Source organism: Pinus tabuliformis, chromosome 1_2 (assembly GCF_031772625.1).
Source record: "Pinus tabuliformis cultivar Carrire ecotype Pingquan chromosome 1_2, CPIR1, whole genome shotgun sequence".
Classification (NCBI taxonomy): Eukaryota; Viridiplantae; Streptophyta; class Pinopsida; order Pinales; family Pinaceae; genus Pinus; species Pinus tabuliformis.
This window is the reverse complement of record NC_142298.1, coordinates 903,886,832-903,958,920: the sequence shown is the minus strand read 5'-3', so window position 1 is coordinate 903,958,920 and position 72,089 is coordinate 903,886,832. Positions and strand designations below refer to the sequence as shown.

General features: G+C 39.1%; 1 pseudogene; it reads left to right on the top strand.

The window, feature by feature from the left end:
- The first annotated feature begins 24,325 nt into the window (after positions 1–24,325).
- Positions 24,326–64,664, top strand: LOC149208878 (sucrose synthase 1 pseudogene; annotated as a pseudogene).
- The last annotated feature ends 7,425 nt before the right edge of the window (positions 64,665–72,089 follow it).

Below are 72,089 nucleotides of genomic sequence, written 5' to 3'. Positions count from 1 at the left end.
AAAAGTTTAATAGCGACATACTTGTCTTTAGGCGAGAACGAGTTTCACTATCGCTAGGCTCGTTAAAACATAGCGATGGGTTTTCCCGAAGGGAAAATTATAGAAAAAGCATATGTTATCCTCCTCAAGCTTGACAAAAATAAAGAGGTACTGGTCAGCAATGACTGGGGAAAAATTGGGAAGAAAACTCAAAGAAACTTTATTGGTAGCAAGTCGCTCTTGAACATGACACTTCCACTCCGTGCCTGAGTCGGGTTGGGTTGTTTCATTCACTGGTCACATCACCATGGTCACGCCATGCCATCCACATTTGGGGTAAATGCTACCAATCCATCACATAAGTGTCACCGACATGTTCAAGAGAAGTCATCCAGAGAAGTCACCCGTGTCCCATCCACTACCATACATTATACTTCATTCTTTCATGACCGCCACCCTGAACCATATATCACCAGATCGTTTTCACCTCCATCAAAATCATTTGCTCCGTTCCGTGTCATTGATGTGGGATTCATTAAGGCCCTCCTTTGACGGATCGCTTCTTGTTGACATCAGCTCATTATCCGAGAAGTTGATCTAGGAACACCCCATTCAGTACTCTGAAGCTTGCATGCCTCAATGGCAAGTTTCTCACTTCCGGCGACAGGTATACATCAATGACCTTCGACCGAAAGATTTTGCATGGTGTTCGATGCCAAGTCCTTTATTCACACCACGTGAATTGTACTGCAGTACCTTGAGGGTCACTATCATTATCGGTGATTCCTCTCGCGCTTGTTAACAGTTTACATCATTGACTGGTAATCAAGCGATGTCTTTCCATGTTCGACTTCAAAACATTTCTCACATGGATCGACTTGTACTTCGAGTGAAGATCGGATGAGATTGAAGACCTCGGATCTAGTTTCATCCATCGGGGCTGCGATATATATTCAGGAAAAAGAAAGACATTGAAATGTACAGCATTGCATCACAGATAATCATCCTACCAAAAGGATGATGACTTCATCAGAATCATCAGTCTACCATCAGACGATTGTCTGTCCTATGTACATGAAAATGAATTTATAAAGCTGAGCATGGGAATGCCCGCCTCAGCTAGATCATGAAAACAGTATGAAGATAATGTATTGTATCTTATTATAGGTCTCCTCCCAGCATTGAAAGAACTTCGGATCCTCCTAATAAAGCATTTCACCCAATAAATGGCCACATACTTTAGGGGGCAACTGTTATAGACATTTTTTTGCCTTACAGATCTAAGCATGAAATGTCCATAAAACAAGGGATCCTAAGTCCCTAAAATTGTTGTTCCAGCTCTTAAAGAAACAAGGTCAACAAATTATAGCTTCTCCCAGAAGTTCTCCACCAGAAACTGCTCAGAACTAGTCAAATCAGGATCATTTCAGCTGCTCCCCTAGCTAGCTGCATTGCAAAGCACCAAAATACATTGGCTAGGTGTGTTGCAATGCACTTGAATGCACTACCAGGGTGCGTTGAGCGGGAAATGACAAGTGGCAGAGTCATTCCACGAGGTGGAGAGACAATGGAAGCTTCCAGAATCTTCTCCAATGACACTTGTCTCACTGAATTCAACCAGTGATGAGTAAGAGGCTCTCAGTCTCCAAGTGGAAGCAAGAACTCATAGAGAGAGGCCACTAATCAATTCATGAGCTGACTCATCCTCTTTGCATACATCTATATATGGATCCCTCACCAAGAGATCTGTGGGCTAGAATTTTGTACATTGCAGAGAATTGTTGTTGGTTTTGAGATAGATATCAGAGTATTGGGTGATTTATGCTTTGTTGGAGGTGAAGAGGGGATTCTATGCTGGGAGGTTGATGCTGGATCAGGAATCATTGGTTGTAACTCCTCCTGGATCTTCTTGTTTTATAAATAAAACTATTTGAGTTTCTCCTACATGCTTGTATATCATTGATGTTTGTTATATTTGTATGTTTAGCTTAAATCTGATCCTAAGCTATTTATGAACATAAATCCATGTCTTTCTGTAGTTTCTTTCTTCTGTGATCTTACAGGAACTTGGTGAAGCTGGGCAAGTAAGGGAGCAGGTAGCTGGAAGCTGTCAAAGAGGAGAGAGATTGGATCAAAGGACTAGCGCAAGACACACGTTGGTTCATCCTATTCCTCTTCGTTTATAGTTCATAAAGGAGAATATAAGAGTAGTTTTCCCTGTTTGTTTCTGAGGTCACTGTCACACCTCAGTGGGATAGGGTCGTTCTGAATAGACACTTTTCCCGTTAACACAACCTCTAAAAGAACAAGGTCAACTGATTACATCTTCTCCCAGAAGTTCTCCATGAGAAACTGCTTAGAACTGGTCAAAACTGGACCATCTCACCTGCTCCATGGTCAAAGTGCGTTGCATCCCACCTAAATACTCACAGGAGGTGCGATGCATCTTGGAAAGCCCTTCTATGGGGTGCGATGGGTGAGAGAGGACAAATGGCAGGGTCAATCTGCAAGGTGGAGGAGCATAGAAAGTTCTAGAAACTTCTCCTGTGACACTTGCCTCTCTGCATTCACCCAGGGATGAGTAAGAGATCATCAATCTCCAAGTGGAATCAAGAACTATCAGAGAGAGGACACTAATCAACTCTCAAAAGCTGACTCACCTCCCTTGCAAACATCTATATATGGATCTCTCATCCTAGAGATCCAGAGGCTGGAATTTTGTATCTTGTAAGGAAGCGCTGCTGGTTTCTTGGTGCAATATCATAGTGTTGGGTGATCTAAGCTTTTCATGAGGTGAAGAAGGGCTTTCTTGTTGAGAGGATGATGCTAGGTTAGAACAATTGGTTGTAATCCTCTTTGCACTTTCTTGATTATCAATAAAGCTATTCCAATTTTCCTCCACATTCTTGTATGATTGATGTTATGTGAATTTGTGTGGTCAATATATATCTGGTCCTATATTGTTTATGATAATAGATCTATGTTCTTGGATAGTGTTATGCTGCTTTGATTCTAAAGGTGCTCTATGAAGCTAGGTAAACAAGGAAGCAAGTAGCAAAGATCTATCAGAAGGGAGAGGAATCGAGCAAGGAAACAAGCGCAAGACAGAGGTTGGTCTCCTTATTCCCCTCTTATCTATTTCTCATAAAGGAAAACGAAAGTAGTTTTAGTTTGTTTGTTTCTAAGGTAGCTACCAGCCTTAGTGGGACTAGCAGCTCTGCATAGACACTAGTTTTCTCGATAATAGGAGTCCTAGGAGTTGCAACATCATTTCTGCAATATTGGAGCCCACCAAAAAGTATGCAATAAGTTGTGAGAATAGTTTGTTTGACTAAACTAGGAGGTGAATTAAGGCCACTTAAGGCCCATATAATTACCCAATGATGAGGCTCATCAGTTAGTCCTACGGCGGTTCAAGAGAAGAAGACAAAGGGAAAAATTAGGATCTATGTAGACCTAAGGAAGTTGAATGGTGCTTGTGTACATGATCCATTCCCTATGTCATTTATAAATGAAGTCTTCGAAAAGGTTGGTGGTCAAGAAGCATACTCATTTATAGATGGATTCTCAGGATATCACCAGATCAATATCAAGCCAGAAGATTGAAGTAAGACTACCTTCACCATAGAATGGGGCTCTTTTCAGTATACATTTATGCCCTTTGGACTTAAGAATTCCCCTGCAATCGTTTTTAGGTTGGTAATCGTAGCCTTTAAGGAATTTATTCAAAAGTGTTTGGAGGTCTACTTTGATTATTGGATGGTGTCCGGGTTAGTTAAAAGGCATGTTTCAAGTCTTCTCCTAATGTTGGATACTTGTAAGAAGTATCAGATCTCCTTAAATTTGAAGAAGTGTATATTTTGTGTACCATCTGGAATACTTTTGGGCCACATTGTTTTTAAGCAAGGGTTGATTGTGGACCCTACTAAAATTATGGTAATTATCAAATATTGATCCCCCAAGGAATCTAAAATAGTTGCATGCAACATTGGGCCATACAAGATACTATAGAAATTTCACTAAGGCATACACATAGATCCCTGCACCCATGGAGAGATTATTGAAGAAAGATGTGAAATTTTGCTGGGATAATGATTTCTAGAAAATATTAGATGTTTTGAAGGAAAATATAGTTACAACACCTATTCTAGTGTTCCCCGATTAGAAGAAATAATTTCATGTAATTGTCGATGTGTCCTACATGTCATTGGGAGTCCTTTTAACCCAACCCATCGCAAGAGATATCCACTATCTCATTGCATTTGCGAGAAGAAAATTGTCTAAGGCAGATAAGAGTTATTCAACTACGGAGCTTGAAGGGTTGTCGATGGTATATGTGCTCCAGAAGTTCACGCACTAACTATTGGGTGCGCGCTTCAAAATGTGTATAGAACATTCAACTTTGAACTACCTGGTTAACAAGCCTGTGTTGGGGGGGCAGAGTTTGTAGGTGGTTACTGCTATTTCAGGACTATGAATTCGAAGTAATTGTGAAGCTAGGAAGATTAAATGTTGGACCCAATCACCTTTCACTGATTGAGAATGGCGAAGAACCTAGAAGTCTTGATGAAGGATTACTTGATGTGCCACTCTTTGTTGTGCGCATTGCAGATGAACATTTTGTGGATATAATCCAATTCTTGTCTATGGGTGTAGATCTAAGGGATATATGATGTAGCAAAAGAAGTAATTGGTGGTCAGGGCTATGGATTTCTTCGTAATTGTAGGGAACTTGTATAAAATGGGGATGGATGAATTTTTTTGTAGGTATATACCATATTATGAATGAAAAAGTATCCTCAATGAAGCACATGGAGGATTTGATGGAGGACATTATGCTGGAAGAGTGACTGTGCAGAAGATCCTACGAGCAAGGTTGTGGTGGCCAACTATGCACAAAGATTCAAAGGGGTATTGTAGGGCATGTGATTTCTGTCAAAGAAACAAGAAGTTTTCACGAAGGGATGAATTTCCTCTGAACTCGCAAGTCTCATTATAGGCATTCGATAAATGGGAAATCAATTTTGTGGGACCTATTCAACCATCAAGACAAAAGACAAGAGCACGCTACATCATCATGGTGGCATAATCCTTGAATAGGTGGGCTGAGGTGTAGCCCATGAAGGATTGTAGCTTAGCTACGGCTACGAATTTTATATTTGAATACATTCTATAGGTTTGGTTGTCCTAATATTTTCATGAGTGATAGGTGTTCACATTTCCTAAATGAAATGATTACTGCTTTTCTCAAAGAATTCCAGAGGTATCATCAGAAAATCACCGCATGCCATCCTCAAGCAAATGGAATAGTTGGAGCTCTCAATAAGGTCCTCAAGAATTGTTTGCTGAAGATTTGTAATGAAAATAGGAACGATTGGGATGTGTGCATACCAGTTGTTCTTTGGGCTACATAACTACATGTAATAAGTTGAATGGATAGATACCATTTTGATTAGTTTATGGATAAGAAGCGATGATGGCAATGGACTACATAGTGGCCAGTTTGAGGATTTCTGCAGTCACAGATATGGTAGATTGGGATATAATGGAAGAAAGCCTCATGTGGATACTTAGGGTAGAAGAAGATTGATTCTTGGAAGGTTTCCATTATCAGGTACAGAAGGAAAGAGAAAAGGCATGGAATGATCTCCACATTAAGTAGCACACCTTTAAAAATGGAGATTTAGTGTTGATGTATGACAATAAATTTACTAAGTTCCCAGGAAAGTTTCAGATGCATTGGCATGGACAATATATTGTGAAGGGGATTATGGATGCGGGTATAGTTCAGATAGCAAAGTTGAATGGGTATTTATTTCCAAGAAGAATCAATGGAAGCTAGTTGAAGTTGTATAGGGGAAATCCCACCCTCGTGCAATGACTACATAAATGCATGACAGTCTTAGTACTTCAGGGAGTTGGAAGGAATTATGAGACTATAAACCACTCTATGAGGAGAATGGTTTGGCAAAGAGATTAGGTTTTGAGATGATTAGGAGAAAGGATTTGATGGGAGTTGCGATGAAGGAGCTATGCTAGCAAGGTGAGTCTTGTGCATCTTGGTCAGAAAGTGACTGTTGGAAGTTCTGTAGATCATTGGATGACTATTTTTCCATTAAATGGAGTAGGGGAAAAGAATTTAAAGATAATATCTTTGGAAATATGCCACCAAAAGAGCATTAATGAGGGTGATTTGGAGGGAATTGATGGATTTGGATTCAAAAAGGGCTATAAATATAGCATCCCACTCAACATTCATACACTTTTATTCGATAGAGATTGTCTTGAAATTTTGCACCTAAGTTTGAGCATAAAAGGTTGCTATATATCTGGACAAGATTAGCAAAAGGTAGAGTGGGAGATTTTACGGAAGTGGCTTGGGTTTGAGGGAGATATTTCTAAGTGGTAGAAGAAATGCTTCTAGGACAGCCTTGCAAAGATGATTGTAACACCACTAGTCCCTACCACAAAACCTAGGTCACCAAGTCCAAAACCTATTGCCTCTGCAGTAGGAGAGAAAAAGCAAAAAAAGCCACACCAAGCCTCGGTTTGGAAATTGTCGCACAAAATCCAAACTAAGATCAAACAGAAGGGTCATATCGACAAAAATAAGTAGCCTCGAGAACCCCAGGATCTGGATGAAAAGAATCTGACCATGAGGATTGAAAGTATTAGTGCAGAGGATGCAAAGCCAATTTCTCGGTTGCCACAATATACACCCCCTAGGAAATCAACTGCTAAAGTCACTAAGGACCCTGACTCATTGAAATTCAAGGTATTCATGCCATTCCTGCCGGAGGAAGTAGCTGTTGAGGGTGACTTATTGGCCCAGTTACAATATTTGAAGATGGAGGACTGGGATTTGGGTGATCATGTGATGTTTACACAATTAGAACCTAGTAAATGCTTGAAATCGGTCTACTACGAGCAAGCAGGCATCACAAGGATTGAACCAATGAAATGGGAAAATAGTATTGAGTGTGTAGGGTTGCTCAACATGTTTTATTTTCCACAGTTTAGATGCAACATCATTAATACCATCTGTGTGTGTCAATTATTGGTGCTGGTTCATGAATGGCGCCTCTCACTAGGAGGGCCCATCCCAATTGATGATATGTTAGTACACAAAACCACAGTGCTACCTTATCAAGGCATGAACCACGCATATGATTTTTTGGGGAAGTTGTAGGAGAAAACACTCATGGATCATATGAAGAGCTACTTTGGGTTGGTCAAGAAGTCACGATGTAATGCCATTAGCTCTATATCGAATGAAGTTGTTTGGTTTACTTCACATATTTTGGTAGGAAAAATAATGCAGAAGTGTTGTGTCGATAAAGTGCCTGCACTAGTGGTATCCTTAGCTACGCAGTGCACCCATGGGATTGAATTTAATTGGGAAAGTACGTTTGTCAAGAATTCTTGGATGATTTCCGTGAAGCCCGAGAGGACAAAAAAGAATTCCATTATGCATGGTTACTATTATTGATCGCATTGGTATCTTAAAGGATGCCCGAGGATTCCTAGTTCCCAACACCGGATCCAGGCTTGTACGATGCTGTGAAATTCACCTCGCTATGGGCAACAAAGGTCCCTAGCTGTATCATTGAAAACCATATGTTCTTGGTACTTTTTGAATCAGAGTTGCATAAGGTGATCAACCAACAACCACAGTTGTCACCTAGTCTACATGCACAGTATAAAGATGTAGCAGACTTCGAAGAAAATTTTCACAATCTGTCCATGTGCACAAACAACGATGTCGCAGGAACATGGCACAAGTTACATTATTTAGTCACGGAGGATGATGTTATGGGGGTCATCAGCCAATGATCGAATGATTGGCTCACCCCATCTGGAGAAGCTACGGGAACAAGTAAGGCCACAGGAGCAGGAATAGAGAAAGAAACAACTGCAACGGAGGCCAAGAAAGACAAAAAGAAAGAAGCACATAAGGCTTATAAGAAAGAGAAGGAAGTGCAAAAGGAAAAATATGTGTAGGAAGACACATCGTAGGTCACCATTTACCTCGAAGAGCCTGATACAGAACACACAGATGTTGAAGTAGAAACCACAGATGAAGAGGAAGGGGGCATAGACCTATATGTCATATTGGAGGACTTAGAGCCCCCCTTTAATATCAGGAAGAGACAGAAGCATAGTTCGTTGGGACCACATAAGAAGCAAAAGTCTGATAATTCCGCGAGTACTGCACCATTGTTCCTCACGGAGGGCCACCTTGATGAGATAGGAAACCTTGACCAAACATTGTAAATGTGGGCCTTGCTGCATGAGGATCCACACTTGTAGAAGATTGAAGCGAAATTCCACGTTAGATAGCTTCAATTCGATGAGATCTAAGTGACAACATGGACCCTTGCACCTGTGGAAAGGTTCACCAGACTTCAAGAAGGAAGGACTTTGTAGGCAAAGATTGATGAGTTACGTTGAAAAGCGTCCATAATTATAGCATGAACACAGCCGTGGGCTAATGAGGGAAGCCTTTTGTCTCAAAATATCGAGGGAAAGCTAAAGGCCCTTCAACAAACATAGAGGAACATGGACGTTGTAGTCGAAGGTCCAACGATGGAGAAGTTGGATCAAGACATTCCCCAAGTCATCACACAAGGAAAAATAGATATTCAGACATTGAAGATCAAATTTAGTGGCATGCAAGAAAAAGTTGAGCAAACACCAAAAGAGTGACTTGGGACGAGTCACGACTTTGTGTTTGTGGCTTGTTGGGATGGGGTCCTCTGGGTGAGATTTTGTTAAGTTTGTTAAATTTGTTGTAAAGTCTTCGCATTTTGAGGAGTAGAGCATGAGTAGCACAGGTTGTTTTGAGACCCACCCATTGTTTGTGGACCATTGTATTGTAATTAAGAAAGAGTATAAAAGGAAGTCATAGAAGAGTCATCGGTGAGAAGTAAAGAAGTACATGAGTTGAGCCTGAATTTTTCTATTTTGTACTTCAATGAAGGGGAATGATCATGTAGCTATGTGAGTGGAGACATTGGTAATTTCGGCGCTGAGTGCACGGGCCCCTGCAACTATGTGCACAGGGTTGGAAAACATTTTTAAATGGAAATATGAAGCATAATAAATACATATTTGAAGAAGTGTCTATGTATATGTGTATTACTACTTATTTCTAAAGTTTCTATATATATGAACTGTTGAATGCATTAGAAGTACTAAATAGATTCGCGAAGACGTAGATCCACTTATTTGATGATACGCATGGTTAGCGTAATCGACAAAGGACAAAAATATGTTAATTGTTATTTACTATAAATTTTGGGTCTCAAGGGTTAGGGTTCATGAAGGTCAAGATAAAGCCCTATATTTGCAAAAAACACATTACATAACCCTCTAGATGCAGAAACCTAGTTCTAGCATCCCCTAATATTGCCTTGGGTAAGACTGTGGCCTGCGCTACGCAGGTTGTTGCCAAAAGGGTCGGTAGTGTAGGGTTTTATTGGTTAGTGCAGCTAACTCCAAACCTTGATCCAAGGCCCATCAAGGCAACAATTCACTTTGTTAAGGAAAATAAAGGACACTACAGGCATCATCTTTACTGCAAGATAGACCTCCAAGGGATACTAAGCTTGGCTAAGGGGCTCCCACACCTTTCATTCATAACCTACTACCTTCATCCACCTATATCCACCTATAAGACACCACTTCCATCCTTAAAACTCTCTTGGACACCCTCCTATAGCAAAACATGGCCTCATTTAGCAATATAGGCCCTCCTATAACACCTCTTGTAGCAGCCTTGTTGCTTTGATTTCTTCAACTTGTTTTGCTCCAAACTTGGGATCTAGCTTAGCTAACTTGAATAATATCCCCCACACTGTGATTTTATGATTAGGGAAGACCTTAGGACCACCCCAACTTCATCATTCCATCATTACAACTATCAGATAACAAAATAAAGTTAGATTTAGCATTTTTTCTTCATAGGCATGTTAAAGATGTGATTCTGAATTTTAGAAAGTGTGAGTAGATTAGGTTATTGATTTGAATCAACTATGAAAATATAGTAGCATGCATAATTTATGAAAATAGATTAGTTCTTTTCCTTATGCAATTTAAATTAGCATTCCCATTTGATGAATGGTAAGAAGAGTAGTGTAATTTATTTCTACCACTAAACTAGCTTATTTTCCTTATTGAAATTTCAATTAGAATTTCCATTTGATGATTGAAAATTTCAACTTTGTATTATAATAATGTTCATTTATGCTTTCATAATATTTTTTCACTACAATTAGTTGGAGGAATGGTCTGTGAATACTCTGATATGATTTCATGAATAGGAGTGATATGAGACTAACCTAACCTACAATGAATATAACATTGTCACCTCTAAGTTTGTACAAGCCTCAGGTTGATAATTAAATTTGAGAATCCCTTGGAGTTGCAACATCCTTTGTTTAATACCGGTGCTCATCATGATGTCCACAATAGTAGATGATAATATAAGGAACTGATACAATTCCAACATGAAGACGCATCCAACAATTGAGACTAGCTCACCCCATGATCCACCAATGCAATACTTTCATGTGCGGGAGGAGGAGGAGATAACACCTCGAGCAAAGAATGTACCTCCCAATAAAAGGATTAGGTATTCATAGACATGTGAGCACAACAAGAAATGGAATGATGATCCTTTAAAATTAAGAGCTATTCAAGTAGAGCAGGAGAGGAGTGAAGCAAAAGAAGAAGAGGAAACATGACAAGTTACTTTGGAAGAAACAAGAAGAATAATAAGAGAGGAAAATTTTAGAGGAAGAGCAATAGGGGCAGTCCTAGGAGGATGAAGCAACAGAGAGGTTGGAAGAAGGGAAGTTGACTCAGGATATGGAATAATAAGTGTAGGGGAAGAATATATCATCTAGCCTAGGGATGATGAACTAGGCACCCCTGAGGAACCTCCACTTACAGGTGGTCATCTTCCATTCAAGGAAATGGGAATCACACTTCCACTGATTGACAAAGTCATGGATGTATGCAGTGTAACATTTGATCATCTTAAGAAGATGATCATGCAATAGAGGAAGAGATATGTATTGAATGATCCTCATAATCTAGTCTTGGTTAATACTGAGAAGGTGATAACCTCCAATACCAGATGGAATCCCAAAGACATTATGGAAAAAAATGTTTCATTCACTACAGATAGGGAAGATAATTCTAATTACTTATTAAATGAGAATGTCAAAATGAGAAGAGAATTTTTTGCGGTGGAACAATAGGAAGAACATACCACGACATAGAATCAATGGTATTCATCATGTTGGATTGATGCGGCTTGAGCCAACTGTTATCCTCAACAATATCCCAAGGATGAGAAGGGAGATCGAAGGAGGTAACCTAAAACCATATAGGGTTCAACAGCTAGCCCTAGTAAACTAGATAGGGACCTCTCTATGGTTGCACAACCACTGATGACTGGTGATGAGCCCCAAAAATGGATAATTATTTGGGCTCATTCAACCTCCTAATTCAACTTAATCCACCATTCTCATTAGTTTATTGCATGTTTTTTATTATATTTATGCTAATAGAGTGAATTGGTTTAGTCATTATGCCAACAAGTCTAATGGGTGCTTTGTGTAGCCTCTTTGGTCAACTTGGAGACAAAATTGAAGGTTTTAATGAGCACTTGGCAGCCAAATTCGTGGGAGAACAAGGGAGAGGATTTGTAGGAAGGTGTCCCCTTCATTTATGGGCCCTTACCTCGAATTCTCCACCATCATCTCAGAGTTCAAGGGCCACCAAATCAATTAGCACAAGGGCAACCAAGCAAGTCAAGTAGGACTGCTGTTAACTACAAGTTTTGGGCAGCCGAGTCCCTAAAGTTTAGGAGGACTGTTGGGTCCTCAATTTGTATAAATAAGAAGGCTTAGGACCTCATTTTGGTTAGCTGGTGGTTAGTCATTTTGTAGCCAATGGTTAGTCATTTTGTAGGTAGAAGTTAGCTAGTTTGTAGTTCGATTTTTATGCAGTAGATTAGCTTTGCTTTCAGCACATTTTCAAGTTTCCATTGTGGACAGTTTTGATGTAACTCTTCTTTTCTTGCTCAATAAAGATGAATCCAGCTTTGCACCAGCTCTAAATCTCTCTTAGGAGGCTGTAGCTCTTGGGGTTGGGCCCATCTCAAGCGCCCAGTACCTCCTTTGTTTACTTTCATGTGTCTTTGCTGCATTCTTAGAGTAAAATCTACTATTTAGATTTAAAACTTGTTGTGTTATTTAGGTTGCTTTTGATGATTAAAGTATATTTTCATGTTCAGATCGATTTGGATAGATTAATAACATAAAGGATCCTTGGAAAAAGGGGCTCAAGCACCTCTGATCTTACCTCTCCCTCAGTGGGATCGTGAGTTGGGACAAAGGTGACCTTGCTGCCCACAAAAATGTTGTTTTGCTTCACCATGCAAGTATTAGTGTTGGATTCTTAGTTGTCAAACTTGATATCAGTTTTGACTGCATGCTTAGGGTTATGATTTCTTAGTTGCATAGTTAGTTCATCTGATTTTGTGCAAATAAACTTTTGTTCCATTTCTTTTTCTATTATTGTTGGCATTATGAGATAAGTGTTGTCCTTGATGGCAAACCACACTGATGACAAATCATAGTGCAGAAGGTCAGCAGTAAGGAATTGATGATCAGACTATAAGAAGAAGAGAAAATTCATAGACACAGGTTCATTAAGCCCAAGTCGCGTATACACGTTGGTTCGCTATATACCAAGTCGCGTATATGCAGGTTCGCTATATACCAAGTAGGGTATACACGCAGTTTCATGCACGGAAAAGCGCGTACATGTCGGAAAGCTTACTTTTGGTCCGTGGTAGTTAGTCCTCGGTACTTGAGCCTATGTTTTTGGACCAAAGTATCTCGACAGACGTGTTGATCCCTAGTATTGAGTTGATGGTATTGTTTTACTATGGTTTTGGACCGTGGTATTATGAAAGGCCTAAACCTATATAAGGAGAAGATCATTAGGCCAAAGTGTGGGAGTGAGTAATGAATATCTGATGAAGTGTGAGATCCAAATGCTGGTTATGGGTTGGTGATCTGAACCATGGTTTCACTCATGTGGAGGATGATGAACTATGGAACGGGATCTCAAGGCTTGGAATGATTATCTTCATATGGTTTGACTGTGGATAGACTAGATCTATTGACGCATGTTTATTGTTATGATCTGGGTATGTTTTGATGTCTGATATAGCTGCGGAATTATAAGTTAGGATTTGCAGATCTGTACGCAGGTTGTCTTTGGAAAAAGAGCGTATACACGCAGGTTGGGTTTGTCCAAGTAGCGTATACAATGTGAAGTATGATATTTGAAGATGAAGTTGGATCTGGTTATTGTTATGTTGTCTATGTTGTTGACAGGGTTTCAGTGATTCAGTATTGGGTGATTCAGAGATTGATGATGCAGGTTGTTTTATGGATCCAGTATGAAAATGTATGAAACGTGGTCTCGGGAAGATCGTAGAGTTCAGTAGGCTGGCGCCTACGTACTGGTAAAAATATCAGCTAGTGCAAGATCCAGGGGGTTGTAGCTCCCTTCCAGGAGCAGCTGGAGAACGAGTAAAGGTTGGAGCATTCTGTAGGCAGGCACCTACGTACTAGTAAATGGATCGGCTAGTACAAGAGCTAAGAGGGTTGTAGCCCTCTGCAGGTTGTAGCCTGCGTACTGGTATAAGGCTGCACCAGTACAAAAGATTGTAAACTGAAGTTTCTGATTAAAGAAAGATAGAGACGACTTGCAGCAGGTGGTTTTCACCCACATTGGGTTTCCACCTTATATCTTGGTGTTCATGTGTGTGGCTTTTGTGTGATGATCTGTTATGTTATACTGCACCTGTTTACTGCTAATATGGTTAATAATGTTCTGATGCATTTACTGAAGATAAGCTAACTGAATCATAAGATTTCTGAATATACGCTAGTTGCGTTAGACACAGCAGCGTGTACACGCAGGTTCACTTAACTGAAGTAGCGTATATGTTTCTGAGCATGAAATTGAAAATGTTTTATTGATCTGATAATACTGATTCACCCCCCCCCTCTCAGTATTATTTCCAACAATTGGTATCAGAGCAGGTCCTTTGGTAGAAGCTTGATCGCTTGAAGGAGATCCGTGGAACTATGGGAAAGAAGCTTAAGAAGAAAGCACCTAAGAAGAAGAAGACATCTCAGAAGAACTATGACAGTGGGAGAATCGATTGGGGATTAGGTATAAGAAGCTCTTCAGATTCAGAATCAGATTCAGAATCATTATCAGGTATGAATGTGTTATCCTCTGATGTTCCAGCTATATTTCCGTGTGAAAGAGATGGAAGTGATAGTGAAACTACTGAACTTGCTCTTATGGGTGAACAAGAAAGATATCAAATAGAGGCAGTATTTAGAAGGCTTACAGACAAAATTAAAGATCAACAAGATCTATTGAACAAAAGGGAATGTGCTTTCAAAGAAGAAGTTACCAAACTAAAAGCTCAATCAGAGGAAGGAAACAAGGTAAGAAAGTTACTCAAGGACAAGGAAAATCAATGTCAAAAGTTGCAGGATGAAGTGACATCATTAAGAGATGAAGTCAATGAAAGAAGAACAACCATCAAGAAACTCAGAGATAGATCTAGTTACTATGAAAGTCTTGAAGCCACGATCTGCTCACTAAAGGAAGATCTTGAAGAATCAAAGAAGCAGAATAAAGATCTACTCCAAGCTATTGAAAAACAGGAATGTGCCTTCAGAATTCGTCAAATGCAGCAGGATCTGAATGAAGAGCAAGAAAAGGAGATTCTCAAACTAAGGCATCAGTTGGAAGAAGGAAGGAAAGATGAAGAAGACATGAAGAAGCAATGTCTAGAAAAGGAGGAACAACTTCAAGATGAGGTAAATATCTTGAAAGGTAAATTAGAAGAAAAGGATAAACTGTTGAGATTTCAAGATAGTACTAAAGCCTTGGATGATATTCTTAGTAGTCAAAGGTCTCCTATTATCAAGACTGGTCTTGGTTTTCATGAATCTGTTGAAGGCGAATCTAGTTCACAAGGTGAGGCAAGGAACTATAAAGAGAAATCTAAAATGATCAACAAGGAGATGAAAGGTCAATCTCATCTCAACCAAGGAAAGAAATTCTTCAAAGAAAATCTGTTACTCCTCCTATGAATAATGTTGAATGTTATTTATGTCATAATCTTGGACATGTTGCAGCCAGATGTGGAAGAAGAAGAGTTCAAGACCATCATGCAGAAAGATCATCACATTCAAGATACTTTAATGGATATTGCTTTGCTTGCAATATGTTTGGTCACAAAGCTGCTGATTGCTACAGGAGGAATATGAAACATGTAAGATGTTATGCATGTAACAAACTTGGACATATAGCAAAGGAATGCAAGAACAAAGGACGGACATCGCACCAAAAGGAGAAAACATCATCACACTTGAAGATATGGAAGAAGAAGGAAGTACAGTCAGAAAGATGTGGCACAACACAATGTACTCAGATACAGCACAACACAGACATAACAGACTCAGAGGGAGCTTAAGGTGTAAAACTTCAGTATCCTGAATCTCATACGCAAGTTCCATAAAGGGAAGTCGCGTATATACGCGAGTTAGACACTGCAAAGTCGCGTATATGTCAGTATGAGGAAAAGCAGTGGGCACAGGCTCAGAAAAAGGACCTGATATGATTCAGTCTATTATCTTCTCTATTGATTAATAGTTACAGTCTGCTGAGGATGTGTGGAAATGTTTTGATACTTGTAAGATGTCTAGAAGCGTTTTGACCCTGACTTGATGATGTCTTGATGCTTATTGTTGATATATGCATGATCAGATCTAACAGATGGCACAGGTTGAGGGGGAGCATATGCCTTTAATAAATCATTGTTGGCATTATGGTTAATAGTCCTTGGTGATGATGCTTATATGGCTAAATGATATATCTTGCTATGATTATGAGTTGTCCATGATAAAATCTCATATGATTCTTGGGGATACATAGTTGATGTTGAGATCAGATTTATGGTTGATTCTTTGATGATGCATATATGGTGCTTATGTGGCGATGTTCATAAAGATAAGGAGAAGTACAAAGCTTGAATACACATCTTCCTCACTTGATGTTGAGTCACTCATATACTGCTGTTGTCATAAAGATCATACAGTTATGATGCAGGCTCTCATGTGGATAAGGATTGTTGCTGTTGATGATATCAAGAAGTTCTGTCAAAAAGGGCTTGAGCTCAAGATACATAGTGCTGATACATGGATGACTACTCAAAGTTGCCTTGTTGGAGACATGATGATGAGTTCTTATCTATATGATGATAGGTTGATACTTACATATGTTGATTGATGCAGATGTTCCCAAGTAATGATACTTGGACCATGTAGATCTTGTGGCTATGGTGGTTTCACATATAATGTGAATGATTTCATGATGATGTTTAAAAGGAGGAGTTGACATCTATGTTCAGACATACCTTGTTACAGGACATTTACAGGTTGCTGATATGGAAATTTGTGTACGCGAGTTGGATAAGGACTATCCGCGTATATACGCTTGTTTATGTGGATACAGTCGCATATATGATAATTTGAAGGAAATCAGTGGGTCAAACTCAGAATGAGAAGATTCTGATATGGGTCTGACAGAGACCATCTGGCACAGGTTCAGGGGGAGCAGATAAAATTCCAATGATGCATTGTTGGCATTATCTTAGAAGCTTTTGGTTCTAGTTCACATTTGTTGTTGGTTTCAGGTGGAATAAAGGAGAAAGGAGAACAGAAGGATCTCTTGGTTGCTGATCTGAATGGTGATTGACAGATGCTACCAATATCAGTTATTGGTGACATTCATAAGTCTTGCTCTAGATATTTCGTCTCTATGTCATATATCTCTTTTGTGGTATCTCTTTCATGGTGTCAAGGTCATGTAATGGCCTATTTTGGTTTCCCCACTATGCCTGGGATGATTGATGCAATGTGATTGGTTGTCATATGTAAACTTTTGATGTATCCCCACTTGGTTGGGTGGATGAGTCAATTCTTGTATATCCTCACTTAGTTGAGAGATGGATGTATGTATGAGTCTTTGGTGATAGGAAGGTCTTTATGATGTATAGAGTCATGTTCTTCTTGAAGAACATCTTTTGCAGATCTTGCCTACAGTCAAGAAGAGCATGAACATCACACTTCAGCAGTACAGAGACTCGGCATGTACTCAGGGGGAGCATGGACAGATTGGTACACTTCGGCATATACAAAGGGGGAGATCATTCAGAGATTTTAACAGATACTCAGGGGGAGTATGGACAGCGAAATGTTCAGCAAAGGAAGAGAACATCTTGGTCCACCCTTTGCCCTTGATGTCAAAGGGGGAGAGTGATTTGGTGTTGTTGCCATCAAATCCAAAGGGGGAGATTGTTGGCATTATGATGCATGTGTTGTACTTGATGGCAACCCTCTCATAGAAGAACATCTCACTTATGTATAACTGGATGAATCTTCAGAAGAGATATCAGATGTGACTGATGGAGGACAGCTCAAAGGAATCAGATGATAGTTCTAAGTTTGACAAGTTAGCTTTGCCATCAAGTCCAAAGGGGGAGATTGTTGGCATTATGAGATAAGTGTTGTCCTTGATGGCAAACCACACTGATGACAAATCATAGTGCAGAAGGTCAGCAGCAAGGAATAGATGATCAGACTATAAGAAGAAGAGAAAATTCATATACGCAGGTTCATTAAGCCCAAGTCGCGTATACACGCTGGTTCGCTATATACCAAGTCGCATATACGCAGGTTCGCTATATACCAAGTAGGGTATACACGCAATTTCATGCACGGAAAAGCGCGTACATGTCGGAAAGCTTACTTTTGGTCCATGGTAGTTAGTCCTCGGTACTTGAGCCTATGTTTTTGGACCAAAGTATCTCGACAGATGTGTTGATCCCTAGTATTGAGTTGATGGTATTGTTTTACTATGGTTTTGGACATGGTATTATGAAAGGCCTAAACCTATATAAGGAGAAGATCATTAGGCCAAAGTGTGGGAATGAGTAATGAATATCTGATGAAGTGTGAGATCCAAATGCTGGTTATGGGTTGGTGATCTGAACCATGGTTTCACTCATGTGGAGGATGATGAACTATGGAACGGGATCTCAAGGCTTGGAATGATTATCTTCATATGGTTTGACTGTGGATAGACTAGATCTATTGACGCATGTTTATTGTTATGATTTGGGTATGTTTTGATGTCTGATATAGCTGCGGAATTATAAGTTAGGATTTGCAGATCTATACGCAGGTTGTCTTTGGAAAAAGAGCGTATACACGCAGGTTGGGTTTGTCCAAGTAGCGTATACAATGTGAAGTATGATATTTGAAGATGAAGTTGGATCTGGTTATTGTTATGTTGTCTATGTTGTTGACAGGGTTTCAGTGATTCAGTATTGGGTGATTCAGAGATTGATGATGAAGGTTGTTTTATGGATCCAGTATGAAAATGTATGAAACGTGGTCTCGGGAAGATCGTAGAGTTCAGTAGGCTGGCGCCTACGTACTGGTAAACATATCAGCCAGTACAAGAGCCAGGGGGTTGTAGCTCCCTTCCAGGAGCAACTGGAGAACGAGTAAAGGTTGGAGCATTCTGTAGGCAGGCACCTACGTACTAGTAAATGGATCGGCTAGTACAAGAGCTAAGTGGGTTGTAGCCCTCTGCAGGTTGTAGCTTGCGTACTGGTATAAGGCTGCACCAGTACAAAAGATTGTAAACTGAAGTTTCTGATTAAAGAAAGATAGAGACGACTTGCAGCAGGTGGTTTTCACCCACATTGGGTTTCCACCTTATATCTTGGTGTTCATGTGTGTGGCTTTTGTGTGATGATCTGTTTTGTTATACTGCACATGTTTACTGTTAATATGGTTAATAATGTTCTGATGCATTTACTGAAGATAAGCTAACTGAATCATAAGATTTCTGAATATACGCTAGTTGCTTTAGACACAACAGCGTGTACACGCGGGTTCACTTAACTGAAGTAGCGTATATGTTTCTGAGTATGAAATTGAAAAAGTTTTATTGATCTGATAATACTGATTCACCCCCCCCCTCTCAGTATTATTTCCAACAATTATCTAGGTCAGATTAGGTCAAGGTAATTAGGTTCTTGATTTTCCAAGTCTTCATTTGTTAAATTCGAAAAATAACTTGCAGAGCACCTGTTATCCTTCTCTATCTACCCATAATCCATCAGATAATCTGCTCCAACCCTTAGTCCATGATTCGTACCCTTCATTTGCCATACTTTCCCCACCTTGCCCTAATTCCTACATTCTTGTGCATCATCGCTTCCTCCATCCTTGAACAAATCCAATCGCTCCTTAGCCTCATCCACCAAGTCCTAGACCTCTTCACACCCCTATTTCACCTCCATACTCATTCCTCCATCTTTTTCCCTCCATCCATGCTCCAAAATCCCATTTCGAAACATCCTGTAGAAAAATTACAGAACATCCTGTAGAAATCCTAGAACATCCTGTAGAACCCCTGCAGACTTCCTGTAGAAGCTCATAAACACGGTTTCTTGGCAGCCAAACTTTGTGAGACTCTCTGGAAGGGTGTTAGGGACCCCTTAGACCCTCTCTGAACTTTCCCAACCTTTCCCAAGCATTTCTCCTCCTTGATCCACCTTTGCACAGTCAAAAATAGTTAAAAGCACATGCATGATAATTCCAACAACTTAATCAAAAATACAAAAAGACGCTTTCTTCAGATAGAGGTAGTCTAGACACATGTATTTTACCTTCATATAAGTAATGGCATCTCTTTCAGTAGTTTGCATGCTCTCCTTTGCGTCAGTAAGACTAGCTGGTAGAATTAGGGTTTGTTAGGGTTTGCGTTTCTTTTTGGCTTTCAGTTTCTTTTTGCGATTAGATTAGCTTTCTTCGAGTTAGCTTTCATCCATCAATTAAAAAGCTTCTTCTAAGAGCTCATAGAAGTTGGCTTAATCTCCTAGTGGACTTGTGCCAGCTGACCAAGTGACAGCTGCGGCAAGAGCTAGTACTTGTGCATACAGCACCGTCGCTTCCAAGTTTGTTACAAACTACCGGGTTGATAAAATTAAAGAAGGGAGTTCCAGGAGTTGTAGCATTATTGTTACAATACTGGAGCCCACCATCTTTTTGGCGCCGTTGCCGGGGAAGCGTCAGAGTATTAGTGATTGCTGCTTTTCTTCTATTTTCCACTACAATCTTCTGCTAAGTAGTTTATTTAATTTCCATTATGCAATTTCATTTATGCAAAAGTAGATTAGCATTTCCCACTTTCATAGATTAGCATTTCTATTCCACAATTTCAATTCTGCAAGCGTAGATTAGCATTTCAATTCTGCAAGCGTAGACTAGCATTTCATTCCTGCAATTTCATTTGAGCAAAATGGATTAGTCCTTTCTTGCTTTCATTTCAATTCCGCATTTTCATTTTAGCAAGATAGTTAGTTGTAGTTCAATCTATTTCAGTCTTGCAGGTAGAAGTAGAAAAAAGCAAAAATCAACCAAAAAGATTTCATTTCATGCCTTGTAGGAGTAGAGATAAGTTAGAAAAATGATTGCACAACGCCCCCACTGCTTCACACAGCCAACCTTCTCTCTTCTTCGCTGGCTGTGATTAAGAAGAAGCCCTAGGTGGACATCAAGGCATCTTTAAAGATCCTCTAGGGGAGAAGAAGAAGAAAACATTCCTCTAGAGCAAATGGCTGCAAGAAGAAATGTTGGGAGCAGTACCTTATCCAAAGATGAATTTGCAAATCAGATGGAAGATTTGAAGAGCGAGGTAAGGCAGTTTCTTGCCATGCAACTGGATACCTTGAAAATCCAAAAGAAGCAAGAAGAAGCCAAGAGGGCTTTGGCCATTTTTTGTCCTAGGTGCACTAGAAAGCATCCTAGGAACGAATGTCCATTGTACTCCATAGAAGTGTGTTTTGCCTGTGAAGAATACCATCCTATAGATTAGTGCCCTTCCTTACCCAGATTCAAAGCTGCATATCAGAGAGCCAAAGGAGCCACTGAATCACTCTATTATATGAACCAAAGTTGGCCGCATGGACCTAGATCTTACCAGCAGGAACTGCAAGGGACATCCGAGACCTATTATGACCCATAGCAAGCCACTTTCATGCCTTCTTGGGGTCCCCCTGCTCATCCTTCCTCGTCCACACCCCCTCCTTGGTCCGATCTATCTCCATATTATGCCCAACCAACTGCTCATTTGTTTCACTCTTATGCTCAGCCACAGCCTCAGTGGAATGCACATCATCAGGGGTGGAGGCCCCAATACAACACTCCTCCCGCTTATTTTCCTCCACCACCTGCTCATCCACAACCATCGCCTCCTCCTCCACCAAGGCAACCCCAAATGCCTACCCAACCACAATGCCATCCATCTCCATCTCAATTTCACACCTCCACTCAACTACCCATACCATTTCCAAAGCCATACAATGGAGTAGCTCAACCCAATTGCAAAGCTGAGGCACAACATGTGCAAATGACTCCTCTTGAGCTCAATGATGTTCACCAAAGCTCAGGAAGAGTGTTGCAAAACAGAGATTATATTGACAACATTGAAGGACCAAAGGAAAAAGAAGATTCCAAAGAGGAGATCAAAGAACCATGGGCTGCACTTGATGAAGAGAAGAGATCAGAATCAGAGATCGAGAGAGTTCCCTCATGGTTACCATCAAATCCTCCATGTACTCAAGAGAAAGATCAGCAAAAAGAGGAAGATGAGAAGGTCATGATAGAAGGTGACATGAAGAATGATCCAGATCAGCAAAAGGACCATGGATATCAAAGCTATATTGAGATATGGTTTCAGACGGTCACTAAGTTGCAGCGGTACTCTCTTCCTCAGCTATGTTTGATCCCTTCAAAGTCAGATCATTTGGTCTCTAAAGTCTAGATAGTTGTCCAAGCATGCATTTCGAGCCTTCACATCATTTTTTCTCTAATCTCGATGTGCACATGGCTCCATTGGAAGTATTCTTATACTTGAAAATGATTTTGTTTTTCAAGTAGGGTAGGGTAGAAAAAAAAAAGAAAAAAAGAGAAAAAAAGAAAAAGAAAAAAATGAAAAAAGAGGAAAATAGAAATCTAAGGTGAAAACCTCCTCGGAGGTGCCTTAGATTGGCTCATTGATTGAAAACCTCCATGAGGCGGTCAATGGGTTGGAAAAAAGAGAAAAGAGAATAAGATCTCTGGGTGAAAACCTCCCTTGGAGGTGCCCAGGGCAGGGAATTAGGGTGAAAACCTCCATGAGGCGCCCTAGTTGTTTTTCAAAAAAAAAAAAAGAGAAAAAGGAAAAGAAAAATAAATCTAATTTCCAGTGAATAATTTCAGGTTGCAGCAATGACATTGCAGGTCAGGAGGATCACTCAAAACAAAGACAAAGGAGTTTTTGTGCCTTCTAGAGGGAGTTCTATATTTCTACAGGAAACATCCTGTAGAACCTTCAAGCGAGCCAGATTCGATTTTGGAAGGGGATCTAAAGCTTGGAATCCATTGGTTATGCCTGCAAGCATCCATGTTCCCATTCCTCACCCTTTTCCATCATCTTCTCCACCTCATTGTGCTTCTTCATTGTGCTTCTACAGGAAGTTCCTGTAGAAATTGTAGGAAGCTAGAAATGGATTTCAAAAAGGTGGTTTGGTGAACATGGTAGCTTCCTCAAGGGTTCAGAAGTCCTCCTGCACTTTTCAAACTCCTCCTCCATCATCTCCATGCCTGCATCACAACCCAAGCTCAATTTTTCATACCATGCAACAAAACTGCAAAATGCCTTGAAGCAAAAATACCTAGAACAAAATTTGTTTCTTCCATAACTTGAAAACCATGCATCCATTTGAAAAACCGTTTTACAGAGAATCATACAGGGGTGATGGCAACATGCTTGAGCAGTTTCAGCCAATTCCGATGCACGGTTTTCGAGAAATCAGCCTCCATCTCCTTCAACCATTTTTGCATTTTCTCCATATCCGTGCATCCGTTTCAAAACCTGTTTCATGGGGAGATGCACATGGGTGATAGTAGCCTACCCAAGCAGTTTCAGCTGATTCTGATGCACGGTTTCCGAGAAATCGATCTCTGAAATCTTCAGCCATTTTCCATTTTTCTCGAAATTTGTGCATCCATTGATCGTAATTTTGCTATGGGAGATGCATAATGATGATAGGAACGTGCTCAGCAAGTTTCAGATTGATCCGGTTTACCGTTTGGGAGCAATGGCAAAAACAAGTTTCTATCCAGTGAAAATTCAGCAGCAGCAGCTTGAGGGTGCAGATCTGAACGTGGAAATGAACTCCTGTAGCATGCATCTGGCCAGAGGACACCTGCACAAGGAAACCAGACATGAATCAGCAACCAAGCCATAGTGCAACCATAGAATCAAATGCATGCAGCAATGACAGGCCACAGCAGCTCACGACAGCCATTTGACTTCAGGTACGTGACTGAAACTCGTTCTTCTATTACACAGATCTAATTTAAAAACTGCATGAACAAATGGAATGGTGGAATTAAGGCATGAATATAGCAAGATTAAGCCGATAGTTCCTTTTCCAATTCTCTAGCAATCAGCCAGGAATCATGCAGTGTACGTGTTAGACAACTCACGTGAAAAAAAAAAAAAAACAGACAGAGGTAGAGGCTTTAACTCCAGTGCAACTGATTAACAAGAAGAGGACATGCAGCTCATCATAGCACTACCGTCTGCATGTGGCCACGTACACCTGGCCACCTCACTCCTTCACCACAAATCACGCAACAATTAATGAACGCTCAGCTGAAACTCACAGATTGTTGTTAACTTGCACTTGCAACATTTTCAACTGAAGTATGCATCCTCTGCTTCCACAAAATGATTAACCTATCGTCCTCCGCTGAGTTTTTCTACCTGTCTTCGATATTCTGCTGTGTATCAAGCTCGCACAGAGGCGCAGGGGCACTGTACAGGCGTTTCTACAGGAAGACGTCCTACAGGAAAGTATAGCAAAGCCGTCCAGAGCAGAAAAGCCCGAGTTTTCTTCATTAAATTTGGAGCCTGAAGAGAGATATGTAGCACAAGGGAAGAAGATTTTGTGGCCTCATCATTTATTAGATGACTAACAGAGGTATTGGGAGAGAATGATGAACTTCAAACGCTCAAAGAAGGGCTATTTGGAGATGTGTTAAGACACAGGAGGACATCATTCTTCCACCATAGATTGTCCTTGCAGTACGGCCAAGGTCTGGTATATGGGATTATGTCCGTGTCAAATGTTGATGAACTTGCTGTTGAACAACTTTCTGTGGCTGAATATTTGGAATTCAAGGAGCACCTTGTGGATGAAAGTGTCAAGGATAAATATGCATTGAAGCTAGACCTTGAGCCCTTCAATGAATCTTTTCCTCGCCCAACACAGCCATCTTCCATTGGTAGTGGAATTCAATTTCTCAATCAGCATTTGTCCTCAAGATTATTCCATGATAGAGAAAGCATGCAACCCTTGCTGCATTTCCTTCGAGCACACAACTACAGAGGCCAGAAGATGATGCTGAATGAGAGAACACAAAGTTTGTCCAAGCTACGCTCAGTCTTGGTAATGGCAGTGGAATATCTTAAAAAGTTCCCCAAGAATACACCACATACAGAGTTTGAATACAAATTACAAGAAATGGGATTGGAAAAAGGATGGGGAGACAATGCAGAACATGTCTTGGATATGATTCATTTGCTCTTGGAGACTTTGCAGGCCCCTGATCCATCAACTTTAGAAACATTTCTAGGAAGGATTCCTATGGTCTTTAATGTTGTGATTATTTCACCTCAGGGTTATTTTGGCCAAGCAATTGTTTTAGGAATGCCAGATACTGGTGGACAGGTTGTGTATATACTTGATCAAGTTTGTGCATTGGAGAATGAAATGTTGCTGAGAACAACACATCAAGGATTGGACATCAAACCTGAAATTATTGTGGTGGCGCGGTTGATTCCTGAGGCCTATGGTACAACATGCAATCAACGAATTGAAAAAAGCCACAAGGAAAGCAAGAGGAAAAGCAAGAAAGAAAAAGAAGGAAGAAACAGAGAGGAAAAGGAGAAATGGGCCAAATTGCTAAGCCTAAAACTGTGGGAGGAACAATGGCACAAACACCTTGGAAAAGGATTGCAGAAGAGAGCAGAGAAGATTGAAAAAGGCCAAACAAGTAGGGACACACCCAAGGCAACCACAACACAGGTCAAGGAGAAGGCACCCCAGCCAAGCAAGCCAAATCAGAGAAAACTGGTTCTACAGGAAGTTAGCAGACTGTTTCTACAGGAAGACAGAGAACTGTTTCTACAGGAAGCCAGAAAACGGCCTCCCAGCACAAGCAAAAGTGTCCCTACCAATTTCCCAGGCATCCTCACATCCACCCCCTCCATGAACACTCATTTTTTTCAGGGTTCGGGCACAATTTAGTCACGGTTCAACCTTCTACAGGAAGCTACAGGACTTTCTACAGGAAGTTCTGTATTTTTACCAAAAACATCCTGTAGAAGCCTTTGGGCAGGCCAGAATCAATTATGGAGAGGTATTTGAAGCTAGAAGTCTGTTGAGGAGGCATGCAACCACTCTTTTCTTCCATCCTCCACTGGTTTCATCTCCTTTCACCACCATTGCCACCATCAGATTGAATATACTTGCACAATCATACCAAGGTTGAGAATTCACTAGGAAAAGGAGCAGGCAGTGGGAAGAAGCAAAGAGAAAAGCATGATTTCATGACAGAGAAAAGGACATCACTTCAGAAGCTTGGCATGACAAGGAGGCCACCAAGGCCATCAAAAATGAGGAGATAGATTGGTTGCTCAGAGGATGAGCAACACTTTCAGTAGGGGGTGATGATGAGCCCCAAAAATGGATAATTATTTGGGCTCATTCAACCTCCTAATTCAACTTAATCCACCATTCTCATTAGTTTATTGCATGTTTTTTATTATATTTATGCTAATAGAGTGAATTGGGTTAGTCATTATGCCAACAAGTCTAATGGGTGCTTTGTGTAGCCTCTTTGGTCAACTTGGAGACAAAATTGAAGGTTTTATTGAGCACTTGGCAGCCAAATTCGTGGGAGAACAAGGGAGAGGATTTGTAGGAAGGTGTCCCCTTCATTTATGGGCCCTTACCTCGAATTCTCCACCATCAGCTTGGAGTTCAAGGGCCACCAAATCAATTAGCACAAGGGCAGCCAAGCAAGTCAAGTAGGACTGCTGTTAACTACAAGTTTTGGGCAGCCGAGTCCCTAAAGTTTAGGAGGACTGTTGGGTCCTCAATTTGTATAAATAAGAAGGCTTAGGGCCTCATTTTGGTTAGCTGGTGGTTAGTCATTTTGTAGCCAATGGTTAGTCATTTTGTAGGCAGAAGTTAGCTAGTTTGTAGTTCGATTTTTATGCAGTAGATTAGCTTTGCTTTCAGCACATTTTCAAGTTTCCATTGTGGACAGTTTTGATGTAAATCTTCTTTTCTTGCTCAATAAATATGAATCCAGCTTTGCACCAGCTCTAAATCTCTCTTAGGAGGCTGTAGCTCTTGGGGTTGGGCCCATCTCAAGTGCCCAGTACCTCCTTTGTTTACTTTCATGTGTCTTTGCTGCATTCTTAGAGTAAAATCTGCTATTTAGATTTAAAACTTGTTGTGTTATTTAGGTTGCTTTTGATGATTAAAGTAGATTTTCATGTTCAGATCGATTTGGATAGATTAATAACATAAAGGATCCTTGGAAAAAGGGGCTCAAGCACCTCTGATCTTACCTCTCCCTCAGTGGGATCGTGAGTTGGGACAAAGGTGACCTTGCTGCCCACAAAAACGTTGTTTTGCTTCACCATGCAAGTATTAGTGTTGGATTCTTAGTTGTCAAACTTGATATTAGTTTTGACTGCATGCTTAGGGTTATGATTGCTTAGTTGCATAGTTAGTTCATCTGATTTTGTGCAAATAAACTTATGTTCCATTTCTTTTGCTATTATCTAGGTCAGATTAGGTCAAGGTAATTAGGTTCTTGATTTTCCAAGTCTTCATTTGTTAAATTCGAAAAATAACTTGCAGAGCACCTGTTATCCTTCTCTATCTACCCATAATCCATCAGATAATCTGCTCCAACCCTTAGTCCATGATTCGTACCCTTCATTTGCCATACTTTCCCCACCTTGCCCTAATTCCTACATTCTTGTGCATCATCGCTTCCTCCATCCTTGAACAAATCCAATCGCTCCTTAGCCTCATCCACCAAGTCGTAGACTTCTTCACACCCCTATTTCACCTCCATACTCATTCCTCCATATTTTTCCCTCCATCCATGCTCCAAAATCCCATTTCGAAACATCCTGTAGAAAAATTACAGAACATCCTGTAGAAATCCTAGAACAGCCTGTAGAACCCCTGCAGACTTCCTGTAGAAGCTCATAAACACGGTTTCTTGGCAGCCAAACTTTGTGAGACTCTCTGGAAGGGTGTTAGGGACCCCTTAGACCCTCTCTGAACCTTCCCAACCTTTCCCAAGCATTTCTCCTCCTTGATCCACCTCTGCACAGTCAAAAATAGTTAAAAGCACATGCATGATAATTCTAACAACTTAATCAAAAATACAAAAAGACACTTTCTTCAGATAGAGGTAGTCTAGACACATGTATTTTACCTTCATATAAGTAATGGCATCTCTTTCAGTAGTTTGCATGCTCTCCTTTGCATCAGTAGGACTAGCTGGTAGAATTAGGGTTTTCTAGGGTTTGCGTTTCTTTTTGGCTTTCAATTTCTTTTTGCAATTAGATTAGCTTCCTTCGAGTTAGCTTTCATCCATCAATTAAAAAGCTTCTTCTAAGAGCTCATAGAAGTTGGCTTAAGCTCCTAGTGGACTTGTGCCAGCTGACCAAGTGACAGCTGCGGCAAGAGCTAGTACTTGTGCATACAACACCGTCGCTTCCAAGTTTGTTACGAACTACCGGGTTGATAAAATTAAAGAAGGGAGTTCCAGGAGTTGTAGCATTATTGCTACAATACTGGAGCCCACCAACTGGAATAAGAAACAATGTTAGGATAGATATGTTAGGCTCAGGTAGGGTTTGAAAGTTTTAGGGTTTTGCTGGATGAGGAGGGAAAATTAGGGAACTAGGTCAAAAGATAAAAAGGTTCAACTTCAAGAGATATAAAGGAGTAACGTAGTTATGCCTTCATGATACTTTGGGGTTTTGTCAATGTAGTGTAGAGTGGAAATGTAGAGATCAAAATGATCGTGGGAAGCATGAATTCATCTATTAGAAGACAAGTGACATAAACATGAAATTCCTAACAAAACAAATCTTAAAACTAAGAATTATGTTTATAACCTTTAAGGAAAATCACTGAAAGACATAATCATGGAAAGAGAATGGAATTACCTTTCATATAAGACTATAAATGAGAGGAAACACTATAAAATACTGTTATGAAACTAGCTCACAAAAATATAGGAAAAACAGATCAACGCCTTAGAATTCGGCCTCTTTGAGTGGGCAACCTCCTTTACATTACACAAATGAACAATTCTTAGATGATTCAAATGACAAAACCTCCTTTCTATATATAGGAGTCTAAGGGGTCACAATATAACCAAGTCGATCTAACAATATTAATATAAAGGGACAAAAATAACAATAGAGGGATTCTATGGGGCATAATAATAATAATACAAGGACAATAGGGGCACAATAATATTAATAAGGGATACAATGACAATAGTAATGGGGGAATCACTAGTATTATAGGGACCTAACATGCCCCTTTCCTTCAAAATAGTGGTGTCCTCAATGCTTGAGTAGTTCTGGATGTTTCTGTATAAAATTCTCATCCTCCCATGTGGAATCTTTAGTGGATATGTTCTTCCACTTGATGAGATACTCCAAAATTGATCGATTTCATAGCTGTCGAGTTCTTGTTTCTATGACTACTTCTGGTTCCAATACAATTTTTCCTTCCTCGTCAAGTTCTGGCAATATTGTTTGAACTGGGAGCTTGTTGCCTATAACCTTCTTTAAACATGAAACATGGAAAAATGGGTGCACTTGAGCAGTTGTAGGAAGCTCCAATTTGTATGCCATAGTACCAATCTTTTGCAACACCTTGTATGGACTATAATACTTTGGTGACAATTTATTATCCTTCTTAGCTTGCTTGAGGGACATTTGTTTATATGGTTGTAATCATAGGAATACCCAGTCACCTACATCAAAACTTCTTTCGCTGTGATGTTGATCTACCTGTTGTTTCATTCTATTCTCTGCCAATGTGAGGTTATCCTTTAAGAGTTTGAGAACTTGTTGTTGATGCTCGATGTGATCTTCCACTGCTTCAACATTAGAATTTTCTCTTAAATATGATGTGATGGATGGTGGCTAATATCCATAAAGTGCCATAAATGGGTTCATTTTTGTTGTAGTATGCAAGGAAGTGTTATACCACCATTCAGCTAGAGGAAACCATTTGACCCATTATGTCTGTTAATCAGATACAAAGCAATGAAGATATCCTTCCAAACATTTGTTTACTATCTCAGTTTTCCCATCAGATTGAGGATGATAAGATGAGCTCTGAGCTAACTGAGTACCAAGATAAGAAAAAATTATGTCCAAAAATTTCTAGTGAAAATGGGATCTCTGTCACTTACAATAATCTTTTGGTTTCCATGTAGCTTTTGAATTGTTTCCATAAATGCAGTAGAAATTGTATTAGCTTTAAATGGATGTGATAATGCACAAAAGTGTGCATAATTGGTAAGTATTTCAACTACCACCATGATGACCCTCTTTCCTTCAGACTTGGGTAATCCTATGATAAAATCCATTGAAACTTCCTCCCAACATTGGCTTGGAATGGATAAAGGTTGTAATAGACCTGGGGTCTTAATTGTTTCAACTTTATTTTGTTGGTAAACCAAACATTCTGCCACAAACTTTTGAGTATCGGATTTAAGGCCATCCCAAAAAAATTCCTTCTTAACCCTGTGGTAAGATTTTAAAAATCCTGAGTGCCCTCCTAATGGAGAAGTGTGCAATTCCATAAGAATATTTTGTTTGAGTTGGGAATTCTTACAGAGGTATAAGCAACATTTCTACCATAATGAATCATTTTTCCCACTAAATGTATAAGATGTATTGGAATCTTGTTGTAACTTTCAAATAAGTGCCCACACTTCTTCGTCATTCTTCCATTTCCTCCCTTGCTTCATTTACCCAATCTAGTTGGATAATAGAAATGGTGCACAATAATGCTTCCACATCCTCATCCTTTCTTGAGAGTGCATCTGCCACAACATTTTTCTTCCCTTTTTTGTAGATGATTTCAAAGTCATAACCCAACATCTTCGTGACCCATTTTTGTTGCTTTTCAGAGGATAATCTTTATTATAAAAAGTAATTAAGACCATCATGATCCGTTTTTACCTCAAAGTGTCTTCCCATTAGGTAGGGTCGCCATTTCTTAAATGTGTGTAGTATTTCCAACATTTCCTTCTCATAAATAGCTTTGTGTAAATACCTTCCCTTGATCAGATGACTTTCGAAAGAAATGGGTCTTTTGTCTTGCATTAAAATAGCACCAATTCCATTTCCTGAAGCATCACCTTCCATAATAAAGGTTTTTGTGAAGTCTGGTGTAGCTAAGATCGACGCTTGGCACATTGCCTCTTTAAGATGTTTGAAGGCCTTTGCTGCTTCTAGAGTCCATGAAAATGCATCTTTCTTCAATAATGTTGTTAGAGGTGCTTCTATTCTCCCATAATTATTGACAAACTTATGATAATATCCTATCAACCCAAGTAATCCTCGTAGATGCTTTATGGATGTGGGGATTTTCCATTCCTTAATGGCTTTAATTGTGCTAGGGTCTACCTTAACACCTTCATGAGACACAATATGACCCAGATATTCCACCTCTTGTACTCCAAACATTTGGAGATTTTTACATATAATTGTTTCTCCTTCAATAGTTTTAGCACCCTGTCAACATGTTCAACATGATCCTTCCAAGACCTGTTGTAGATTAGTATATCATCAAAAAATACTAACAAAAATTTTCTAAGGAAGGGTTTGAAAATGATATTCATCAAACCTTGAAATGTAGAAGGTTCATTGGTAAGGCCAAAAGGCATGACCAAAAATTCATAATGACCCTCATGAGTTCTAAATGTTGTCTTTGGAATGTCTTCAACCTTCATTCTGATTTGATGATATCTTGAACGAAGATCCAACTTGGTGAAGTAAATTGATCCATGCAATTCATCCAATAATTCATCAATGATAGGAATGGGAAATTTATCTTTAATAGTGAGCTTGTTGAGCTCCCTATATTCTGGACACATGCGCCAAGATCCATCCTTCTTGTGCACCAATACTATTGGAGCAAAGAAAAAACTTTGAATAGATTGAATTATACCAACCTCTAGCATTTTTACAACCATACGTTCAATTTCACTCTTTTGGGCATAGGGATATCTGTACGGCCTAATGTTTGGAGGAACACTTCCCGGAATCAAATGAATAGCGTGATCATGATCACGAATAGGTGGGAGACCTTTGGGAGTCTCAAATACCTTGGAATGATTGTCCAAGATTTTTTGGAGATCTGAAGAAATGGATGATTTCGATGTGGAAACATCTAGTGAACATAATTGTGAAATTACACCTCATTGTTCCTTCTTTAGAAGCTTTGTCATACCATTAGAGCTGATTATCTTTCCCGGTTTCCCTACAATACCCCTTAATTCAACTTCCTTTCCTTCCACAGAAAATTTCATGAAAAGTTCTTGAAAATTAAAAGCTATTGTACCCAAGGATTGTAGCAATTGGACTCCTAGTACAACATCAACACCACCCATTGGAATGGAAAGCATTGGGCTATTCAATACATATTCTCCGATGGATAGCTTGACATTATGGAACTTTCCAGAGAAATTTATGGTTCCTCCACTTGCAACCATCACTTGACACTCTCGTGCTAGATATAAGAAGCATTTCAATTCTTTTTCTATCTTACAATGAATAAAATTGTGGGTACTTCCTGAATCAATCAACACTATTACCCTTTTCTTCTTGATATGTCCTTCTATTTTGATGGTTTGAGGAGTGGTAATTCCAGCCAATGCATTACAAGATATGGTTGGATTCATTTATTCTTTATCTAGGGTTTGTTCCTGGAGTATATCCTCTTCTTTTGAAATTTCTTGTTCCTTTTCTTCCTCCTCTTCACAATCTATGTAGAATAATTTCTTCTTAGCGAACTTATCACTTTTAGTGTATTTGTTATCACAACTATAACAAAGCCCTTTTGCTCTTTTTTTCTCCAATTGTTGTGATGTCAACGTTGTAGGTTGTGGAAGGCTAGGGGCAACAACACTTCCATCTTTATAGTTGTGAGTGGTAGGCTTCTTGGTTGCCATAATTTTGCTTTCCATTTTTCTTGCTAACCTGAATGCCTTCTCCAATGAATCAGGTTCCCAAAGGCAAACCTCATGTTTGATATTATCCTTTAAAGTCCCTATGACCACATCAATCTTATGCTCCTCTGGAATATATTTTACCCTTATGTTTAATTTTTGCAAGTCCTCAATGTTCTCCATCATTCAACCCTTTTGTTTGAGATTTATCAATTGGCTAAAAGAAGTGTTTCTTTTTGTATCCTCATAATGTGTTCTCATTTCTTCTGTAAAAATTGCCCAAGTGACAATTTTTTTATGAGATAAAAGCTACGATACCATATAAACTGATTTGGTTCCAAATATGAAGTTGCAATACATACCTTTTGTGTGTTTTGACATTATGGAGATCGAGAAATTTCTCCATCTATAGTATCCAAGTTCCAGGATGCTTGCTATCAAACTTCCTCATATCGATCTTTGGAACATGTTGGTTCTTCGATCCAATGTTAGAATCTATGAAATAATGATTAACATTTATTTTGTTTTCATCATGAGTTTCCTTTACTACCCTTTCATTATTAGTAAGCATTTCTTGTAGAAACTTTGTTAAATCTCTCTTCAAATCTTCCATACCTATCTTCAAATCTTCCATGCTTGTCTTCAAATCTATCTTCAAATCATCCATCTTAGCTTCCACATCATTCATCTTAGCTTCCATGTTATTCATCTTAGCTTCTACACATTTCTTTAAACCATCCATCTTAGCTTCCATGCCTTTCTGTAAACCATTCATCTTAGCTTCTACATCTTTCTTTAAACCATCCATATTAAATTCTGTTACTTTTTGTGCAAGTGACATCTGTTGCACTTGGTCTCGTAATTTTGATGTATCATGTTGCATTTCTTCCTCTTCTTCATGAGTCATGCTAGAGCTTTCAGGTTGCTTACTAGGTGTTTCCATTTTCTTTCTTCGGGGCATCAATTACCGCTAATAATTCTTCACTATACCCTTTGAATTCCTTCAAACTAATTTTTCAAACCAAGCTTATGCAAAAATTAAAAAAAATCTACACACCTTTTTTCACTTTGTAGGAGCTCAATATTGCATCTGATGTATCTGTGTAATTTCGGATCTTCATGTTCTAAAATGCAACTCGTAGTAGCCCTCTGTGTCCTCTTTCCCATGCCACCAGTCTGGTCGAATTTAGATTCTCCAATAAAGAGTTATGCAGAATCTCCCAAGTTGACCTGATTATATACCTTTTCAGAAGAGCGAACTTGTATGAAGTGCCATGTGCCACAGTTTTGACCTTAGGATCTGAAAAATATACACAGAAAACTACAGTCCGTCTTATTTCTATACTTTCTGATGAAATTTCCATTTGATTCTTAAAACAAAAGTTATGATGATGTTCCCTAGGTCACTTGTTTGGAATGTAACTCGGGAGTCTTCAAAAAGGCCAACTTCCTCAGATCATATCTCCGCACATATAGCATGAAAAGTTCTGAAATTTAAACTCGAGGTTTAGAATGATTTGAACTCAAATGGTTTTTTTTTAGCATCTTAAACTTCGCAGAAAAAAAGTTATAGCAAAAATGCCACAATGACTTGTTTGGAGCAGCGAAACCTTAGAATCCAAAGCTCTGATACCAAATGCTATGAAACCAACTCATGAAAAGATAGGAAAGATAGATCAACACCTTAGAATTTAGCCTCTTTGAGGGGGAAGCCTCCTTTACATTACACAAATGAAAATTCTTCAATGATTCAAATGACAAAACCTCCTTTCTATATATAGGAGTCTAAAGGGTCACAATATAACCAAGCCGACCTAACAACAATAATATAAAGGCACAAAAATAACAATAGAGGGATTCTATGGGGCAAAATAATAATAATACAGGGACAATAGGGGCAAAATAATATTAATAATGGATACAATGACAATAGTAATGGGGGAATCACAAGTATTATAGGACCTAACAAAAACTCACAACATAAGAATTCCTGAATAATAGCTGCAATTATCCTTTGAATTTCTACAAAAGTGATGAAGTAAGATCTCCAAGAGTTCAACTCACTGATGTCCAACCTGTTCTATGATTGAAGACTAGATACATATAGACCAAAACCATTTTCCCCTCTCTCAAGGTCAAATCCTTCAGTTTAGGAATTGATTACACGAGGTGTTATGAAACAAGCTCACAAAAAGATAGAAAAGATAGATAAACGATTACAAAATAAGCCTCTTCAAGGGGGAAACCTCCTTTAGATTACACAAAAGAACAATTCTTTGATGATACAAATGAGAAGACCTCCTTTGTATATATAGGAGTCTAAGGGGTCATAATATAATCAGAGATGACATAATAATAATAATGTAAGGGCACAACAATAACAATAGTGGGATTCTATGGGGCAAAATAATAACAACATGGGGACTACATGGGCACACAAATATAATAAGGGGGTTGCACTAATAACAATAAGGGGTTACACTAGTAGTATAGGGACCTAAAATTCCCCTCTCCTTCAAAAAATATTGTACTCAACGCTTGAGTAGTTTTGGATGCTTTTGTATAAAATTCTCGTCCTCCCATGTGGAATCTTCAGCGAGTAAGTTCTTCCACTTTATGAGATACTTTGAAATTGATATATTTCGTAGTTGTTAGGTTCTTGTTTCCGTGACTTCTTCAAGTTCCAATATGATTTTTCCTTCCTCGTCAAGTTTCAAAAATATTGTTTGCATTGGGAGCTTGTCACCTATAACCTTCTTTAAGCATGAAACATGGAAAGCTGGGGGACACTCGGTAAGATGCAAGAAGCTCCAATTTGTATGCCATTGTACCAATATTTTCTTGCACCTTGTAAGGACCATAGTACTTTGGTGATAATCTATTATCCTTCTTACCTTGCTTGAGGGACATTTGTTTGTATGGTTGTATTAATAAAAATACATAGTCAACTATATCAAAACTTATTTCACTGTGATGTTGATCTACTTGTTGTTTCATTCGATTCTACGCGAAAGTGAGGTCATCCTTTTTCTTCTTGATATGTCCTTCTATCTTGAGAGTTTGAGGATTGATAATTCATGCCAATGCATTACAATATATTGTCAGATTCATTTCTTCTTTTTCTAGGGTTGGTTCCTGGTGTTTATCCTCTTCTTTTGACATTTCTTGATCCTTTTCTTCCTTCTCTTCACAATCAATGCAAAGTAATTTCTTCTCAACACACTAATGATCTTTAGTGTATTTTCTACCACAACTGTAACAAAGGTCATTTTCTCCTTCTTCCAATTGTTGTGGTGTCAACCTTGTAGGTTGTGGAAGGCTAGGAGAAACAATACTTCCATCTTTATAATTGTGAGTGGTAGGATTTCTTGTTGCCATAATTTTGGTTTCAATTTTTCATTCCAGTCTAAATGCCTTCTTCAATGAATTAGGTTCCCAAAGAGGAACCTCATGTTGAATGTTATCCTATAAATTCCCTATTAAGGCATCAATCCTTTCTTCTCAAGAATATCATTTACCTTTATATTCAATTTTTGAAAGTCCTCAATGTGCTCTGCCATTAAACCCTTTTGTTTGAGATTTATTAATTGGCTAAAGAAGGTGTTTTTATTTGTATCCTCATAATGTGCTATCATTTCCTCCATGAAAATTGACCAAGTGACAAGTTTTTTACAAGAACAAAGCCCTTTATACCATAAAAATGTTGGCATTATGATACAGGTGTTGTCCTTGATGGCAACTCACTAAGAGGTATGATACAGGTGTTGTCCTTGATGGCAACTCAATCAGATGATAGATCATAGTACAGAAGGTCAAGAGAGAGGTATACGCAAGTTAACCTTGATGAAAGCGTGTATACATGTGGATGAGCAGAAAAAAAGGTGCGTACATGTACACATGCAGGTTCATAGAAGGAAAGGCGTGTACATGTTGGAAAACTAAGTTTTGGTTCGTGGTATTTGGTAATTGGTATTTTGGTATTGGTCCATGGTATTTGGTCTGAAGTGTTGACCCCAGGTATTGGTCCTACATGGTTTTGGATCATGGTATTGAGAGAGGCCTAAACCTATATAAGGAGAAGATCATTAGGCCAAGAGGTGCAAGTGTGCAAGTGATGAATATCTAATCAAGGGTGAGATCTAGTATGCTGGTTATGGGTTTGTGATACTTGACTCAATCTGAATCAAGGAGGCTCCAATGCGGTTGATAAAGGTTGATGAACCGGGATCTTGAAGACTAAAATGTATTATCATTACATTGTATGTTCATGAATAGATCTGAATACTGATGCATCTCATGGTTTGGGTATATCTGAAGTTGGAAATTGCAGCGAATGTATGAGTAATTATCTTCAGATCTGTACGTGGGTTCTCTCTAGTGAAAGTGCGTATACACGATGGTTTGAGATAGTCAAGTAGCATATACATTATGATATTTCATATTTCAGGTTGCTGTTGGTTCTAGTGGTTGTTACAAAGTTCTAGGCTCTGGTCTGTGTTTTGGTGACTGTGTTTTGATGACAGGGTTTCAGTGATTTGGTTGTTCGGTGATTCAGAGTTAATGATTATATTGCAGTAGTGATTATTTTGTATTTATGGATCCAGTCTGAAAATTTATGAAACATGGTCCCTGGAAGAAAAGAGAAGGTTGTAGCCTTTTTTAGGTCAGCACCTACGTACTAGTACTTTAGCTAGTACAAGAGGTAAGGGGGCTGTAGGTCCCTTCCAGGAGAAGTTGGAGAATGAGAGAAGGTTGTAGTCTTCTATAGGTAGAAGCTTGTGTACTAGTATAAGATTGCACCGATACAGAATATTGTAAAAAGAAGTTTCTTATTAAAAGAAGATAGAGACGAATTGCAACAGGTGGTTTTCACCCACATTGGGTTTCCACCTTATATCATGGTGTTCATCTGTGCTTCTTATGTGTGATGATCTGTTTTGTTTTACTGCACCTGTTTACTGTTCATATGGTTAATAATATTCTGATGCACTCATTGAAGATCAACTAACTGAATCATAAGTTGACTAGATCTATGCTAGTTGCATTAAACACAGTTGCGTATATATGCAGATATCCTTAACTGAAGTAGCGTATATGAATCTGAGTATGAATATGAAAAAATGTTTGATTTAATAATACTGATGAACCCCCCCAGTATTATTTCCAACAATTGGTATCCGAGCAGGTCCTTCAAAAGAAGCTTGATCTCTTGAAGGAAGATCCATCAGGATGGGTAATCAAGAAAGAGAGGCATCCATCAAGCCACCAATCTTTGATGGGAGCAACTTTGTCTACTAGAAGATAAGAACCACAACATATTTACAATCGCTTAGAACAGATGTTTGGGGAATCGTGGAAGGATGATATACATATCCATCAGCGATTCCTACAAATACAACAGAGAGAAAGAAATATGAACTCAATGCCAAAGCTGTTACTGTCTTATTGGGAAGCTTGTCACAATCAAAATTTGTCAAGGTTATGTAGTTAAAATCAGCCAAAGAAATATGGGACAAAATCATTCTAAGCTACGAAGGAGATGATCAGATAAAACGAGCAAAGCTTCAAACTCTCAGAATATGATATGAAACTCTTAAGATGCATAGTAATGAAAGCATAGCTAATTACTTCCTGTGTATAGATGAGATTGTCAATTGTATGAGGAATCTAGGTGAAGAAATTAAGGAAGTTGTCTTAGTTGAAAAGGTTTTGAGATCCTTTTCTACTAAATTTGAATCCAAAGTGTCTACCATAGACGAAAGGGAAGATCTGTAGAAAACCACTATGACGCTGCTTCACAGAATCTTAACTACTTTTGAGATGAGAAGAGGAGGACCATCAGACATGAGAGAAGATGTATTCAAAATATCAGCAAATGGACAGGAAAAACTCAATGAATCGGGATACATTTCAGAAGAAGAAGATGAGGTAAATTTTGTCAAGAATCTTGAATGGGGATCTGGAAGGTTCAAAGGTAAGCTACCTTTCAAATGCTTTTCATGTGGTAGAGTTGGTCACTACGCTGCTAGATGCCCTCATAACAAAGGAAAGATGTCTGAAGAAGGTAATAGAAGTTATTATACTCATGATAAAAGTAATGATTCATCTAATAGTGATGAAGACATTAGACTTCTCATGGCATATGAAAATAAGGACATAGAAACAGAAAAAGTTACCAGATTAAAAGAACAGCTGGAGTTAGTAACCAGAGTAAGGGAGCAGCTGCAGGGTGCAGTAAAAGATTAGAGAATAACAATTTAGAGACTTGAATCGAAGATCCTCTCTCTAAAATAAGATCTTAAATAATCAAAGAAGAAGAATAAAGAAGCTCTTGAAGAACAAGAACATGAAGTGCTCGAATTAAGGCAACAAGTGGAAGAAGGAAGAAAAGTTGAAGAAAGCATAAGGAAGCTGTATTTGGAAAAGGAAGAACAACATGAGGTTGAGGTAAATATCTTAAAAGGTAAATTAGAAGAAAAGGATAAACTATTACGATTTCAAGACAGTACTAAGATTTTGGATGATATTCTTAGTAGCCAAAGATCCCCTACTGTTAGCCTCATGTTGCAACAGGTGTTCGTCCTTCATGATTGATAGTTGAAAGTGCCAAATATGTCATACTTTGCATGCTGCAATGCTCCATATTTCCAAAAGAGGCCAAAGAAGAGACCATGAAAGTGTGCCAGTCTAAATGCCACTACTGTATTCCAATTTTGATGAGTTATTCCTTTTTGAAGAATTTTCTGTTAAGGGAAGGCCAAACAGCTTAAACTTGGCTTCCCTAGGTTTCAATTTCTTGTTCTAGAATGTAGAGAATGAAAATATGTCCAAACAGTTTAATCTTGGTAGATTTGTAGATAGGTAGAGAAACAAAGGAGCCCAACTGCTTAATCTGGGCCCTTGGAAGAAATAAGTGTAGATTTAGATAGGAGGACAGCAAAAAGAAAAAAGGATAATCAGGGTCTGCAAGTCCAAGTGCACCCATGCAAAAAGAAGAAAAAATGTTAGGTAAGTAGGCTGGGTAAGTAGTTTTGTGGTTGCAGAATCAAGCTAGGTGATCCATTTCATGCTTTTTAATGCTATAACTATTCAGATCACAGGTATAAGGCAATTCCCCTTTGGAAGAGCTCAAGTGAGGCATGTCTAATTCCCCTTTCTTCTAAATCCCCGAATCAATTACTAACATCCCCTTGAGGACCTTCGGATCTGCCCAGCAAGTCTTGTTATCACTTCATTTTTGTAAAAAATCAAGTCAAGTTTTGGCTTTCTCAAATGAAAAGAAGCCACATTTCTTGTGTAAAATCATTCCTCCATATCCCATTCAAATCTCATGTCTAAGTTTTAGATCATAAACTTGGCATCATTCCCCTTACATTTCCATTTCACAAACTCATATTAACTCCTAACTCTACTATCTAGCACCCTAGATCATCTCCTTATCCCCTATCACACAAAAATTATATAAAAACCCCAAAAATATTACATATCCCCCCTATAGCAATATAGCTATGTACATACAGTTCTAGGATATAATAGTTCACCTGGGGCTATTATGAACCCATCTGTGTCATAACCCTGGGATTGGTCTAACCTCTGGTTAGGCTAATAACCTATACCCACCCCTTTATCCTCAAAACCTTATAATTCTACCTCCGCAGTCATTTCCCCAACGTCTAATGATTAATAGTTTTGGTTAAACACTAAAATTAACCCGCGACCCACATTAACCAAGTTTTTTGACCCCCTCGGCGTGTTTTTATTTAAATATGTCGGGCGGGTCCCGTCCCTAACCTCCCGCTACCACACCCACCCCGCCAGCCGTCCGATGGCTAGCGCCCGAGATCAACGGTGGGCGGGTGTTTTCATGTGCCGATCTCCTATAGGTTAACATCCGGGGGATGGGCGGCTTCCCTATCATACCCCTGCCACATGTCAGCCTCCCTGTGTGTTCGGAGGCCCCTCCCCCAATACCGCCTGTGCCAAAAGGTAGTGCGGGGAAAACCGGATACCGCCTTCTGCCCTCCTACGTCAGCACCACGTCATCATGACGTCATCATCCTGCGTCGGCCTCCTGCCACCGTGTCCTTGCCATGTCATTTCCATGTCGCTGCCATCGTACTGCCATGTCATCGCCCCTACCATACTGCCACATCACCTAGCTGTACTACTGACGTCACCCTACCACGTCACTGTCGTACTGGGACCCACCGTTGACGTCATCATCAAAAAGGGCGCGAAGCGCGAAATCTGCACCAACGGATGCCCGGAATGAAAAACCGAGGCAGTTTTTGATGCACAATTAGCGCTTAGCGCTAATCGCGCATCGCTAAGGGAAATAGGCCAAAATGGAAGCCCTCTCATGGTGCGGCTACCAGTAGGGCCCAAAATTCGCAAATTCATAGGAATTTCTTCACATAGGTTCGAAAAAGGGGCAAAGATAGTTCTAAAGGCAAACAGAGGGCCGAGCAGCAGCCATAAAATGTCGATGGGACAGTTTAAAGCAGTCAGAAGACAACAAGGAGCCCAGGTTCAGTGAAAGTGTATCAGAGGAAGCGGCGAAGATTATCAGTTAGTATTTTTGGTGGAAATCCGTATTTCCAAAGCAGGCAGACATTGAAGGCCCCCAAGCAAAGTCAAAGAAAGCGGTGAAGCTATTTCAAAACTCTCAAATCACAGTTAATGCACCTCAAAACCACTCAAGAGCAGGGGATCAAAACCCAAAGCATAGTTATGACTAAATGATCAGCGCAGAGTCATAAAGACAACACATTAACTCCTTTTGATACAGCTACCCCCAGTGCAACTCGAAGATATTTTCTTGCATTTATTTCAGGCATATGTTAGGTTAATGACTATTACATCAGATCTATCTTAGATCTAATTCTTGTAGATATTTTGCTTATAAAACCACCCTAATTTACTGTTTAGAGGGTTGGTTGGTTGATTTGCTTCACTAGAGACTCGCTCTGTATACATGATGTTTTCATTAATCAGAGACTGCTGAAAAGCTTGGAGGATGGACTATCTGTTGTGCTATTAATGTTTTGAAGAATGAATATGGAATTCTTGTGCTGCAACACGACTCAATAAGTGATTTCTACCTCTGTTTTCCACTGATATATGCTCATATCATACATATGTCACCATCTAAATAGCAGATAAAAAGATTAGCTTAGAACTTGTTTAACTGCACTCTATGCTCAATTTCTGCTGTTTCTTAATGTTTTCCTCTAAATTGGTAATGAATATGAATTCCCTTTGGCTCATATTTCTTCTAATTCACCCATGTTTGATAGTTATCTAGGGATTCTTTACTGCTCCTAGATAGAGCTCATTCACCTTCCCTCTGTTAAGCTGAAAGAGAGATTCTTAATTTCCTCTCATTCCTTAACCTTCAATCCATCTCCATTTAGCTCGAAAGTTGTTTCATGTGTAGCTATCTTGCTCCATTTTCCTCTTGTGACCAAGAAAACACACCATCAGTCCGACTCGATGACTCCACGCCCAATGCTTTGAACTTATCATAGTATGCATTACCTCTCTACTTGAAAGTGTCATCCTTCCCACCAAAACTCAAACAAAACCCCTTGAACTCAATAACTAGCCTAAAATCATCATCAACAAAGTTAAATCATAAAGAGAGAGCCCTATCTAATTGTAGGTAGGCTAGGACCTACAGTCCAAAGATTGGTTGGTGGTTACCTCGGCCGTATTCCCTTGGGAGTCAAAGGGAACAACCTAAGTGATAACATAATGGCGACTCCGCTGGGGACCAATGAATTTTCTAATTGCTAATATTCCTTAAAACTACAAATGAAGCCTGAATGTCAGCCAAATAGCCTTTGAAACTGTTCTTGCTTTGCATTTACAGGAGTAAATAAAAGCTGCTTCATTCAATCTTCATGCCAGTTTTAAGTTATAGATAGCTATTCCAAAATTTGATCAGTCCCTTGCTAATTCTAAAAAAATTCACAGAAAATACCAAAACAAGTTCAGAATCTGGCTTGCCAAAGGAACTCACGTTATACAAGGTCAAATCCAACCCTAATCCCCCAGCTATTTTTGAAAATCCCAATTTAAACCCAAGGAACCTTAGGAAGCTAGAGCAAAGAGAAGATTTTGTTGATTCTAGTCCTGAAACAGTCCAGCCAAGCTGTGTTCCAACCCCTGTCAAAGTTTTATTTCGTTCAACCCCTACTTCCCCTTGTTCATCATCCACCTCTCAAAGCACTCCTTCCACACCTCCATTCGGTGCACATACTCCCATTACCACTATTATTACCGTTGTTCCAGTCGTTCCATTAATCCCTACTGTTCCACTTATCCCTGTGAATATGGTGAATAGATATGCTCCGTTACAGTTGCCTGCTAATCCAGGGGCTATGCCTCAGGATTACCAAACTAAAATCACATATTTCGATGGTACTGGTTCTTGCACAACCCTTCAGCATACCAAGAAAATGCAAGACTATTTTGAGAACTACGAGATTGATGATGATAGTGTGAGAATGAATATTTTTGTCCAAAGTTTGACAGGTGATGTCAGGACTTGGTTTAGAGCACTCACAACCAATTCCATAGCAGACCCAGAAGCCTTATACCAGTCATTTATCAATAGATGGGAGAAAAAGAAAGACCCCTTGCACATATTATCTGAATATGACACCATCAAAAGAGGCCCTCAAGAGTCTGTCTTGGACTATTGTGCAAGATTCAATAATGTTTATAATGCAATACCACAGAACTTAAGACCTCCACCTGATCTTTCTTTGTATAAATTCCCTGATGGTTTTGATACTGACATGGCTTATCAGTTAAGGGAAAGAGCCCCTCAAACCCTTGCAGACATGTAAAATGTTTCTCTTAGCGTAGAGGAAAATCTAATTTCGAAAAGAAACAAAGCTAGAACTGAGAGAAGAACCACCTTTAAGGAAGAACCCTCAGCCTTAGAACAAAAGCTGGATGCTATTATCAGTGGCATGCACATGCTGGGAGACAGAGTAGAGAGTGTTGAGAGGAAATCATCATGGGAAGGACAACAACCTAATACCATAAGGAACCCAAATTTCCGGAAAAATCAGAACACAAATGTTGTTTGGTCTAGCCTAGACCATGATGTAAGGCCTCCTTTCCATGAAAATTATGCTGAAGCGTCTACATCTAGAGAGCCCACAGAGGACACTCACATGAACTTGGTGGATTTGAAGGCTGAGCAACAAATTTTCCTAACCCAAGCAGACCAAGATGAGCATGACTTTAATCAATTTCAAACTAAGTCTGGTGAGTCTTTTGATTTTAAGCAAGGTTATGATTCAGCTGTTTATGAGGTCCACAAACAGTATAAGCTGAGGACAAGAACCATAGATGTGCCCGAAAAGGTTAAACCAAGTGATACCAAACAGCCTAAGAAGATCAAAGAAAAGGCTGCCCTCATAGAAACTGCTGATAAAACAGTTCCAAATCCAAAGGATGTCACCATAGAGGATGTCACAGACATGCAGCCCTCTAATGATCACCCTCTGCCACCTTCTTCTTCAAAAGAAGATTTGAACAGCTATCCTAAAAAGTTTTCCAAATCAGAAATAGTTCATGAAATCAACGAAGAAAGTGCAATTGAAAAGGAAAAATCTGCCAGTCACAATACTAAATCACAGTCAGAAAAACCTTTTGATTTAGAGGCAGAAATGGGTAACCTGAAGATATCGATCCCTCTATCTAAACTTGCCCAACATGATATCTATAGGCAGTAAATCAAAAGATCGCTGCAAATGCCAGAAAATAGGGATGATGTGAATGTATTAGATGATCAACCTAAGCTCCTTTTCGGTCCTGAAGTCAATGGTAAAATAGGACATGGAACTGTGTCACCATTCTATGTCAGCTTGCACATTCATATAAAGTATTGCGTAATGCTATGTTTGACTCAGGTGCCTCACACAACCTTATGCCCAAAGTTATAAGGGAGAAGCTAAACCTTGATGTTACAAGACCCTACAAAGACTTATTTTTCTTTGACTCAAGTCAGGTCAAGTGTTTAGGCTTAATCAAAGACTTATGTGTCTCCTTAGTCCAATACCCAAACAAGACAATCCTCATGGATGTGGTTGTTTCTGACATTCCACCAAAGTATGGCATGCTATTGTCAAGATCTTGGGGAGCAAAACTCCAAGGATCTCTCCAACTAGGCCTCTCTTATGCCACTATATCTATCTTTGGGCAACCAAAGAGACCATATAGAGAAACACTGATGAAATATGTGGTAACTAGTGAGGACAAGCCCCAAATTTTTCCTATTTATTCAATCCATTCCGATATGGATTCTTTTATTTTATTTAATGAGGAAACAAGTCCTCCCACTAATGATAAGTCGTTGGCTTTAGAACTAGACACACACATCAATGAAGAATCGGTTGCCCATACTGATGAAACTGTCAAAACAATCAAGGCAACCAGCATACAACAAGAACCTCCCCAAATACAAAATCCAAATCTGCCCACTGCAAGAATGACTGAAACTCTTGATGCTAACCACAAGCAATAAATCACATGGTATTTAGAGTTTGATGGCTCTGTCAACAAGTTAGGAGCAGGGGCAGGTGTATGGATTCACAATACACACAACAATCATGCAGAAGGCCATGCCTACAGACTAAACTTCAAATGCACCAACAACATGGCAGAGTATGAGACTCTCCTTTTAGGCCTCAAACTGCTCAAAGATCTAGGAGCTGCAAAAGTATCCATTCTAGGTGACTCAGATTTAGTCATACAGCAAATGAAAGGCAACTTTGTTACTAATGACAATAGAATGAGGGCCTATAGGACTTCTGCCACTAATATACTCAATGCATTCACTGAATCCAAGCTTGATAAGATCTCAAGAGATCATAACATTCATGCACACAGCCTAGCCACTTTTGCTACTACATGCAAGCTTCCCTTTGAGCCAAATCACCATTTCACTGTGGAGATAAAACATAGGTCTGCTATCCCAAATAATGTTAAAGATTGGAAAGTGTTCAAAAATGATGCCCAGATTAACAATTTCCTCACTCTTGAGCATGAGTTTTCAAATTTTAACATTGACATGGATGCTATGGCAGATGAACAACAACAAACAAATGAAAATTAGCAGGCTGTAACAGCCGTAACAGCCAAACACATGCTGAACCCAACTGTTTTTGACAATGCAAACATAGAAGAGCTGAAACAGATGCATTTGGAGGAAATAGCTGAAACAGAGCCCGAGATCGTTGACCTAAAAAATAACTTTCTCCCTGCTGGTCTCACTCCGTTAGAAGATATGTTTGATGCAAATGATGTTCCCAAAAAGCCAAAAATGCAGCCCTTAAACGCTGCTATAGAAGAACACAACATTAGGACAACAGAGAAGCCCAAAATGATCAAACTATCTCAATCTTTGCCACACGATAAAAAGCCCAAATATGTTGATTTGTTTAAAGAATTCCAAGATGTATTTGCTTGGAGTTATGAGGACTTGAAGTCCTATGACACCTCAGTGATCCAACACACCATTCCCTTAAAACCAAATCAATATCCCTTCAAACAGAAATTAAGGAGAATCAATACTGTGCTTCTCCCTTTGATTGAAAAGGAAGTACAAAGAATGTTTGAAGTAGGTATCATAGTACCCATCAGATTTTCTGAATGGGTATCCAATCTTGTTCCCACAAGAAAGAAGACATGTGAGATTAGGCTATGTGTAGATCTAAGAAATTTAAACCAAGTCTCCCTAAAAGACCACTACCCATTGCCAAAAATGGACCACATCCTACAAAGAGTAGTGGGGTCATCTAGAATCTCTTTACTAGATGGCTTTTCAGGTTTTAATCAAATACTGGTTCACCCGGATGACCAAGACAAGAGAGCCTTTACCACATCGTGGGGAACATTTAAATATGTGAAGATGCCTTTCGGACTTAAAAACGCTGGTGCTACCTTTCAAAGGGCCATGGACATTGCATTTGCCAAGGAAATCCATGATTTCTTAGTTGTCTATCTTGATGACCTTACCCCTTTCTCCAAATTTGATCAAGAGCACCTCAAACACCTAAGGAAAATATTCATGACATGTAGGAAATATGGCATTTCCTTGAACCCCAAGAAGTCTCTCTTTGGCCTTAAAGAAGGTAAATTACTATGCCATATCATCTCAAAAGATGGAATTAGAATTGATCTTGAAAGAATTCAAGCCATCCTTCAAATCCCATTTCCAAGAAACATAAAAGAGTTGCAAGCATTCCTTGGAAATATCAATTTCCTAAGGAGATTTATCCCAAATCTAGCCGAGCTGATAAGACTATTAAGCAACATGTTAAAAAAGGATGCCAAGATAAAATGGTCTCTCGAAACCAAGCAAGCCTTTGAGAGTATCAAATCTACCTTAATGTAAGATCTAGTCCTCACAAGGCCTCAATCTGATAGGGACTTCATCATATTCTCATTTGCATCTGAGCACACCATAGCTGCTATCCTTTTGCAAAAGGATGATCAAGGAGCTGAAAAGCCAATTGCATTTTTCGGTCGAGCCTTAAGAGATGCCCCTTTGAAGTACCAAATCATGGAGAAGCAGGCCTATGCCCTTGTTAAAGCAATCAAAGATTTCCGAGTTTACATTTTATATTCACATGTGATTGCCTATGTCTCAAATGCTGTTGTAAAAGACATATTAACCCAAGAGGGGTTAGAGGGAAAAAGAGGCAAGTGGATTGCTAACATCCTTGAGTATGACATAGAAATAAAACCAACCAAGCTCATAAAGGGACAAGGTTTAGCCAAATTGATGTCCGAAACAAACTTCCAAGCCTTAGACATTAACCAACTAGTCAATAAACAGGAGCTGGCGACTCCACAAATCAGTGAAACCATTTTGCAATCCCCATGGTATGCTGATATATGCTTTGTTTTGTTAAACCTGTTTGCTCCCCCAGGATTGTCTAGAACCAAGAAAAGATTTTTAAAGATGAAAGCTTCAAATTTTTGTGTCATAGATGGTGCTTTGTTTTGGAAAAATCATGAAGGAATACTGCTTAATTGTTTAACCATGAATGAAACTAACAATGTCATGAAAGAATTCCATGCAGGGGACTGTGGAGGACATCTATATTGGAAGTCCACTGCTGATAAAATTTTAAGGGCTGGTTTCTATTGGCCCTCTTTGTTTGCAGATGTAAAGAAGTTTGCTATCTCATGTCATAAATGCCAAATCTTTGAGGGAAAAAGAAAGTTGTTACCTTTGCCTCTTAAGCCCATCTCAACCGAGAAGCCTTTTCAAAAATGAGGTCTTGACTTCATTGGAGAAATCCACCCCTCTTCCTCAGGCCAGCATAAGTGGATTCTAACAGCCACCGGCTATTTCACTAAATGGATTGAAGCCATCCCTTGTAGACAGGCCAATGACTCCATCATTATCCAATTCCTTGAGACCAACATCCTTTCTAGATTTGGATGCCCTGAGAAGATCATTACTGACAACGCCGCTGCCTTCAAATCCAAAAAGATGATCAATTTTTGCCATAAATTTCACATTACCTTGGGCCACTCCACAGCCTATTACCCTCAAGGTAATGGCTTGGCCGAATCATCCAACAAAAGCCTCATCAACATCATAAAGAAAGTGCTAGAAGAAAACAAGAAGAACTGGCATAAAAAGCTCACAAATGCCCTATGGGCAGACAGACTTTCAACAAAGAAATCCATTGGGATGAGCCCTTATGAGCTGGTGTATGGCATGGAGGCCAAATTTCCATCTTCCTTGGGCATTCCTATCATCAAGCTATTACAAGAGATCCAAGCTGAACCAAATGATATTCAACGAAGAATAAACCAGACCATTCATCTTCAGCAAACAAGAGAACAGGTCTATAACAGAGCTCAAATTTTGCAAGAGAAGCTCAAAAAGATGTTTGATAAGAGAGATAAGGTTGAAGATTTCTGTGTTGGCAACAAAGTTCTAAGGTGGGACTCACGAAGAGAAGACAAGGGCAAACATGCAAAATTTGTTATTTTATGGAAAGGTCCATTTGTTATCAGCGCTGTACAGGGTAATAACACATATTTCCTCAAATTTGTAGATGACGGCATAACTAAAGAAGGCCCTGACAATGGCCGAATGCTAAAGCATTATTATGATCCCTGTTGTTGAACACAACGCAGTTGTATTATATTTGTACATAAATACTTGTATTTTCAGCACTTTGTTTTTTTAGCAGGCCGAATAATGGAACAGTGCAACAGAGTTTTTTAAAGGCAAAACCAAAGCAAGTCCTCCATTTAGATCTCTGTCATTGCATCAATCTCAGCAAAAGAGCAGACAGTCTTTCAGTCAATAGTATTAAAAGAAAGGAGGATTTTCAGTTTACATCAGCACCCTTTTCAAGATAGAATCAAGGGAAGTGCTCCAGTTTTGTTCCCCTATGTTGTGTTTATTTCAAAGGCAGGTTCTCAGGCAGAGGTGCATGTAATAATGGAGCACGCAGAAGAAAGCAGGCAGTGCTGCTATTGTATAAAAATTCAGGTTATGAGAATGTTGTGTTCAGGTTTCAAATTTTCAAATCATTTGACAGCCAGCACAAGGGAAGTTTCAGTCTACAGCAACAATAGAAGATCAAGGCAGTCTGACCTGCTGTTCTTGGCTTTTCACAAGGAAAAGCCATCCCCAAGTGGAGCCACTGTTAGCCTCCTGTTGCAACAGGTGTTCATCTTTCATGATTGACAGTTGAAAGTGCCAAATATGTCATACTTTGCATGCTGCAATGCTCCATATTTCCAAAAGAGGCCAAAGAAGAGACCATGAAAGTGTGCCAATCTAAATGCCACTACTGTATTCCAATTTTGATAAGTTATTGCTTTTTGAAGAATTTTCTGTTAAGGGAAGGCCAAACAACTTAATCTTGGCTTCCCTAGGTTTCAATTTCTTGTTCTAGAATGTAGAGAATGAAAATTTGTCCAAACAGTTTAATCTTGGAAGATTTGTAGATAGGAAGAGAAACAAAGGAGCCCAACTGCTTAATCTGGGCCCTTGGAAGAAATAAGTGTAGATTTAGATAGGAGGACAGCAAAAAGAAAAAAGGGTAATCAGGGTCTGCAAGTCCAAGTGCACCCATGCAGAAAGAAGAAAAAATGTTAGGTAAGTAGGTTGGGTAAGTAGTTTTGTGGTTGCAGAATCAAGCTAGGTGATCCATTCCATGCTTTTTAATGCTATAACTATTCAGATCATAGGTATAAGGCAATTTCCCTTTGGAAGAGCTCAAGTGAGGCATGTCTAATTCCCCTTTCTTCTAAATCCCCAAATCACTTACTAACATCCCCTTGAGGACCTTGGGATCTGCCCAGCAAGTCCTGTTATCACTTCATTTTTGTAAAAAACAAGTCAAGTTTTGGCTTTCTCAAATGAAAAGAAGCCACATTTCTTGTGTAAAATCATTCCTCCATATCCCATTTAAATCTCATGTCTAAGTTTCAGATCATAAACTTGGCATCATTCCCCTTACATTTCCATTTCACAAACTCATATTAACTCCTAACTCTACTATCTAGCTCCCTAGATCATCTCCTTATCCCCTATTACACAAAAAAATATATAAAAACCCCAAAAATATTACATATCCCCCTATAGAAATATAGCTATGTACATACAGTTCTGGGATATAATAGTTCACCTGGGGCTATTATGAACCCATCCATGTGATAACCCTGGGATTGGTCTAACCTCTAGTTAGGCTAATAACCTATACCCACCCCTTTATCCTCAAAACCTTATAATTCTACCTCCGTGGTCATTTCCCCAATGTCTAATGTTTAATAGCTTTGGTTAAACATTAAAATTAACCCGTGACCCACATTAACCAAGTTTTTAGACCCCCTCGGTGTGTTTTTATTTAAATATGTCGGGCGGGTCCCGTCCCTAATCTCCCGCTACCTCACCTACCCCGCCAGCCATCCGATGGCCAGCGCCCGAGATCAATGGTGGGCGGGTGTTTTCATGTGCCGATCCACCAGAGGTTAACGTCTGGGGGATGGGCGGTTTCCCCGTCGTACCCCCGCCACGTGTCAGCCTCCCGGTGTGTTCGGAGGCCCCTCCCCCAATACCGCCTGTGCCAAAAGGTGGTGCGGGGAAAACCGGATACTGCCTTCCACCCTCCTACATCAGCACCACGTCATCATGATGTCATCATCCTGCGTCGGCCTCCTGCCATCGTGTCCTTGCCATGTCATTGCCACGTCGCTGCCATCGTATTGCCACGTCATCACCCCTACCATACCGCCACATCACCCGGCCGTACTGTTGATGTCACCCTGCCACATCACCGCCGTACTGGGACCCACCGCTGATGTCATGCTGACATCATCATCAAAAAGGGCACGAAGCGCGAAATCTGCACCAACGGATGCCTGGAATGAAAAACTGAGGCAGTTTTCTAATCGCGCATCGCTAAGGGAAATAGGCCAAAATGGAAGCCCTCTCATGGCGCGGCTACCAGCAGGGCCCGAAATTTGCAAATTCACAGGAATTTCTTCACATAGGTTCGGAAAAGGGGCAAAGACAGTTCTAAAGGCAAACAGAGGGCTGAGCAGCAGCCATAAAATGTCGATGGGACAATTTAAAGCAGTCAGAAGACAACAAGGAGCCCAGGTTTAGTGAAAGTGTATCAGAGGAAGCGATGAAGATTATCAGTTAGTATTTTTGGTGGAAATTCGTATTTCCAAAGCAAGCAAATATTGAAGGTCCCCAAGCAAAGTCAAAGAAAGCGGTGAAGCTATTTCAAAACTCTCAAATCACAGTTAATGCACCTCAAAACCACTCAAGAGAAGGGTATCAAAAACCAAAGCATAGTTATGACTAAATGATCAGCGCAGAGCCATAAAGACAACACATTAACTCTTTTTGATACAGCTTCCCCAAGCGCAGCTCAAAGATATTTTCTTGCATTTATTTCAGGCATATGTTAGGTTAAAGACACTTATTACATCAGATCTATCTCAGATCTGATTCTTGTAGATATTTTTCTTATAAAACCACCCTAATTTACTGTTTAGAGGGTTGGTTGGTTGATTTTCTCCACTAGAGACTCGCTCTGTATACTTGATGTTTTCATTAATCAGAGACTGCTAAAAAGCTTGGAGGATGGACTGCCTATTGTGCTATTAATGTTTTGAAGAATGAATATGGAATTCTTGTGCTGCAACACGAACCAATAAGTGATTTCTATCTCTGTTTTCCACTGATATATACTCATATCATACATATGTCACCATCTAAATAGCAGATAAAAAGATTAGCTTAGAACTTGTTTAACTGCACTCTATGCTCAATTTCTGCTATTTCTTAATGTTTTCCTTTGAATTGGTAATGAACATGAATTCCCTTTGGCTCATATTTCTCCTAATTCACCCATGTTTGACAGTTATCTAGGGATTATTTACTGCTCCTAGATAGAGCTCATTCACCTTCCCTCTCTTAAGCTGAAAGAGAGATTCCTAATTGCCTCTCATTCCTTAGCCTTCAATCCATCTCCATTTAGCTCGAAAGTTGTTTCATGTGTAGCTATCTTTCTCCATTTTCCTCTTGTGACCAAGAAAATGCACCAGCAGTCCGACTCCATGACTCCACGCCCAATGGTTTGAACTTATCATACTATGCATTACCTCTCTACTTGAAAGCTTCATCCTTCCCACCAAAACTCAAACAAAACCCCTTGAACTCAATAACTAGCCTAAAATCATCATCAACAAAGTTAAATCATAAAGAGAGAGCCCTCTCTGATTGCAGGTAGGCTAGGACCTGCAGTCCAAAGATTGGTTTGTGGTTACCTCGGCCGTATTCCCTTGGGAGTCAAAGGGAACAACCTGAGTGATAACACCTACTGTCAAAACTGGTCTTGGCTTTTATGAATCTATTGAAGGTGAATCTAGCTCACAAGGTGAGGCAAGGAACTCTAATGAGAATTCTGAAATGCTCAACAAGGAGATGAGAGGACAACTTCATCAACATCCAAGGAAAGAAATTCCTCAAAGAAAATCTTTTACTCCTAACTTTGGAAGTGATAGACGATTATTTCCTCCGATGAATAATGTTGAGTGTTATGTATGTCATAATCTTGGACATGTTTTAGCTAGATGTAGAAGTAGAATGGTTCAAGACTGTCACACAAGATTATCACATTCCAAGTACTTCAAGGGGTATTGTTTTGCTTGCAATATTTTTGGCCACAAAGCAATTGATTGCAATAGAAGGAACATGAAACATGTAAGATGTTATGCATGTAACAAGTTTGGACATAAAGCAAGGGAATGCAAGAGAATAATTCAAACTCCAAAGCAAGAGGATTATACATCATCACAATTCCAGGTATTGAAGAAAACAAAAATAGAAAGAGAAAGGTGTGATATAACTCAGTTAGCTGACATAACAGACACAGGGGAAACTAAAAGTGTAGACCTTCAGTATTCAAACTTGCATACGCTGATATTATGAAGGTACGATTCATATATATGCGATTTATAGGCTACATAGTCGCGTATATGGAGCTCTGAAGAAAAGCAGTAGAATAGACTCAGGAAATGGTTCTGTTGTGGTATATAATGGTTGGCACAGGCTCAGGGGGAGCATATGCTTCGAATAATGCATTTTTGGCATTATGGTTAGAAGTCTTTGGTGATGATGCTTATGTGGCTAGTTGATCAAAAGAATGGTATTGCAGGTTACAGGATTGGATGTTGATGTTTATGGTGTAGATCATATATGGTGTATGATAGCAGCTGATGACTATCATGGTCTTGATTAGATTGTTGGTCTTTGATTTGTAACCCCGCTATGCATGGGATGGATGATGTAATGTTTCTTATTTTTGAGTCATGTATAAAATTTTGGTATATCCCCACTTGGTTGGGTGGATGAGTCAAAAATGGTATATTCCCACTTGGTTGGGATATTTATGTATGTATAGAGTCATGTTATGCTTTTGCAGACCTTGCATGTGCTCAGGGGGAGCATGGACGGATTGGTACATCTTGGCATATACAAAGGGGGAGTTCAATCAGATATTTCAGCAGGTACTTAGGGGGAGTAAGGATAGCAGAAGGTATACCAAGGAAGAGAACATCTTGGTCTGCCCTTTACCCTTGATGTCAAAGGGGGAGAGTGACTGGGAGTGGTGGCTGCCATCAAGTCCAAAGGGGGAGATTGTTGGAATTATGATACAGGTGTTGTCCTTGATGGCAACTCACTCAGAGGTACGATACAGATGTTGTCCTTGATGGAAAATCAACTAGATGACAGATCATAGTACAACAGGTCAAGAGAGAGGTATATGCAGGTTAACCTTGATGAAAGTGCATATACACACGGATGAGCAGAACAAAAGGTGCATATACATACACACGCAGGTTCACAGAAGGAAAGGTGCGTACATGTTGGAAAACTAAGTTTTGGTCCGTGGTATTTGGTCGATGGTATTTTGGTATTGGTCGATGGTATTTGGTCTGAAGTGTTGACCCCAGGTATTGGGTCCAAGGTATTGGTCCTACATGGTTTTGGACCATGGTATAGAGAGAGGCCTAAACCTATATAAGGAGAAGATCATTAGGCCAAGAGGTGCAAGTGATGAATATCTAATCAAGGGTGAGATCTAGTATGCTAGTTATCGGTTTGTGATGCTTGACTCGATCTGAATCAAGAAGGCTCCTATGCAGTTGATAAAGGTTGATCAACCAAGATCTTGAAGACTAAAATGTATTATCATTATATGGTATGTTCATGAATAGATCTGAATACTGATGCATCTCATGGTCTAGGTATATCTGAAGTTGGAAATTACAGCGAAGGTATAAGTAATTATCTTCAGATATGTACGTGGGTTCTCTCTAGTGAAAGTGCGTATACACGCTAGTTTGACACAGTAAAGTAGCGTATACATTATGATATTTGATATTTTTGGTTGCTATTGGTTCTAGTGGTTGTTACAGAGTTCTAGGCTCTAGTCTGTGTTCTGGTGACTGTGTTTTGATGACAGGGTTTTAGTGATTCGGTTGTTGGGTGATTTAGAGTTAATGGTTGTATTGCAGTAGTGATTATTTTGTATTTATGTATCCAGTCTGAAAATTTATGAAACGTGGTCCTTGGAAGAAAAGAGAAGGTTGTAGCCTTCTGTAGGTGAGCACCTACATACTAGTACTTTAGCTAGTACAAAAGCTAAGAGGGTTGTAGCTCCCTTCCAGGAGAAGCTGGAGAATGAGAGAAGGTTGTAGTCTTCTACAAGTAGAAGCTTGCGTACTGGTATAAGACTGCACCAGTACAGAATATTGTAAAAATAAGTTTCTTATTAAAAGAAGATAGAGATGAATTGCAGCAGGTGGTTTTCACCCACATTGGGTTTCCACCTTATATCATGGTGTTCATGTGTGCTTCTTATGTGTGATGATATATTTTGTTTTATTGCACCTGTTTACTATTCATATGGTTAATAATGTTTTGATGCACTCATTGAAGATCAACTAACTGAATCATAAGTTTACTGGATATACACTAGTTACATTAAACACAGTTGCATATATACGCGGATATCCATAACTGAAGTAGCGTATATGAATCTGTGTATGAAAATGAAAAAGTGTTTGATTTAATAATATTGATTCACCCCCCCCAGTATTATTTCCAGCAAAAAATTGATTCAGCTCTAAATATAAAGATGCAATACGTACCTTTTGTAACAATTGCACATCATGTAGATCAAAATATTTCTCCATCTGTGGTATCTATGTTATGCGATCCTGACCATCAAAATTCCTCATATCGATATTTGGAATATGGTGGGTGTTAAATCCAATGTTAGATTCTATGAAATTATGATTAACATTTATTTTTTTCTCATCATGATTTTACTCTACTACCTTTTCATCATTAAGAGGCCTTTCTTATAACAGCTTTGTGCGACCTTCCTTCAAACCTTCCATGTCTTTCTTTAAATCTTCAATGACTTTCTTTAAATATGCTTCCCTACCATCGATATTAGCTTCCATGGCACATATAAAACTATTTATCTTAGCTTCGATCACATTCATCAAATCATCCATCCAAATTTTCTTACTAGGTGTTTCTATTTTGTTGACATGAGCCATTCTTTTTCTTGCTTTTAGAAGCTCAATCTTGAATCTGTTGTATCTCTGAAATTTCAGATTCCCGAGGTCTAAAATTATGATTTGCAGTATCAATCTATTTCCTCTTTCCAATGCCACCAATTTGATTGAAATTGGATTCTCCAAGAAAGGGTTATGCCCAATCTCCCAAAATGACCTGATTGTATACTTTTTCAGTAGAGAGAAAGTGTACGAAGTCCCACGTGTCATTGTTTTGATATTCAGATCTAAAAATAATACAAAGAAAATTAAATTCTGTACTATTTTTTTAACTTCTTACGAAATTTCAATCTGATGCCCAGAGAGAAAGTTATGACTATTTTCCCAAGGTCACCTCTTTGGGATGTAATTCGGGAGCCTGCAGAAACCCTAAATGTATTATACTATATATCCACACATACAGTGAAACAATATTCGAAATTCGGGCCTAAGGGTCACTAATATTTTGGATCAAATGGGTTTTAATTTCATATTGTCAACCTTCATAGAAAACAAATTATAGCAAAAATTCCACGATGACCTGTTTGAGATGGAATTCTGGAGCTTGCAAAAACCCTATCTCCGAAAATATAGGTATGCAAGATCTGACATTTGGATCCAAGGTTCAGAGTGATTTTAGCTCAAATGGGTTTTGGATTTAGATTCTGAAACATCATAGGAAAAAAGTTGTAGAGAAACTTCCACGATGACTTGTTTGGAGCAGTGAAACCATAGAATCTAAAGCTCTGATATCAAATGTTATGAAACAAGCTCACAAAAAGATAGAAAATATAGATAAATGACTTCAAAATAAGCCTCTTTGAGGGGGAAACCTCCTTTACATTACACAAATGAAAAATTATTCAATGATACAAAAGACAAGACCTCCTTTCTATATATAGGAGTCTAAGGGGTCATAATATAATCAAAGCCAACATAACAATAATAATGTAAGCGCACAACAATAACAATAGTGGGCTTCTATGGGGCACAATAATAGTAATATGGGGGCTACATGGGCAAGCCAATATAATACAGGGGTTTCACTAATAATAGTAAGGAGTTACACTAGTAGTATAGGGACCTAACATGAGGTGTTCATCAAACCCTAATGTCTAGAGAGGTTAAAACAAACCTCCATTTAAACTTTGACTAAACTTCCCTAATAAATGAGGCCTAAGTTTGCATAAAAATAAATCTAACAAGCTTATTAACCTTTGGTTACATCATAATTACATCAAAAACAAGTAATTACATCATAAAAACATGAATCTAGCTAATAAAAATGAGAAACAGTGATTTCAGGAAAAAGCGCAGTGAATTCAGTCAAAACCACAACGTGCGAGGAGAAAGCACAACGAAATTGGTAGAATTGCTTTTTCGAGGCCTTCTCAAGGTCCAATTTGTGATCTGGAAAGTCATGGAGATAGGTATGCTATGTTATGAACAAAAACCTCCTACATTTTCTAAAAATACCTTCCCATTTGTTCAGAATCGAAGTTTAAAGTTGGTCACTCAAAAACTGTAGAAGCACGGCGTGCTATGAGAAAAAGTGCAATGTGATCTTTGAGAAGGTGTTTGGAGGCCTTCCTAGATGGGTTTTGGGAAGAAATTTGTATGGCTAGAAATATTATGATGTCTTCTACACAATGGAGTCATCAAGCACTACAAACACTTTCTCCAAACCACCTAAACATTCAATCGCCCAAGACTACTCCGAAAGTGTAGCAATTATCCTGTAGCAACTATATTTTTTTAAATTTATCCCAAATAATAACATCATTATATAAAATGAAGGAGGTTTTCTTTTCTTGGTTGATTTTTGACAAAAATCTCTTTCACTTTTGCGAAATTCATCCTCCTTACTTCAAAAACTAATTTTGAAGTACAAGCCTATCCCAATGTGTGTCAAATGATTTGTCTCCTGGAATGATTTCTTAAGAAATGGTGTAGACACAATTTCATCTGATGAATTTAGCTCATACCTATTGATATGAGCTCAATTATACCTTCTCTTCTTAGTATTCATCATAATCCAAAGAAAACCCTAGCTCAATGGGAGGGGAAATTAGGGTTTGGTGTAGGGAAAAACAGGGGATTTGGGCAATTTTTGAAATTGAGGGAGATGAAGGGGTTAGGGGGTCTCTAAATTCTTAGGAAAATTTTTGGAGATAGGGATGGATGTTATGGAGTCAGGGCAAGTGTAATTTTGGTACTTGAGTGATGGGAAGGGATGCAAAACTATGAGATACAACCTTAGTCTAGAAATGCATAATAGGGACTAGGGTTTGTGAGGAAAAGTGATGAAATGAGGAATTTGATGAGGGAAAGTGTGAGATATGGTGTATGAAGAGTGTAGGACGGTAGATGAGTGCCAATCAATTTCTCCTTTTTCTTTTTTCCTTTTAAGAGCTGAGTTGACCTCTTTTAAGTGGGGATGGGACCCACTTATTCTTTTCCAAGAATGACTTTGCATGTTTGAACCTTATTCTTTTGAGATTTTTATGAACATTATTACTTTTTGATGCCTCACAACACTTGAAAACATCATTTAGAACCTTTTTACAAAATTTCCTCTTTCATTCATGATGACCTAACTGTAACATGACCTTTATTTGATTTTTGATGGTTTGACTCCATCATGACACCTAATGGACCATGAAACCATGAATTTAACCATTAAAACTCTAAAATGACCATTGACCATGTGATGATAATTGACATGATTCTATCCACGACTCATGACTCATGTCCATCCATAATGGCAGTACTAAAATTACTTTTTAAAACCCTAATCATGATGGAAGAAGGAAAACACCTAAACAAGCTAAACTGGTGACAAATTTTTTATTTTAAAACCTATTAAGACAATAAAAAACTAACTTTAGACCCTAACAAAAAACTTCTAAGAGAATTTTTGATCATGGGTGACTGGTAGGACTAACAAAAACTAACAACAGGTTCAACATTAGCTACGCCAACAAACAAAACCCTAAATTGGTGGCCCTCTTGGTAACAACCCACGTACTGCAGGCTGCAGTCTCACACAAAGCATTATTAGGGAATGACATAACCAAGCTTCTGCATCTAGAGGTCGGTGTGATGGGATCCTGGGGCTTCTAGGGATTATTTATGTCTTCATGAACCCTGAACCTTCCAAAACAGTTAATAACCATAAATCTTATACACAACAATTATATCTTTATGAAGGTCATTAACTAGTCATAACATGTAGAAATTATATTGATTTACCTCTTTCACGCATTATATAAACACTAATTCATATACTTTCAGATCTAGAGCAAAACCACATAAATATCAAAAGTAAATACAATTGAACAGATACACAAATTATGGCTTAAAACTATCTTGTATTATATGATCTTTTAAAGTACAAACTTTCCTTGCGCACACAATTGCAGGACCCCACGCACTCATCTTGTAGAGTTACCAAGGTCTTTGCACACTCAGCTATAGGAGCCTTCCCCTTTGCTTAAGAAAAGAGATAGACTTTCCTGCCTTATCTTACTTACCCAAACAATGATCTTCTATTTATGATTCCATTATTTTATTTTTAGATTCCCTATAAATCTTCTATTTATAGCCTTTCCTTTCACAATACCATGGTTCGTGGACCATGTGTGGGTGTCAAAGCCTTATTAACACATAAAAGCCTAAGGGAATTAATCTCACTTGAATCTTACTATCTTTGCACTCTACTTCCACAAATAGTAGAGAATTTAGACTTTTACCAAAAGGAAATATAAAATTTAACCCCACGAACCCCATCTCAATAGGCCCCCAACACAATTTGGTGACTCATCCTTAATTCACTCAGTTGGTGCTTCAATCTTCCCTTGGATTTCGTGGAACTCCCACTTCAAAACTTGTAGATCAGTTGTGCCCTATGTAGTTGCCTGTTATACTTCCTCGACCAAGTTATCTGTAGTGGGGCCTTCCACTGCGAGGCTCATGGTCCTTTGAGTTTGATGCATGGCATTAATCTTGCTCTACATTGATCGAGTTAGCTGGATAGCCTCCTTTGTCTAAGGTTGTGTTCTTTCCATAAGAATGGCCTCTTTCTGGTGCACCTCTTCAATTTCATTATGAAGCAGTTTCCCTTCCCGTAGTTTGGCGAACTGCTACACTAGCACCAAACTATGCAGAACCGATCTAAGTTCATCGAACTACCACTATTTTTCTCTAGGGTCTATGCATATCTTATGAAGAGTGGGGTCCTCTTGCAAATATGTCCATAGCTCCATGGCTTGCAGTAACAACTCTATGCAATCCTTGACTGCTACATCGAGGGTGACCATTCCTTCCTTTATAGCAGCTTCGCGCTACTCTCGAACTTCTAACAAAGTGCTCCACTGCAACTTCAATTATAGCTTTGAAATATGTAGCTATAATTCAAATCAGACTCGACTGATTTCATCTTTAGACTCTTTGACCACCGCAACCAAATTTTGGATTTTTTCTTTCGATGCTAAATTAGCTGCGATATTAAGTTCATGAAACTCATTACATGCCTGTGTAGTAGTTGCTTCTATTTGTTGGCTACGTATAGAAATCTCGTCATTTTCCTTCAATGCTTGTGTGTTTTCTTTAAATATATGTGTGTTGTTTGTTTTGAATTCATTAATCACCAACATCACATGTTGTTCCCTAATCCTTAGTTCATCTGAAACTGCTTGGTGTAACTCATGTAGGGTTTGGATAGGGAGTGTCGGGAGGTTGATGCCCAGATTCTTCATCTACACTCTCACTTAACGTAGGCTCGCCTGAATCCCACTCACTTGACCTACAGTCACTTTCAGTCAGCCTATCTATATCTACAGATCGTGCAGATCCTTCTGTACATTTCCCAGCGCCTACTGGTATTGTTTCTCAATCACACTTCCATCGATCGACAAAGTCATGGATGTTTGATAAAGTGAATAGGAAAATCATGCAACAAAGGAAGAGATATGTCCTAAATGATCCTCATAATCCAATATTGGTTGGCACAGAGAAGATGATAACCTCCAACACCAAAAGGAGTCCCAAACTAATTATGGAAAAAAATGTTGCATTTTCTATAGTTGGGGAAGATAATTTTGAGTACTTATTAAATGAGAATGTCAAAATGAGAAGAGAACTTATTGCGGTGAAACAATAGGAAGAACATATCATGATGGAGAATCAATGGTTTTCATAATGTTGGCTTGATGGGCCCTGACCCAGGTTCAATGCTAGCTGCACCAACCAAGAAAACCCTAAACTACTGGCCCTTTTGGAAAAACCCACGTAGTGCTGGCTGCAATATCATGTGAAGCAATATTGGGGGATGGCAGGACCAGGTTTCTGCCTCCAAAGGTCTGTGTGATGGGTTCCTTGGGCTTCTAGAGCTTAGTTCTGTCTTTGTGAACCCTAACCCTTCTGGAATAGTTAATAAAAATAAATCCTATACATAGTAATTATATCTTCGTGAAGGTCATTAACTAGCCATAACATGCATAAATCATACCAATCTACCTCTTTCATGCATTATATAAACACTAATTCATATACTTTTAGATGCACAATGAAACCACACATAGAACATAATTAAATACAATTGAACAGATACACAAAGTATTGCTCAAAACTATCTTTTATTTTATGATCTTTCAAAGCACATAATTTCCTTCCCTATGCACTCATCTTGTAGACTTACCAAGGTATCCATGCACTCAGCTGTAGGAGCCTTCCCCTTTTCCTAAGTACAGGAAACATAATTTCTTGCCTTAGCTTACTTGCGCAAACAATGTTATTCTATCTTAAGATTCCATTATTTTCTTCTTAGACTCGCTATGACTCTTTTATTTATAGCCTTTCCTTTTACAATACCATGGTTCGTAGACCATGGGTGGGTCTAAAAACTTTCTTAACACCTAACAACCTAAGGGACTAAATCCCCTTTGACTCTTACTATCTTCACATTCCACTTCCATAAATTGCATAGAATTTACACTTTTACAAAAAGGAAATAGGAAATTTAAATCCAGGGACCCCATCCCAACATGCCCCCAACACAATTGGTGACTCATCCTTCAGTCACTTAGTTGGTACTTCAATCTCCCCTTGAAGTTCACAAAATTCCCACTTCAAAAATTGCAGATTAATTGGGCCCTACATAGCTCCCTGTTGTACTTCCTTGACCAAGTTCTCTATAATGGGTCCTTCCACTATGAGGCCCATGGTCCTTTGAGTTTGTTGCATGGCCTTAAGCTTTCTCTGCACTGTTTCCAAACCGCATGAAGCTGATCTAAGTTCATCAAACTGCTACTGTTTTTCTCTAAGGTCTGTGCCAATCTTATACAGAGTGGGGTCTGCTTATTGATATGTCCATAACTCCATGTCTTGCTTGAGAAATTCTATGCAGTCCTTGAATGTTGCATCGAGGGTGGAATTTCCTTTATAGTGGCTATGTGCTACTCTTGAACCTCTAGCATAGTGTTCAGCTGCAACTTCAATTGTAGCTTTGAAATATGCATTTATAATTTAAATCAGAATTAGCCGATTTCATCTTTGGACTCTTTGACCGCCACAACCAATTTTTCGATATTTTCTGTTGACGTTGAATCAGCTGCAATGTTAAGCTTTAGTAGCTCATTACACACCTGTGTAATCATAACTTCTAAGTGTTGGCTGCACATAGAAATCTCGTCCTTTTCCTTTAATTCCTATGTCTTTTCTTCAAAGATATGTGTGTTGTTTGTTTTGACTTCAATAATCACCAATAGTGCGTGCTGCTCCCTGACCCTTAGTTCATTTGATACTCCTTGGTGTAACTCATGCAGGGTTTGGATAAGGAGTGTTGTGAGGTTGACGCCTAGATTCTTGATCCGATCTTGGTTGATGTAGGCTCACCTGAAAACCGCCCCCTTGACCTACGCTCACTTGCAGTCAACCTGTCTGGATCTGCAGATTATGCAGATCCTTCTATACATTTCCCAATGCCTGCTAGTGTTGTTGCTCTAACTAAGCCCATAGTTTGGTTGTAGTGTCCTAGACCTTGTCACCAATTTTTTCTAAGTCCCCTTCAGTGAGGACTAATGGATCCACCTGATAGAATCTATTCAACTTCTTCTTCTTCTATGGCCCCAAGTTTTTCTGCTTTGTTCTTTTTCTGACCACAAAGGGGGTTCCCTACTTTGCACCCACCCCCTTCTACATCTGACCCTTCTTAGTCCTTAGTGTGCTAAGAGTCAGACTCCTCAACATTGATCATGGTTTCCTGGGCCACTCACTCTTTCTCAGTAGCTTACTTGGAAGCAACTTCCTTAGTAGCAGCTTCCTTATCTACAACCTCTTTCTGCTACGCAACCTTCTCCCACGTTGCATCCTTCTAATCTTCCTTCCGTGTCTTTGCTACTGATGTCTACGTGGCAGAACCTTCGGCTACATTTATCATGCCTGGGCCTAGATCGGATTGGTAAAGCCACTCTCCTAGCCATGTACCTAGAATCTTTGTGACATCCACCTCACCAACAAGATAAGGAAACTTGTGCCATATCTTATTTGGATCCGTTCGTGCATAAACATATAAGTTATGGAAGTCAGCCTTGAAGTCGGCGTAAGGCTCACACTGATCACGTAAGGTAGGTGACAAAATCGGCCTTCAACTGATCATCATGCACAAATTCATCTCCACCAGTACCCAAAACATCTTGGTCTCTGTGAGCCATGGAGTGTCCTTCATTGCCCAGAGCGAAGCAAATGTCGATGCTTCCGAGAGGTCAGACTCTTGGGGAGGAAACTCGCTGTCCTTCGGCATCCTCCATGTGACTAAAGAAATCAAAAGTAGTAACCAAGCATAATGAAATGCCTTGCCCGCAACTTGGGCCTCTCGCCAATTCACCAAGAACTCCTTGCAGAAGTACTGATCCCATTTGTACTAGACTACTTTGGCACACTGTGCAACGAAAGAGATCATGGGTGTTAGAACCTAATCCGTGTGACACTTCCGCATGATTTTACATGCTAATATATGTGTGATGAACTGCATTGTGGGATCTAAAATGTAGCAGATGGAATATCCACATGACTTTTTAACCAATCTGAACTCATTCTTCATTTGATCGGTGATTTCCTTCTCCTTCGTTTTCCCTCCAAATTCTTATGTTGGATCCACACATTAATAGGGCAACAAGGTGATCCAGTCAATCAACATATTGGTAATTGGGATGGATTCTCCCTGCCAGAGGCACCCATCATGCACCAAGGTGAGTAACTTCTAAACACATATAGCGTTAATGATGGTGCAAGTAAACCACGACACCCAAAGCATGTTTAGGAGGCCTTCTTTCTCAACGTCCACAACTCACTTCATGGCTTGCAATCGCGTAACCCTGGTTTCGTCATAATAAAACTTTTATAGGTATTTAGCCGGTAAAAGATAGGGAAACTTCTCATGACCTCCCAAATCCCAATCCTCCAGCTTGAGTGTCGGAATGTGGCCCAAAAACGCACCCTCAAACACCACCTTCTATGGAAATAGTGGTGTCGAGACCATAAATTTTGCGTTGTTCGGGTCCTTGGGAACGATGTTTGTGCCCTTACATGGTGGGATGCACTTCAGGAGCTGAGTCATAGGCTCATCCTCCTTAGCATACATCTCCTCAATGTCTCTGCATATTTCTTCTTCATCCAAATCAAGGGGCTCATGTCGCTGCTGCTATATGTCCATTTTCCCCTTCTAGAGGATTTCCATGGGATTTTTTCGTGGTGATTGCCTCACCAGAACTTGCTATGGTTTCTTCTATTTTTTCTTCAGTGGTAGAGGGCTTAGGCCTAGGAGACCTAGGCACCATAGTCATAATTCCTGTAGGAGAAGAGGGTGTTGCTTCAACTGAGGGTGTTGCATCAACTGAGGGTGCTACTTTAGAGTGTGTTGCTTCTATTGCGGCGGTAGTTGTAATCATATATGCTATAAATTCCAGATGGAAATATTCGGGGACGTTATCCAATCCTGGTCTCGAGAAGAGCTCTTCCTAATTTGGTTCGAACATACAATTCAACTCTTGGCACAACACAAGGCAGAAATCCTTAAAATCGATTCTTAGGATGCAAAGTGTTCTAATGGGGGGTGACATGCCATATTTATAGGTGATTTTGAATTTGAATCCAATCGTTCCCTCCAAATTTCTATCATTAGTGCATCTTTGCAAGAATATTTCTAAATATTTTCCCCATAAATAATCCCTCCCCACTCCCCATAACAAAATATTTTCCATGCAATCATCTATAATAAATCCAAAGACTACTTTTTGACCAGGTTGTGCAACACCAACCTTTGTGGTGCAACCACCTTGCCAAACTCCACAAATTTATTCCATCACACAACCCTCTTACTTCGTCTTTCCCATTTTTGGGTAGTGTAGTTTATAGTCCCATACTTCCTTGAAACTTTCTGGAGTACTAAGACTAGCCCACCATCATATAGTCACTGCGTACGTGAGGGATCACCCTTGTACAAATTCAATCGACTGCCATTAACTCTTCCTGGAAAAAAATTTCCATTCATTTTCACGATCTAAACTGAACCACCATTTGTAATTTATTTTACCATATAGGGTCCCGGCCAATGCGTGTGAAACTTTCCTCGAAATTTTGTAAATTTACTGTCATATAATAATATAAATCATTAACTTATAAGGTGCGCTATTGTATGTGATGATCATGCCATGCCTTTTTATTTGGAACTGGTCCCCTTGGGTCAATTTTGGGGTTAAAACCCCAAGTTTTGGGGTAGAAGGCCAGATTTTTCTATAAATAAATGTAAAGTATCCACATTTTTTGGTCGCAGAACACGAAGGTATGAAGAGTCAAAAAGGGCTTCAGCCCTTAGTCTAGATAGGTTGTGTTAGCTTGATGAGATCCGCCCTTGGTCCATGGGCCATGGTATTATATAAAAGGGAGGTCTTAGAGGAGTTTTAGTAAGTTTGGTTAAGTTAAGTTGAGTCATTGATGAGTCTATAAAGGGGCTAAGAGCAAGAGTCTTAGCGTAGGAAGAAGGCTCTACAACAGAGTGTGCAGAGGACTAGGGAAGAAGTCCACAACTGAGTGCGTAGACCCATGGAGTTGTGTGCGCAGGGTAGTCAGAGTCTGTACTAAACATCTGGATCATCAATAGAGAAGAGTATAATGAAATTGTTGTGTACTTTACTTCTATCAATTGCATGTGATTATGTTATGTTAAGGAATGGGTTTATGTTTTACTTCTAAATTGATGCGCGAATCTATATGTTTTCCTTTGTTATATGAATGCAAGTAGAGATATATGTTTACACAAAGATAATCTAAACTACATGATGAAATTGAAGAACACTTAAGATAATTCAGAGAACTATACAACAAAGTAATTACATAGGCACGTAAGTGCCGAGATCGCTTGTTAGAGTTACGTGAAGGATGATTCCATACCTTCGTGGAGGTTCTAAAAACTAATAGACAAGTACATCGATAAGCCCTAAAGGTTTATCAATCTATGTGAAGGCAGGGTTAAGGTATAAAACCAACATCACAACCATCTCAGGGTGCAGAAACTTGGTTCCTGCATCCCCCCATACTGCTTCACATTAGACTTTAGTCTTTGCTCCGCAGATTCATGCCAAAAGGGTCAGTAGTCTAGGGATTTTCTTGGTTGACTAAATGTTGAACCTGGGCCAGGGCCCATCAAGCCAACAAATGATTCTGTTGCCGAGAATGGGATTTGCATAACGAGATGTGTGATATTGCATCACTGGAATCCAACTAAGAAGGAGATTGAAGACTAGTTGGAAAAAAAGATCCACGAATTCATGGCACAAGAGAACAAGAATGCACAATTGACAAAGGAACAGTGGTTGGATAGATATCTGTACACAAAAATTCATGAAATATTATTCTGTTCTTTCCCAGTTGAATTATACGAGTGGATCGCGATGTTGGCAGATGGCCAAGGAATGTGGAGGCTTGGCTATCCAATTGTCTAGACCTTGGAGTTAGTAAGGAAATTGGAAGCATCTAAAGATAAGATTGCACGTTCTGTTGATCATTGGCTCGACCGTATCATAGGAGAGGTTTTGAGAGAGTTCACAGTAGATACTTCAGTCAACTACCCTGAAGTAGAGAACCACTTCTTTAAGGCGCCACAAGGTAAGTATTTGAAATCACTAAATACTTGGATTAAGATGCTCTTTTGCAAAAAGTGGGTCATGTAGCTACCTTGAGGTTTGGAGCTACGTGAAGTGGAAGGTCTTTCAAGGACGGAGGAAGAAAAGGTCTTGAGTATAGCCCACTGATTGACCCTCATTTGAGTGACGAAGAAGGAGCAGCGCATGCTTCTCTACTAAGCGTTATTCGGTTGACAATACAAGGGTTCCCATGAATAACTACACCACCTCCATCCTCATCCCATCCATCCACACCGCCTCCGTCCTCACCTCCACCACTTACTATTTCGAGGAAAACTAGTGTCTTTTTATCTACTAGTCCCACTAATATGGGTAACTATCTTAGAAACAAACAATTCAAAGTGCTTCAAGATTTCCTTTATGTTTGATAGATAAGAGAGAAGCAGAGAGCACCAACTTGTATCTTCCACTTGGCTCCTTGCTTGTTTCCTCTCTCCCTTGATAGAACTTGTCACTCTTCTCCTACTTATCCGGCTTTAGAGAATATCTATAGAGGCAAAGAAACAACACACCATCAAAGCATCGAGATCTATGATATCATAAATAATGCAGAATCAGAAATACATTAAACATACAATTGCATCCACAAATAACAAGATTTATAAATACACAATTATATTGAGAAAAACTCAAAGAACTTTGGATTTAAGACATCTGTGGTATATATCTTTAGACATAGTTACTGGAGAATCCACAGTAAAACTTATTTTCCATCAACGTTTCAAATCCCAACTGAGATCCATCATCAGGACTGCTTGAATGCTTGATAGAAGAAGAGCTAAATTGAGGGAATTAAATAGTAATGAGGGGAGAAGATTAAGGGATGAGATGAATGTCGGCTGTTTTAATATCAGTTGTTTCAAATTATTATAAATTATTATTATGTTAATCATTATTACAAAAATCTTTTTAATTAATTTTAATATTATTAATAATTAATTGATTTTAATATATTAGTTATTATGATAAAGTTTAATTCATATAAGCATTTAATATTAGTATAGTACTATTAATAGTATGAGTATTTAATGAATAATAATGTTAATATAAGAGTGTTGTATTAAAATTAAAATTAGGAATACATATATATTAATTATTAAAAATTAGTAATTAAAAATTAATTAATAATAAATATTTAATATTAATAATTTATAATTAATATCAAGACCTAAGGCCTAATAATAAATGTAAATAATTAATGACTAATAATTAATAATTAGTAAATAATAATTAATTAATATTAATATTAATTAATATTAATAATTGATGATTGAGTGTTTTAATTTTTAAATTTTTAATAATTAACTAGTTTATATATATATATATATATTAATACCAATTTTTATAATAGTTACTTATAAATAGCTATTATTGTAATAGTCATAATTAAGTACTATTATTATTATTATTATTATTATTATTATACTTAAATTATTAAAGCAATGCTACTTAACTACTAAACTATTAGAATGGGAGAGGGAAACCTACCACTGATTGCTATACTTGAGATGTAGTATTGGTGACCCTAATTTTTCTGATTAGTGTCATTTCACTGATATTTCTTGGTTCCACTTGGAGATTTCATGATCTCTTACTCATCCCTGGGCGAATTCAAAGAGGCAAGTGTCATATGAGAAGTTTCTAGAAGATTCTCTGGGTTTCCACTTAGCAAACTGTCTCTACCATTTGTCTACTCTCACTCATCGCACCCCACAGAAGGCCTTTTCAGTATGCATTGCACCTCTTGTGTGTAGCAGGTGAAATTCATCACACCTTGACCAAGGAGCAGTCTGTATGGTCCGGTTTTGGCTAGTTCTGAGTGGTTTTTAAGGTGGAACTTTTGGGAAATGATGTAATCAGTTGACCATGATCCTTTAGGGTGTGAAAAAACACTTTTAGGGGTTCCAAAGCCCTTGGTTTATCGACATATGTGATTGGGGTTGCAATGCCCAAATATGTATATAACAGTTTCCCCCTAAAGCATGACGTCCTAAATCTTCTGATGTCAGCTGAAATGCTTTATCAAGAGAATCTGAGGTCTTCGAGCTGGAAGGTGACTTGTATAAAATACAATACAATACATTATCTTCATATTATTTTCATGATCTAGCTAAGGCGGGCATTCCCATGCTCAACTTTATAAATTCATTTTCATGTACACAGGACAGATAATCGTCCGCTATTGGAGACTGGTGATTCTTGTAGAGCCATCATCCTTTAACTTGGATGATCATCTGTGCAGCTACTGTGTACATTTGACGTCTTTATCTTCCTAAATATATCGCAATCCGGATGGATGAAACTAGATCCAGGGTCTTCAAACTCGTTCAATCTTTGCCCGATGTACAAGTAGATCCATGTGAAAAGACGTTCTGAAGTTGAACATGGAAAGACATTGCCTGATTAGCAACCAATGATGTAAATCGTTAACGTGAATGAGAGGAATCACCGATAATGATAATGACCCTCAAGGTACTACATTACAATTCACGTGGTGTGAATATAGGATCTGATGTCGAACACCATGCAAAATCTTTGGGTCGAAGGCCATTGATGTAAACCTATCGCCGGAAGTGAGAAAGTTTTTATTCAGGCATGAAAGCTTCAAAGTACTGAAAGGGTTGTTCCTAAGTCAACTTCTTGGATAATGAGCTGATGTCGACAAGAAGTGACCCATCATAGGAGGGCCTTAATGAGTCCCACATCTACAACACGAAACGAAGAAAATGATTTTCTGGAGGTGAAAACAATCTGATGATACAAGGTTCAGGAATGATGGTCATGAAAAATAGAGGGTGAAGATATTGCAGTGGATGAGGCATTAGTTGGGTTGATGAATTATCTGAATGACTTATCTTGAACATATCGGCGACACTGAGATGGATTGGTAGCGTTAACCCCAAAAATGGATGGTACAGAGGACCAATGGTGATGTGACCAGTGAACGGAATAACCCAACCTGACTCGATCATGGTGATGGAGTGAAAGTGTCATGTTCAAGAGCGACCTACTACCAATGAAGTTCTTCAAGTTTTCTTCCCTTTCTCCCTAGTCATTGCTGACCAATACCTCTTTATTTTTGTCAAGATTGAGGAGGATAACATATGCTTGTTCTATAATTTGTCCTTCAAACGAACTTGTCGCTATGTTTTAGCGAGCCTAGTGACAGTGAAACTCGCTCTTGTCCGGATGGACAAGTTTGTCGCTATTGTTTTAACGAGTTTAACGACAAAGATAACTCGGTCCTTTTCATGTTTAGATAGTTTGAAAGGGACGGAAAGGAAACTCCAGCAGTCCTTTTTCATGTCATAATCCCTTAAGTCTGAAAAAGTATAAAATAATATGAAAGGGGTGACTTTTCGATAGCTTTAGTGAGCCAAAAAAGACAAGCACTCGATCTTTTTGTGGAATGATCCCTCAAGTCCAAAAATATTAAAATGTAGAGGAGGGATGGTGCTTCCCTTTACTTTAACGAGTTGGAGAGGCCATTAGCTTGGCAATCTTTTCATATTTTATGAGTCTAAAAAGAGCTTAAAAGAGACTCGTTTTTTAGGAACGAGTGATGTTTTCGAATAGCAACTGGTTCCAAGTAAGTTTGGAACTTCTTAAACACGGCAATGTAACGAGGGTGGCTAATAGAATCACTCGTCGCAGTTGTTCCTCAAAAGGGTAAACAATCAAGTGGAGGCATATGATTGGCCAAAAGAATGGAGGTGACAGTAACAACACAACCAAGGCTCAAAAGGGTCATAGCAATGCAATCACAAAGGTTATTTACTGAGCGTGGATTCACTTTCTAATGAGCTTGAATATTTAGAAATTATGCTCAGTGGCGGGTTTATTTTTTAACGAGCTTGAACCTTTCGGTAACATTGCTCATGCCAATCATCTTTAAAGATGTCTCTTATTAGTAGGTTCACTTTTTACTGAGCTTTCCCCATGTGAAACCTTGCTCATTGTGTTTTATATGCAGGCTAGAAATGACCAACTACAGAACTGACTACACTAAAATTTAATGAACCACTGAGTTTAGGTAGGATAGTGTAGATAAAACATTTCCTTTTCTTTGCCTGCACACCACCGACAAAGGTGAATGGTGGATCAGACCATTCACCTAACCTAAGCAGTTGAACTAGTTTGCAAATGTGCCCCACGGACATATAAACGCAGTATTCGACTGGTCCTGTGGGTGGATGTTTATTTGATTATATTATGAAAATCCATCCATGAATGAAAGGATTTCGCATTTGACGCATTCATCAATTATCTGGTCGATGAAGGGTGTAGGGTAGTTGTCCTTTGGATAATCTTGATTTACATCCCTGTAATTGATGCGCACTCTAATCGTTCCTTGCTTTTTCATCACAGGAACAATATTTGATACCCAATCAGTTAGAGGAATAGGGTAAATGAAACCAGCATGTAAAAGTTTTTCAACTTCTGCTTTGATGGCAGCGGCTTTCTTCAGGTGAACCTATCGAAGCCGTTGTCACACTTTTTTGACATTTGGATACATCTTCATTTCATGTTCAACGATGCTCAAGTCAATGCTTGGAATTTCTTCATATGACCATGCAAAGACATCTCTAAATTTACGAAAGAGAGCGGAGCATATTTCCAGTTCTGAAGAAGAACAAGATTTTCCAACATGAATATTCTCTACAACATTAGGTATGGTAGAGATATTTATGGCGATAGTCTCTTTGATATTGGACAAATTTGGGTCGGAATCCACTGTATTTACAGTATTTGATAGAAAATAAAAAACTGAAGGATTATCAATGTCGCTGGAATAATCTTCGTCGTTATCTTGAAGATGGGAACGATGGTGGTAGTCTTCCCATGGTGCCTCTCCTATCATCATTGACCGAATGATTCCTTCGTCTGTAGAATGTATATGTGACCAAGGATCTAAAGAGGTGCCATATTCTAGAGACCTATCTATCCAAACAATTAATGAGTGTTGATTTGGGTTTGGTGTCCAGGCCAAGAAGATTGATTGCTACAAAATTTCTATGGGGCTAGGGAGCAATACCTGGCGATGATCCATGCTAACAAAATGTTTGGAAATCTTCTTAATCTTTGCTGATGTAGAAGATGCCATATTACATGTTTCCACCGTGGCCACTTCTGCCAAATTACTTGGAGGTGGGAGGGCAAAAGTACCCATTAAGGCAGGGTATTTTAGGAGGCCTATTCTGACATTTTGAAGCAATTGAGAGGTTCCATGGATCATTGCAATGCT